The sequence below is a fragment of the Cucumis sativus genome, chromosome 7 (genome assembly GCF_000004075.3).
Source record: "Cucumis sativus cultivar 9930 chromosome 7, Cucumber_9930_V3, whole genome shotgun sequence".
Classification (NCBI taxonomy): Eukaryota; Viridiplantae; Streptophyta; class Magnoliopsida; order Cucurbitales; family Cucurbitaceae; genus Cucumis; species Cucumis sativus.
This window is the reverse complement of record NC_026661.2, coordinates 3,967,354-4,028,817: the sequence shown is the minus strand read 5'-3', so window position 1 is coordinate 4,028,817 and position 61,464 is coordinate 3,967,354. Positions and strand designations below refer to the sequence as shown.

The 61,464-nt window shown below is 33.5% G+C and overlaps 8 protein-coding genes across 15 annotated transcripts; 3 read left to right on the top strand and 5 right to left on the bottom strand.

Annotated features, from left to right (window-relative positions):
* Positions 1–7,299: 7,299 nt before the first annotated feature.
* On the top strand, positions 7,300–10,295 carry LOC101219462 (copper-transporting ATPase PAA1, chloroplastic). The gene is made up of 4 exons (XM_004136827.3): positions 7,300–7,727; positions 7,803–7,856; positions 8,516–8,669; positions 9,869–10,295. Exons 1-4 carry the CDS (start codon positions 7,416–7,418, stop codon positions 9,901–9,903), a joined length of 555 nt encoding a protein of 184 aa, XP_004136875.1. The 5' UTR covers positions 7,300–7,415; the 3' UTR covers positions 9,904–10,295.
* A 901-nt stretch (positions 10,296–11,196) lies between these two features.
* Positions 11,197–15,206, top strand: LOC101219227 (serine/arginine-rich splicing factor SC35). 5 transcript variants are annotated; one of them, XR_970008.2, is made up of 11 exons: positions 11,197–11,359; positions 11,440–11,518; positions 11,897–11,976; positions 12,343–12,409; positions 12,518–12,589; positions 13,237–13,503; positions 13,638–13,842; positions 13,926–14,035; positions 14,329–14,531; positions 14,627–14,788; positions 14,887–15,206. XR_970008.2 is itself a non-coding variant. In XM_004136826.3 (8 exons), the coding sequence occupies exons 1-8, from the start codon at positions 11,284–11,286 to the stop codon at positions 13,929–13,931; spliced, it is 852 nt and encodes a 283-aa protein (XP_004136874.2). In that variant the 5' UTR covers positions 11,197–11,283; the 3' UTR covers positions 13,932–14,301. The 5 variants fall into 5 exon arrangements, 1 of the variants encoding a protein (XP_004136874.2); XR_004218305.1 differs by having other exon boundaries at positions 14,627–15,206; XR_970007.2 differs by having other exon boundaries at positions 14,329–14,788.
* Positions 15,207–17,876: 2,670 nt separating this feature from the next.
* LOC101203457 (MDIS1-interacting receptor like kinase 2) lies at positions 17,877–21,113 on the top strand. Its single transcript, XM_004137003.3, has 2 exons — positions 17,877–20,310; positions 20,392–21,113. Exons 1-2 carry the CDS (start codon positions 17,877–17,879, stop codon positions 20,802–20,804), a joined length of 2,847 nt encoding a protein of 948 aa, XP_004137051.1. The 3' UTR covers positions 20,805–21,113.
* A 780-nt stretch (positions 21,114–21,893) lies between these two features.
* LOC101218985 (CD2 antigen cytoplasmic tail-binding protein 2 homolog) lies at positions 21,894–33,209 on the bottom strand. The gene is made up of 10 exons (XM_004136825.3): positions 32,960–33,209; positions 32,118–32,334; positions 31,354–31,479; positions 31,118–31,270; positions 30,033–30,162; positions 29,795–29,836; positions 26,714–27,004; positions 26,569–26,611; positions 23,296–23,373; positions 21,894–22,275 (listed from the first exon to the last, which is right to left on the bottom strand). Exons 1-10 carry the CDS (start codon positions 33,037–33,039, stop codon positions 22,206–22,208), a joined length of 1,230 nt encoding a protein of 409 aa, XP_004136873.1. The 5' UTR covers positions 33,040–33,209; the 3' UTR covers positions 21,894–22,205.
* A 6,754-nt stretch (positions 33,210–39,963) lies between these two features.
* Positions 39,964–44,264, bottom strand: LOC101218756. 4 transcript variants are annotated; one of them, XM_031888937.1, is made up of 4 exons: positions 43,870–44,257; positions 42,157–42,313; positions 40,721–40,854; positions 39,964–40,330 (listed from the first exon to the last, which is right to left on the bottom strand). In XM_031888937.1, exons 1-3 carry the CDS (start codon positions 44,041–44,043, stop codon positions 40,739–40,741), a joined length of 447 nt encoding a protein of 148 aa, XP_031744797.1. In that variant the 5' UTR covers positions 44,044–44,257; the 3' UTR covers positions 39,964–40,330; positions 40,721–40,738. The 4 variants fall into 4 exon arrangements, with proteins under 4 accessions (XP_031744797.1, XP_031744796.1, XP_031744799.1 ...); XM_031888936.1 differs by having other exon boundaries at positions 40,726–40,854; positions 43,870–44,256; XM_031888939.1 differs by lacking the exon at positions 40,721–40,854 and having other exon boundaries at positions 43,870–44,264.
* An 867-nt stretch (positions 44,265–45,131) lies between these two features.
* LOC101218520 (annexin D2) lies at positions 45,132–48,014 on the bottom strand. The gene is made up of 5 exons (XM_004136823.3): positions 47,743–48,014; positions 47,007–47,152; positions 46,568–46,780; positions 45,785–45,997; positions 45,132–45,692 (listed from the first exon to the last, which is right to left on the bottom strand). Exons 1-5 carry the CDS (start codon positions 47,816–47,818, stop codon positions 45,396–45,398), a joined length of 945 nt encoding a protein of 314 aa, XP_004136871.1. The 5' UTR covers positions 47,819–48,014; the 3' UTR covers positions 45,132–45,395.
* A 3,331-nt stretch (positions 48,015–51,345) lies between these two features.
* LOC101218280 lies at positions 51,346–54,824 on the bottom strand. Its single transcript, XM_004136822.3, has 4 exons — positions 54,535–54,824; positions 54,316–54,448; positions 52,134–52,302; positions 51,346–51,828 (listed from the first exon to the last, which is right to left on the bottom strand). Exons 1-4 carry the CDS (start codon positions 54,799–54,801, stop codon positions 51,612–51,614), a joined length of 786 nt encoding a protein of 261 aa, XP_004136870.2. The 5' UTR covers positions 54,802–54,824; the 3' UTR covers positions 51,346–51,611.
* A 1,242-nt stretch (positions 54,825–56,066) lies between these two features.
* LOC101218042 (3',5'-nucleoside bisphosphate phosphatase) lies at positions 56,067–60,422 on the bottom strand. Its single transcript, XM_004136821.3, has 5 exons — positions 59,779–60,422; positions 58,944–59,068; positions 58,344–58,658; positions 57,759–57,928; positions 56,067–56,990 (listed from the first exon to the last, which is right to left on the bottom strand). The coding sequence occupies exons 1-5, from the start codon at positions 60,097–60,099 to the stop codon at positions 56,590–56,592; spliced, it is 1,332 nt and encodes a 443-aa protein (XP_004136869.1). The 5' UTR covers positions 60,100–60,422; the 3' UTR covers positions 56,067–56,589.
* Positions 60,423–61,464: the final 1,042 nt, after the last annotated feature.

Sequence of the window (61,464 nt, the reverse complement as noted above, 5' to 3'; positions counted from 1 at the left end):
CAAAAACTGTGAATGCAAGGACAAAAATAGTATTTAAACCAATAACATTTTATAGCTTAGCAATAATTATATATTCAATATAAGATAGAACTGAAAATGTGCAAAAATATGTATTTGTATTGAATCAAAAAGTTTCCGTTCAAATGAAATTGTGGGATTTGAATTATAGACTTATTTTTCATCCATGTATAACAAATGTAAGTTGAACTAAGTTTTTCTAATACAAACGTAACTAAAAACACTTCATGTATAATCAATGTAAATATATCAACGTTAAAGACAACCAATAATAAGTTGTTCATCCAATCCATCTCCATTACACTACCTAGAAGAAAGTTCCACATTAATTTTGGCCTTTTGCACTTTATATACCCTAGCAAATAATTGAAGATGAACTCATCTCATAACTCTTTCATACAAACGTTTATGAATAAATAATTATTAGTCAGATTTTATGAGTGAGGAATGAATAACAAATCTAAAAGTTGAAAGTTGAAAGTATAAATTTATGTCTCACCTTAAGATGTAATAAATTTATAATTAAAGAAATGAATGATGAAAAATATTTGGTTTTAAACATTTGACGTTGGTAAAACTTATAGGCGAAAGTAGGGTCATAAAAATTGGATTTACATACAAGTTTCAAGGTCACGGGAAAAGTTCATTTAGCAAACTTTGATACTCTTTTTACATTTTATTTCCCAACAACATAAATATGATTGCATAGGTTAGGGTATGAGTATACATATTTAAAAGAATGACTCAAACCCTAAACTATGTCACGTGATTACTATGAGCTATTATGTCAATTGAGTTACGCCCGATTTAATAAATGAGCGAGGAAGTAGAAAGTATAGAAAATTGCTTTTAAAAAAGTTGTAATTTGATAAAAGTTTCAAAATTATCTAAACTAATATTTTTATATTAAAATATTTATTTTAGTCATTGTACTTTCCAACTTTTAGTTCTAATTTATATATTTTCTGTATTTCAATAAATCTTAAATTTAGATATTTACTGTTATTTATTTTTTAAATAAAAAAATTGTTAATTAACTTTTTCCATCTAAGTTTGAAAACACATATTCATATAAGCACTTTTTAAGTTTTAATTATTATTGAAAATATATAACTTCCATAAACTAAATTTAAAAACAAACTAAAATCATACATTCAAAATTATATAAACCAAAATTAACCACATTTTAGACGATAATGTAATTAAAAAAAATGTTATGAACTTAAATGTAAAATTAAATCGCCACTTTACTGATCGAGAGATTATTTTAAATGAAAAATACTTACAAATATAGCAAAATATCACAATCTATTTGTGAGATCACTGTAAACTATTATATGTATCTATCGCAAAAGAAATATACACAGATAGCAGTATTTCATAGTCATTTATAAATTGACGATAATATTTTGCTATATATATATATATATTCCTAATTTGCTTCCTTCTTCCTTATTAGTGAATAAAGAAAGTTCCTTTACATTTATGGCAACAATATGTTGTTGTTTGTTTCTTTTTTATGTGTGAAAAAAAGGTAATTAGAATATTTGGATCCATCAAAGGCTCCCCTTTTAAGTTAGCACCTTTTAAATCCACCCAAATTAAGGTCATGTGTTCACAAACACAAAAGCCACTTTTACATCTCAAGTTTTGCTAACTTTATATCTATACTTCACTTTCAATAATCAATCTTTACTTTATTTTATTTTTCTAAAGTTTCTTTTTATGATATTGGAAATATAACCCAGCCAAAACTCTCTCTCTCTCTCTTTATTTTTTTTATAATATTGGAAAAATAACAATCAATGTAAAATACAAAGTTAATGTATAAGAATAGTGTTTTACTTTACTTTACATTGAATCACTATTAGACTTATAATTTTCAATTGATTTTTTCTTGAAAAAATTAATATAGATAAGAAAATATATTTGTACATAAATACTTATATTAACGTATGTTTTACACACTAGCATTAAAATAAGTTATTTTGAAATTAAAAAATAGAGTGTTTGGAAGTTACTTGAAATAGATTTTTAAAATGTATTTAAAACGATTTTTAGGAAATTGAGTTTTTGAAAAACAATTTTTCTTAATTCAATCCATACACGCCCATAATGTATCAATTTATAATATAACCTTATCTATTTAAACATCGTATTCATAACATATTTCTTTTTCCTAAATATAGTCTTTGACATAAAAGGCAATACCATAATTTCGAGATAAATATAACATACAAACAAAAAAATAAAATTTACAGACAAATTAAATTATCTATTACAGTATTTACTATTTGAAATAATTAATCATTTTTTTATTCTTTATTACAGTATTTACTATTTTTGTAGTCTACGCACCAAACACATACTATTAAAAGAATCTATGTTCAAAACATAAAATATTTTAATCAAACTATTATAACTAACTACTTGCCTCAAACACTCTCCTTCTCGTTGACGGTTTTTAAATATATCGAAACTTTTAAATATTTATATTCTTCTATGTTGGTAAATATTTTAAAAAATTGTGTTATTTAAAATAATTTTCCAATAAAAAAGAATTGATATGGTTGGAAATTAAAAAGAGCATCTTAGGGAGCAAAGGAAAGGAAGGTGTGTCCATAATGATGACATGGGAATGGGACTGAAAGGGAAAGAAAAAGGAGGAAAAAAAGAAGGGTAAAAGTTGGAATTGTTGAAATATGAGAAATTATTTTATTTAGGATACCTATTTGTGTGACATTTGGCAACCATTTTTGTTCTTCTTTTTCTTTTCTTTTTTTGCTTACTCCAAAGTAATTATTTAAATAAATCATTCAATTACAAAACACACCATTAATTATTTAAATTAATGAAAAATCATGTTGACAGCCATTGAGTTTAGAATTTTTGTCTTTTTTGTTCCTTTTAAATTTTCCAATGAAAAATTGTATTTAAATAACCCCATGGAATTACACTTACATGTGCCCTAATCATCCTTGTCGGTCTCCTCGTGTCCTTTCCAAACTCTGGTTCTTCATATTCTCACATCTTCTACTCTCTCTTTCTCTTTTCATATGTATTATGATCTCCAAATTTAGTTATACTTTCATGGTTGGATTTGAAAATACATACATATATACATAGAGATAATCAAATTTGAAGACAAATGCAAGGGGGAAAACAAGCTTTCTCTGTTTTTGTGTGGGAGAAGGACTATTCTTTCATGTTCTTCAACACAGTGGAGAGGCACGTGGTCCTTATAAGCATTTATTTCTCACCAAAATCTTATGTCAATGCTTATTTATTTTAAAATAGCTTTTGAATTTGGACGGTTTGTCTTTATGATTCATTATACTTTTTCCAGTTCTTTTTTTATAGAGATATATATATATATGTTAAAAAATAACCCTATGAGTCAATGACTACCACAAAGTTACAAACCACATTGCAGCACATTTAAGATGATGGGTTACACTATTTGTGAGCGCGGCGAACACTAAACAGGAAAATCAATCTAGGCAGTTACAACAATAGTTTATGTGTTTAAAAATCAATCCCCACTCCGTTGACAACATTGATGATGGTAGAACAATCAAACTCGTAAATAAGGGGAAGAATCGACACCAAACTTGGATATAAGGGATATATTAGATAAACCCTTGACATTAAAGCAATTTTAATGCCTCAAAGTGACTTCACCTGCTAGCACCCAACAAGACTCGAAACAATCAATCCAAAAGGCATCGGTGTTCTATCTCTTCACCAAAATAGAATCAATATTTTTAAGTGGATTTTCTTATGAAGAATTTTGGTTATTGATTTTTTTTTTCTTTTTGTTTTCATTTTATAAATTTGAAGAAGAATATGGCGATGCAAAATTTTATTTTTTGAGAAAAATAAAAGAGAATTGAAGAAACATTTACTCTCCATTGATAAGAGTTGTCAGTCCAACGACCTCACCCTTCATACATCAAACTCAATGACCATGGAAAGAGCGAGGAAATGCTTGTGAATATGAACAACAACATACCACTATACCCCTTCGAATGACCATTTGGGCATCCCAATATTTTTGATAGACCATTCATGAGGCATTCATTTTCTTGAGCTCAACACAAATTGGGAGATACTAACGAGTCATGAACCACCACCCTTTAGCCCCTTAACTATAGTTCTAAGAAGTCACATGTTCTATTTTCAATCATGCAAGTGAACCTTGATATTTAACAAAGCAAATTTTTTTAAAAGAAGAAAATAAATGGTTATTTGAAAGAGACATTGGATTAAATAAATTAAGTTCAATCAATAGCTTTGTCAATCAACTAGGTCACATCAGTACCATTTGACTTATATAAAAGCAAACAAAGTTTTAAAACTTTAAATCAAAATCATGGTTTACAAGTTGTAAAAAAAATGCTATGAAAGGAGGATTGAGTAATTAAGTTATAACAAACAAGAAATTAAATTTCAATATAAAAGCCAAAAATGCATATGGCTTACCATGAAAACATGAACAATAATTGATCTCACAACACTTAAAAGTTTAATTTAAAATTTGTCATCCTTCAAATTGATTCGGCTACCAACAATTATTACGAAGATTATAATAACCTCTCTCGATAACATTATTTCAAAATCTTATACTTGCTACAATTTTTACTCTTCTACTTTCACTACAATACTTATTATTTTTTATCAAACTAAAATAGTTTACGCATGTACTATTACAATAATTCAGATTAAAACAGTATATACTTCAAACATAAACTATTATAACTAAACTTTAATAACTTAAGATTATAACAGTTAACCAGTTGCTTAAACTATTGGAGCTTTTGCAAAAATAGCAAAAACATGTACGATAATAGAATCCATGTCACAACATTTTTTTAATTTGAAAAAATGACAAATTTAAAAGTGATAATCCTTTGACAGTTTTATAATTATCATCTGATAGTCATCTGATATCACTAATTTTGTCATATTCGCAATATCCAAAAAATTGGTGTCATGAGCAGTTTTTTTCTAAATATTTTTGGCAATTTGATACAATTTTCCTAAACTATTTAAGAAAAATGATAATTTTAATTGATGACCATCTTAGAAATACCAATTAAAGATATAACAACATTTAAAAAAATCGCAAATGTAGCAAAATTATCACTATAGACTCATATGATCTATCGATGATAAACCAATATTTGCAAAATATGGTTTATCGGTAATAAACTTTAACAAATTTTGTTATATTTATAAAATTTTAAAATATTGTTATACATTTAATTATTTTGAATCTAATTGCTAGATTTGTGGGTTAGAGTATAGAAAATAGAAAAGGAAATGGATTTGATTGAGAAGAAGGGAAAGAGAGTAAGAGTGGAAGAATGGGTGTTGAGAAATGGAGTTGAATTGAATTTGAATTGATGGGTGCAGGACGTTCTTAGTTGAGGATGGTTTGGCTTGTTCTAAGGGATCGTTTTCTTAACAAAGACGCAAAATCCTAGCTGTACATAAATTAAGACCAAGTCAGCAATTTTGTAATTAAGTATCTTTTTTCTTCTTCTTCTTATTAGTTTGAATTGGTCAAAGACTCAAAAGTTTCATCCACGTGTCATCCTTACTGGAAAGCTCCCAAACTTCATTACTGCTTTGCTGTGTTTTAATGGCCGTAACGCGCAAATTCCCCCTTTGCTTTTATGACCAAATATCTCTCCAAAATTAGGGCTCAAATCCCTAGTAAAACTAACCATGATGGCAATAAGCTTTAAAATATTTTGTTTTAGTCTTCAATTTTAGTCTATCAATGTTCAATAAATCTTAAATATAGTATTTACTAATTAACTTTTTATACAATATTTTATTACATTTGATCTCGAGGTAAATGTAAATAATTTATTTACTTTTATTTTTTATTACTATTTTTTATTTTTACTATCATTTTTTAAATATACATTCATAGTTTTGCATCAAAATTACAATGATTATTTAATCAATTTGAATAAAAATTAATCTGAATGGACTCAATTTAAGATTTGCTAAATGTATAAATACTAAAATTCAGTAAAATTTAAATTACATGGACCAAAATGGTATTTTAATCAAAATCTTATTTTGGATTTTTGTATGGTTTTAGTTCGTACAATTTTACTTCTTTTTCTTTTTTTCAATAGATTTTTTTTTTTCATGTAAGAGTGTAAAATATGTTTGACATGTTTTCAAAATTTACGATGGAAATATTGATGGGAAGAAAAAGAGGAATAAATAAAATCAATATGGAATATGAGGATAAAATAGAAAGTGTTTAAATATGTATAGGCAGAAAGGAATGCAAGAGATTCTTATTCCGATTTAGTTGAGGACTTTACATAGATTACATACCTTAGTTTCTTTAATGGGCCTCGGCCTCTCTTCCAGTAATGGAATTTGGATCTCATCAACAAATGGGCCATGAATTTGGGCCGTTCATTGGAAAGCCCTAAGTTATACAGAAATTTGTACGAATGGGCAAAAAACCGATGCCTGAGTTTCTGTATCCTAATATGTATGTGTAATCAAATATCAAGTTATGATCATAACTTATATGATGTATAGTCACATACAATATCCCATTTAAATACGACGATTAAATTCGCTTGATAATACCATAGATAGATCAATGCTCCTAAGTTACAAATATAGCTAAATCCGTAAGGTACAGGACATTTGTTGATGTTGTCGCCTATTAGTTAAATTTCACTGGTCTTTAATCAATTTTGAATTGAATAAAAAAAAACCACACCATAGTTATTTTGAATCATTTAATTGAAAATTACGGTTAGACACTAAGACGAGCAATAAGTGAAAGTTGGAAAGATTTAAAATATAAATTAAATTGAAACATTTAGTGTTTACTCAAATGTAATGGAAATAAATCAATGATAATTTAAAATGTGGACTTCATGTAATTACGTTTAGAACGTGTAAGTTTGTAAACAAAAGCCGTAATCCAATTGACGAGTGATGGATGATCTATGTGATTGCATCGAAAATTAGGTATTACCATTATGATATGAGTTTGAGTTTATGATTACAATTTTATAGATAAAAAAAAAAAACATTATTTTAACATGGTTTTCAATACTCAAACCATAACGAATAACTCTAAAATTGACAAAATTCAGTAAACGCAATCAAACACAATTCAATTACGTTTGCGATTACGATTTATGTATCGATCAAATTTAATTAGGATTTTAGTAACAATAACAAAATGATACATATGTGTGTGTTAAGTAACAATAATAACACAATAATAAGTGAACACATTTTTTTGAAGAAGAGTGGGGGAAAAACCAACGGACACAAAAGCGCCCATCAGTCGAGTGGTTGACCATTTTTCTCCCTCCCTCAGTTACCCGGAGAGATTCATTTCTTCAATGGATTCCGCCATATCTCTAATGGCCTCCAATTCCTTTCTCTCCACTCTCTCCTCCACCTCTGTTTCCACTATCTCCACACTTTCTTTCCCGCGTCGAGCTGCTCTTCCTCCCATACACCGTCGTCAGAAATTCATCTCCATTTTTGCGTCAGGTAATGGCAATGGCGGCGTTCGAGGAGAGAGCGGCGGTGGAGGTGGCGGCGGCGATGATGGTGGACCCAAAGGCAGCGATGTCGACTCGAAATTGCTTGCTGGAGAAGCTGACGACGATGCCACGCTGTCTGCGGACGTCATTGTTCTCGGTGTTGAAGTACGAGACGAGTTCTTTATGTTTTCAGTTTTCGATTGGTGCTAATTTTGATGGGTTTTGTTCTATTTGGTATAGGGGATGACGTGCAAGGGGTGTTGTGCGAGTGTCAAGAGGATTCTTGAAAGTCAGGTGGTTATATACACTTTTGCTTTCTTCTTGTCTGTTTTACTTGTCATTATCTAAGGAAGATAGATGAGCTATTTGACGATTGGTTTTGAGAAGAATCCATGTTATCCAATAGTATCAAAACCCATAAAGCCCAGATGGACCCAAATGCACCTTATGTTGAGATTCCACATTAGACGAATCAAAAAACCTCACAATGTAAATAGATGGCTACTCCTACCATTGGTACTTGGTTTTGAGAAGAACCCATATTATCTAATCGACTAATCCCTATTTTTTGGTTGCTGGTTGAATTTACAATGTAGAAACTGCATAGTGTAGGACTTGATTGATTTTTCTTATCCTAAAAACAATCTCTTCTTGTTTTATTGATATCTAATTATCTAATTGCATTTTCAGTATTGAAATGACTTGTTTTACATTTCTAGCTCTCCTCTACTGGTGTTAAAGAATATATATATATGGAAGATTAAATTTATCATAATCAACCAGCTTAGATTTTTTATTTGACCACGGTTTAATATGGTATTAAAGCTGGACTTGCGGCTTGATAGTTCCATTTTCTTTTCAATTAGTATTGGTTTCAAACTGACAGTAAGACTACAAACTTTCTCTGCCCTCCAAGTAATTCTTCATTGTTATTCTTTTTGTATTATGAACAGCCACAAGTGTCACATGCTAGTGTTGACCTTGCTTCTGAGACAGCAATCGTGTGGCCTGTAGCTGAAGCAAAAATCACACCCAACTGGCGGGAAGAGCTAGGAGTGGCACTTGCAAAGCATTTGACTACTTGTGGTTTTTCTTCGAAGGTTCAAGGTCAGCAAGCATCATAAATTCATAACTCATAAGTCACAGCTCATAATCATATCTCATTTATTGCGCTAGCTTCCCCTTTCTTCTTTTGTTGTTGCTGTCAAGATTGCCACTTTCAAATCTTAAGATTTCTTCTTTGCTGTTTGGTTGGGCATCACAACCACCATGCTCACTGACGCTTGAGCTTTTAAGCTAAGATATATGGTTTTCTTATGGTGCTTTTATGTAGTATTATATTTAAAGCTTCCGAAAATCTAGAATCTTTTATGAATCCTATTGTCATCTAACAGCTATAGTTGCTAGAATTCACTTGTTTTGTATTTCTGTTCACCATTCACTGAGAGGTTTTTGACAGATTCCTCCACATTCAATAATGGGATTCTGGGTTCTGAAATTTAGAATTTTGAGTATTTCATATTAGGATTCACCATGTATGATTGAGTGACGGATTTTGCTTCACCAGTTTGAAACGAAGTAGTCTGAAGTCTCCTCCTCTTGTGCTCGTGAAATTTTCTTACACACTTTTTGGGGCCTGATTGTTTTCCATTCTACAATTCTGGTTCTACTTTATTCATGCATAGTTCAAGAATTCAGTTGAAGCTTCCTTGAACTACACAATTTTGCGGCAGCTGAATTGCATAAATTAATTTCACCGATGTCTTATTGGTTAGTGCATTCTCATTCTTGCATGCATTCCAATTCAACTAATGCACAGGAATATCAAAGGGCGATTTCTTTAACTAGCATGTTGTATTTCTAGTGGTTTTGTGTGTGTTTGATCAACTCTTGTTATTACTATAATAAATGATGCTGAGTTTGATGAGACTTGCCAGCTAAGAATTTCTTTCTGTCTTCTGTATATCCAGGGACTTTTGGACTTCCAATTTATTTTTTTCATCTTCTTTCCTCATCCTTAGAAATTGGCTACGAAAGATTAAACCATAAAATCTTGTCACGGATGGTATACAAAGCAAATCAACATCTAGTACTGATAACAAAAACGGCTTAAGAAAATGAAAAGTTACTGTTTTTTTCACATTACATAAATCTACTTATGATAAGTTCGTAATCTCAACTTTTTCTTTATCTCGAAGTTCATGATTCAAACATTGTGAGACTTACAATACAATTAACAGTTCACATGTATTATTCAGAATTTCTGTTATTCTCATAACTTATGTGAACAATGTGGTTCTCTACAGGACAAGGTGCTATAGGAGGCGACGTTTCACTATAGTAATGCAAAAGTTCGATGGGGCAAGTGAATTTTATGGTGCTAATGTTATGACACGACATGAATTTCAAGTAGTTCTATCTGCTAACTTGAATTGAACTCAACAATAAGTGCAGAAGCCAAAGAACAGGACTCAATTTGTAGCATATCAATATGTATCAATAAAGTGATTAATTTCAGCAATGGACGGAGTAAAGATTGTTTGGAGACCCTTGATACTGGAAATCTTTTGTTGCATACTGTGAGAAGAGTGACATGTTTCAAGTAGAGTATGAATACGATTGTAGTCTTGGAAGTTGATTACAAACTACAGTTATGGTTTTTTTATGTGCAAATGATATATTATCAGCTGCTGTTAAGAATGTTAGCATTTGAAAAGTTATCTTTTTCTAGAACAGCTTCTCTAGAAACTCTCCCACACTGCTCCCCTCCCACCATTCCCAAACACTAAACATGGATAACAACACATGATCGGGGCACATTCCTAAATCTATAATCACATCGTTGTATACTAAATCTAAAAAATCAAGTATTCATGATATAGTTTAGTATCTATGAATAGACGCAAATCCACATGTTGTATGTATATGAACTTGTACTTCTTGTAACATAAAATTCTAAGTTCAACGGAAGGATGAGGGAGAGAAAATAAAAAGGTGAATAATGTAATGTGTACAAATGGTTTTTATTCATGTCCTAACTATACAATAATATTTAGTTTTTTTATTTGTTAAGGATATGTTAACTCCACACATAAAAATTCATAAGTATATTTGGTACAAATGATTTATATTTGTATACTAATATAGTAAATGGTACATTTGAACATTCTTTTGAAAATGTATAGGGTATCAAATATGAATGCTTAAAAAAAGTAGTGTCTTGATTTTAAAATTTAAATTACAAATATTTTCGTTATTATATCTAAAAAAAATATGCTTATGAAACAAATTATTTTCGAGTTTAAACTTAAATTTACCAAACACTATTTTACTCTTTTATTTTCTTGATTATTGTAAAAACACATATGACAACAATTATTTTAAAAGCTACAATAGTTTCAAATAGAGTTGGTGTTCGGTCCAATCGAGTGTCATTAACAAGTATATAATTATATGTAAATTCTTATTTTTAACTCGTCGAGTTAAAAAGTTGGTAGGTCTATCAGTCCATTTGTATAAAAAAAGAGTGTGGGATGGCACACACGTAATTAAAGGATAACAGGAGGGACAATTTAGGAACACCAATTTTACTGATTTGTCCCTCTATCTCTATAAATAATATGTCTTGGCTTTTCAAGATACTTCTTTTCCAACGACTTTTCTTCTCCATCTTCTTTAACCCTAACCCTAATCTTCTTTCTCTTCCTCTTCCCTACTCAACATGTCTCACTTCGGAAGGTCCGGTCCTCCAGACATTACAGATACCTATTCGCTTCTCGTGCTCAACATCACCTTTCGTGCGTCTCTCTCTCTTTCATTTGTTTTCTGGTTCTGTATCTTATTCAGTTCCCACTCAGATTTTTACGTGGTTTTGTAGGTACCACTGCGGATGACCTCTACCCGCTTTTCCATAAGTATGGGAAGGTTGTGGATATCTTCATCCCCAGAGATCGAAGGTATAATTCCCGTCTCTGTTACATTTCTATACCCCTTTTCTTGTTATTATTATTTTTATATTCTTGAATTTGTTCGTTTTATGAAGGAGACGATTGAGGTATATTATATATATAATAGCTTGGAAGAGTTTCTTGTTAGTTAGGTTGAACGTTTAGGGGTTTACGATTGAATTGATTTCATTTTTATTGATATTTGTTTGGTTCTTATGGAATCAGTTTGTACGTGACGGTGAAATGATATTCTTCGTCAGCTTGAATGCTACTTGGACTTAGTTTGGATTTTTTTTGTCTCCTCTGTTTATTCATTTTTTTATTGGGAATACTTTATTCTCGTTTTGACTATTTTGTAATTTTCTTTTATATTATATTGTGGTTCAGGACTGGTGATTCAAGAGGCTTTGCATTTGTGCGTTACAAGTATGCAGATGAGGCCCAGAAAGCAGTGGAGAGGCTAGATGGTACACCAGCCACTTCTTTTTTTTGGTTTTTTTTTTCCGTCTCCTGTTTGATTTTGTTATTGTTCTCTCCACGTGCAAGTAATTTGTAGATATGAGTTACAAGGGGAATGCTTGATACTTTTGTTTGAGGAGAGAAGGTTGATTATTGATAGGGCGTTATTCAAATCAGTTTGGAGTTACAAGTTCTATTTTTTCTGAAATTGACGCATTCAGTTCACTGTTATTTCTGCTTTTGAATTTCAATTATGCCTCCATTCCTCACCGTTTGATAAATTCTTAATTTAGTTGGGTCAGGGACTAATCTGCTGCATGTAAATTTATAAACGGATATATGTTTATATATATTTTGATTCTGTTATGTTCCAGGCACTATGGTTGATGGACGAGAGATAACTGTTCAGTTTGCCAAATATGGTCCAAATGCAGAGAGGATGTGAGTAATGAAGTAGTGGTTTTTTTGCAATAAGTTCTCATATTTAGGCTTGACTTTTAACTTTAGATATATTTGCTTTGCTAATTTATATTGTATTCATGCTTTTAGTCACAAAGGGAAGATCAGTGAAGCATTTCCAAAGTCAAGATACAGGTCTAGAAGTCGAAGTCCAAGGAGACGGTAATTTTCTCTTCCACATCCACTGATCCCCCGGAAATTTCTTTTAAGATGCTATTTTTATTTTTTATATTTTTTTGACATTCAGATTGAATATTTGTTATCCTTGTCCTTGAAGAATCTAATTTGGTCATTGGTGTTTCTTGATGGAGTTATTATTTCACTAGCTTTAGATGTCAAAGGAAAAACCTCCTGTTGGCATAGGATATTTGAAAAAAATGATCCAGCCACATTTTTTGATCCCTCAGATTATTGTGGAACTGTTTCTGCTGTGGTTTATTGTTTACTTTGGCAAAGTTTCGTTTCTGCTATCTCAGATACAAGGTTCAAAGATATTGCGGCCATTGACTTTCATTTTGTACAGTAGCTAAGCTATGTCATGTTATTTAACATGAGATGCCATAATTGTGTAAATGTGAAATATTTTAAGATTTAAAAGGAGATTGTGGTAGTGTATTGCACTCTTCATATTGCTAGGAGTAGGTAGTGGCGCTCAAACCTTTTTTCATTCATGGATCCAGGTTTTGTCCATTTTTAAAGCCTCTTATTATTTCACTTGTTTGAATTCTGTACTGGCTAATCTAGTCCATTTATATTTTGATTTTTTCCCCCAAAATCAAGTTACTGATTGATTTTTTTTTTTCTTTCAGACATCGGGATGATTACAGAGATAAGGATTATAGGAGGAGAAGCAGAAGCAGAAGCAGAAGCAGAAGCTTGGACAAGAACGATCGTGATAGGCGTGGAAGAGAAAGGGAGAGGGAAAGAGACCATCGCAGACGAAGCCGGAGCATCAGTCCTAGGCGTCCTAGTCCTGATTACTCAAAGGGAAGGGGAAGAGGACGCTATGATGACGAGCGGAGAAGTCGTAGCCTCAGCCGTAGCCGAAGTCGTGGCCGTAGTCGTTCTGTGGACAGGTTGTGAAGTTGTAATTTTTATCGAATTGGACAGAAGTTGGGAATTTTATTACTAATAATCTTTATCTTGTTGGGTAAAAGTGGGGATTGGGGAATTTTGTTTCTAAACAGTGTCATTGTTTCGTATATTACAGTGGTTCTCCTGGTAGACGAAGCCCTAGTCCAAGAAGGAGTCCATCTCCTCGAAGGAGCCTCTCTCCTCGAAGGAGTCCATCTCCCAGGGAAGAAAGTCCTGAAAGAAATGGTAATGGTGTTGGAAGGTCTCCAACTTCTAGGAGTGTTTCACCAAGAGGTCGACCTGCTGATTCACGAAGCCCATCACCACAAAATTCAGATGATGTGAGTTGCTTTATGACTTATTTTTTATGATTAGACTAGACTTGGTTTAAGTAGTTAACTGTTCACTTGCTTAATATTGACAGAAGTGAATACGGATGGGAGGAGAACTGTGGACATAACCAAACAGTGCAGGAATGAATGCTTTGAGGACTTGTTGATTAAAAATGTTATCAGACTATAAATTCTAGTTTTGGTAGGACTTTCCTATGGTGTTCAATTCTCATATATTGAGCTTCATGTTCCTATCTACTATCTTGTATCAGTTTGATACTTTTTACCTCTGCAGTCTGTATCCTTATTTCCAGTCATAGGTTATAGCTTTGGGACATGTTCTTCCTTTATATTTCTGTTTCTCTACTCTGTAGTACCAGTACTACTTTGTTTTGAGCAATCGTGGTGTCTTTTTCTTTTCCTGTATTTTCTTTTTTTCTTTTTATATATTTGAGCTATCCTTATTCATCATGAATCCTCTATTGGATTTTATAGTTATGTTCGGGGTAAGAGTGACTGGCGCCTGATTGGCGGATGTTGATTTTGTGGCTGTTGATGCTGTTTCTATGTGATAGATGGGTGTTCGTGACTTTGATGCTGGTTGCAGCAGTTTGCTGACTTTATCAGTATGATTGTCTATGAAGTATGATGTTGCTGTGGGAAGTTTCTTAACTAATATTCACTGGATAGAATTGTTGGTAAGGTTTTTGGTCACGTTTAAATGTTTTTTAAAAACTTGATAATACGTTAGGATTTGATGTTTGACCTGATTATCCATTCTGGTCTATCCAAGTTTTGAAAGCACTTCACCCGCAAGGAGATCTAGAGGCCTTGATATATAGGTTTGACCCACCTATGTTGATCGATTTTTTTAACACATAGCTGATGATGCATTTGAGAGGTGTTATCGATTGATTTTAATGGTGAAAGTTGGTTCAAGAAAATTTAGCTGCAGGTTTGAACTTTAAGCCATCGTAACATAAGTTTATAGTTTTTCTATGTTATTTGAAGGGGTGGCTTCAAACTCACAGATTTACTATCCCAAACATTTAGATCAATCTCTTGCTGCTTGATGTGGTGACTGACTGTATTGTAGCTTTCGGATTACACAATTGGTGCTGTGCTGTTTGATAGCAGATACGTTTGTTGATGTACGATAGGACATGAGTTCGATTGGCTGTTGCTGCCCTTGTGGGGGGGTGAGGCTGGCAATGATGCTTCAGTTGCTTGGCAATGGCTGTATCGATGCTTGATTGATTTCCTTTAAATAGGAAGGGATCTGCATGTATAAAATGTCTTAACATCTCTCCTGTAAGAAAATTTATTTAATAAGAATTAAATTATAAATTTGCATAATTCGGTTCCATTGCTCACTTTGTTTCGGAGTTTGGTGAATACGGGGTGGCTGTGCTTGCTTTATTATGTTGTTTTATGTTTAGGTTTTGAACTTGGAAATATTGCCCCTCTGATCCTTTTGCCTACTGCTTTTTTACGATTGATTAAACTCATGATACTAGTGCCGCTTAGAAGTTCTATATATATATATATATGTTATATTCTACATAGTCCATTCTACGGAGACCAGGACGAAGAGATTCTATATATATATATTGCCCATCTGATCTTTCTGTCCACTTCTTTTGTGATGAAAACTTCAATGTTTTTCCTTTTATCCGTATAAAATGAGAACATTCGTAAATGGTACTGGACAGGAAATTTTGATTTTTGCAAGATATCTACGTTCTTTTTTGTTTGATGGTTCATTTTAAGCAACGTTCCCTCCAAAGGGGTGGGTAAAATTTGAGTACCAATTAGAGGTGTCGGGTTGGGGAATGGGGATATTCTACATGGTGAATTTGCGGGAATGGCTTATTCATCCTTGGGTTCTATTTGTGTTGTAGGTCTTTTTTCCAGTTTAATTTGATTATATTATATCATTATTAGGACAAAAACGTTGTTATTTTTTACCCGTTGGTTTTCTTTTTATTGTTGTATCTTTATTGAAGTTAAAAAGTGAGTTTCTTTGTCCCATTTCTTTCCTTTCTGTAATTTTTGGAGGGTTAAGACAACTCAACTATGGGAGTTGGTTAATTTTGGATGTTTTCCCATTATATTTTTTTTGCAAGCTTGATTACTTAAGGATAATGTTAAAATTAAAAAAAAAAAAAGAATGTTTGGTTCAATTTGATTTGGATGTTCGAAAATTAAGCTACAAACAACTTTCACCTTAAATCTCTTCCTTTGATATTATAACTTTTTTAACTTCCAAGGAGAGCTAATTTTTAAAATTTTGTTTTTGTTTTTGGAATTATCTTCTTTTGTAATTTTTAAATAAAAAATAAAAAATAAAAAATAAAAATGGTGATTAAATTATTTGTTTTTATTTTTATTTTTTCATTATTATTTGTTTTATGTTTAGTCTCGAAAACTTAGCTTTAATATTTAGGAAAACATTAGTTTAAAATAAATTGCTAAATAAGAAATTTAGAGGTGTAAAGAGTTTTTATAGCGAACTTATTTAAATAAAAAATTGAATGTTGAAATTTATATATATGTTGTTTTATGTATATATCTTATTAAATAAGTATGAACAAATGTGACTCAAACCTTGCAAATTGGACTCACAACATGATTTATGACCAATCATTAATCATGATACATTTATATTGGACCACCTGACATCAATCTCTCACTAATAGTTTATATTAATTACAATATCAACAATTCATAAATAGATTTTTAATTTGATATAAAAATTAAAAAAATTAATCCCTTATTTTCAAATATAACTCAATCTAAACACTCGTATAACAAAATTTTAGATTTATGATTGATATACATTGATCGATTTTTATCATTGTCTATTAGTTATGTTGACAAATAGTCGTTACAATTGACTGAAATTTTGTATATTTTATAAATGATTTGCACCTTTTAAAAATATTTCAAATTTATGATAACATATATTTCCTCAATTTTGTGATGCATACATTTTCTTCCCCCATGATGTCATCTTCTAAATAAGACATTGTTTATATGATTATTGTAATCTTTAGATCTCATCACATGTGGGGGCATAGATAATTATTTGTTTAGACACTTTTTTAAAAAAATATATTTCATTAGTCTATTCAAAATTGAAGAAGTACTTTAACAATTCAAGATTTGGCAAAGACTAGAAGAAGTTATTCTTTATATTATAATATTTAAGATAAAAAGAGCTTTTATAAAGAGAGAAAATACATCGTGAGTAAAAAAAAATATGATACTAATATAGCATAATAAATTAAAATATTTATAAAATATACAAAAATTTTAAACTGTAAACGTTATTGATATAAACATTGATAAAAGTCTTATCATAAACTATGAATGATACTAATAAACAAATTTTTGGGTAATTTTTTTTTTTTTTAAATTTAGCCAATTTCAAATATAAGAATAATATTTTTCCCACTTTGGAGGATGAGCAAAACACCACATAAAGAGACCACAAATGAAGTCCTACCAAAGCCACCTACGTGTATTGTTGATGATGAGAGAGGCTTAGTTTGAAAAGTCAAGGCCAAAATGTGGAGTGACTTTTGAATCACATGTGAAGTAAAGACCACTTTGAAATGTAAATCAACACAAACAAAATACAATAAAAATCCATTTGTATGGCATTATATATTCTTGAAAACTACTTCATTTGACATTTTTCTTTTTCCTTCTCATTTCTTTATTCCATGCCAGATAAATCCATGAGTTTTAACTTCAATTTCAAGAGTGATGTGTTAAGTATCTTTGACTAATCCCATTCTTCATAATGGAAATTTGAAATATCCCTCTCACTGTCCTTGAAGAGAAATGATGAAACTAATATCACCCAAATATTGTCTTTCACTACAATCTCTTTCAGTTGTTGGAAAAGAAACAGTTCTGTTGAAATATCTCTCAGTTTTTGGGTTTGGCCAATTTTCTTCACACACACACACACATATATTTTGAAATTTGCAGTACCAATTTAAGCAAGGAATTTGATGCTGCTTTTGAAATTCTAGATGATGCAATTCAAGGCAGTTCTACATCTTTTCTTCATCTTTCTGATTTTTCATTTGGCCATTGATGTTGCTTCTTCAATTCAACAGCAACAAAGAGAGGGAGAGCTTGAAGCTTTGCTTCAATGGAAGTTTAGCCTTAAAAACAGCTCTCAAGCTCTCCTTCCTTCATGGGAATTACTCCCATTTCCAAATCCAAGTCCTTGCAATTGGGAAGGCATTACTTGCAACAATGCTCAACTTGTGAATCATATCATTCTCAAAAACATTGGCTTGATAGGTACTCTTGAACATTTCAACTTCTCATCATTCCCCAATCTCCTTACTCTTGATCTCTACGGTAACCAACTTTTCGGGACCATTCCTCCTTCGATCAGTAAGCTTCCTGAACTGATCAAGCTCAACCTCAGCAACAATGGCTTTGAAGGAGGCATACCAAAGGAGATTGGAGGGTTGGCGAAGCTTATTTCATTGAGCTTCTCACGAAATCTTCTTTCGGGTTCGATCCCGTTGACGATTCAAAACTTGAGGAGCCTTTCAGTTCTGAATCTTGGCAGCAACCATCTGTCTGGCTCAATCCCATCTAAGCTAGGAAAGTTGAGGTTTCTTGTCGAGCTTCGGTTGCATTTAAACAATCTGACCGGTTTGATCCCGCCATCTTTAGGAGATATTTCTGGTCTAAAAGTGTTGTCCCTCTATGGAAATCAATTGTCTGGTGTGCTGCCAAAAGAGATAAACAAACTCACCAACTTGACTCATTTCTTCCTCTCAAACAATACCATCTCTGGCTCTCTACCACAAACTCTGTGTCATGGAGGTTTATTGCATTGCTTCTGTGCTAGTAACAACAACTTCAGTGGTTCTGTCCCTGAAGGCCTAAAGAACTGCACCAGTCTAACTCGGGTTCGGCTCGATCGAAACAAGTTTCATGGAAACATATCTGAAGATTTCGGTATATATCCGAACTTGGATTATATTGATCTTAGTTACAATGATTTCTATGGGGAAGTTTCACCCAAATGGGCGAGATGCCGACTTCTCAAAAGCTTGAAGATCTCCGATAACCAGATTAGTGGAGAGATTCCAGCAGAACTTGGAGAATCAAGTCCCTTACATTTTCTTGACCTGTCTTCCAACAATCTTGCAGGACAAATTCCCAAAGAAGTTGGAAATTTGAAGTCCTTGATCTACCTTAATTTGAGCAGCAACAAGCTTTCTGGAGATATACCTCTAGAAATTGGAACCTTGCCTGATCTATCATATATTGATCTAGCAGACAACAAACTAAGTGGCTCAATACCAAAACAAATAGCTGATCTCTCAAAGCTGTTGTATTTAAACTTGAGAAGCAATAGCTTTGGAGGAAACGTTCCTATAGAGTTTGGCAATCTGGCCAGTCTACAGTTGTTGTTGGATCTCAGTCACAACACTCTTTCCGGGGCTATTCCGCCGCAACTTGCAAATCTGGTGAAACTAGAAGTACTAAACCTTTCCCACAATCATCTTTCCGGTTCGATCCCATCGGCTTTCGATCAAATGAGGAGTTTACGGCTCGTCGACTTGTCATATAATGACTTGGAAGGCCCAATTCCTGAGAGCAAGGCTTTTGAAGAAGCATCAGCAGAGTCATTTGAGAACAACAAAGCCCTGTGTGGAAACCAAACCAGCTTGAAGAATTGTCCAGTTCATGTGAAGGATAAAAAGGCAGCTATTTCTTCACTTGCTTTGATTCTCATTCTTTCTTTTTCAGTTTTGGTAATTGGATTGTGGATTAGCATTGGATTTGTATGTGCTCTGAAAAGAAGTGAAAGAAGAAAGAAGGTTGAGGTGAGAGATTTACACAATGGAGATTTGTTTTCAATTTGGAGTTATGATGGAAAGTTGGTATATGGAGACATAAGTGAAGCAACTGAAGGCTTTGATGATAAGCATTGTATTGGGGTTGGAGGACATGGAAGTGTTTACAAGGCTAAGTTGTCAACAGGCCAAGTTGTGGCAGTGAAGAAACTGCATTCTGTTCATCACTCCAAGTTGGAAAATCAAAGAGCATCAGAGAGTGAAATAAGTGCATTGACGAAAATTCGACATCGGAACATTGTTAAGCTTTACGGGTTCTGTTTTCACTCTCGACAATCTCTTTTAGTTTATGAGTACTTAGAAAGAGGAAATTTGGCCAACATGTTGAGTAATGAAGAGCTAGCAAAAGAATTGAATTGGATGAGAAGGATCAATGTTGTCAAAGGGATTGCAAATGCTCTAAACTATATGCATCACGACTGTGTGCCTCCAATCATTCATAGAGACATTTCGAGCAACAATATACTATTGGATACAAACCATGAAGCTCACATTTCTGACTTTGGAACAGCTAGACTTGTAGACATCGGCTCGACGACTTGGACCGCAACAGCTGGTACTTATGGGTACATAGCTCCAGGTAACTGACTCACCAAATGATGAACATATTTCTATAAGATTTTTTTACAATGTTCTAAATACATCATATATCTACCTACAGAGCTTGCGTATACAACGAAGGTTACACCAAAATGTGATGTTTATAGTTTCGGAGTAGTGACACTTGAAACGATCATGGGGCATCACCCTGGCGAGCTCATATACGCTCTTTCAACGACATTATCGTCTTTGGAATCGTTGAATAATGTGGAATCTTTTCAGTTAAAGGATATCATTGACAAGCGCTTACCAATTCCTACTGCTCAAGTGGCTGAAGAAATACTCACAATGACTAAACTAGCATTGGCTTGTATTAATGTCAATCCTCAGTTTAGGCCAACAATGAAGAATGCAGCTCAAGATTTATCGACTCCTCGACCAGCACTTCTTGATCTGTTTTCAAGCATCACATTGGGAAGACTTGTGAACTTGGATGATAGCCAAGAAGGCAAGAACCCTTTTGATTCAACGTGAAGAAGTTGAGAGGAACAACATAGAACATTGAATGAAAAATGCCAAAAAAGAAAAGAAAGCTACCTTGCTTGTGAGCAACCTTATCTGGTTAATTTGCAGGGAAAATAGGATTTTTCCCTATTTATTTTAAAATAAAAAACAAAAAACACTCGAGTAGTATTTTCCCACGTGTGTGTATATATATATATATTACCTTTTGTATTATAGTTTGAGAAAAGTTAAAATATTAAAACTTAACCCTTGCGGTTTGAAAAATTATAAGAGAGAACATCTATCGTTAAAAGAGTATAGATGTTATCTTGTGTGATAGATAACTGACTATATGTTAGATGAGGTATTGATAAAGTGGTATTTTACATACGAGTTAAGAAAACGTGTGCAATGAAATCTAATTTAGATTTCAATTAATAATTAGTGTTTGTTTTCAAACATAGCAAAACGAACTAAAATATTTACGAATATAGTAAAACTTTTTCCATCAAACAGCGGGATAATAAAAAGGCTAGTATTCCTTTTTTTTTTTTTGTCAAACATTAGACATTGTGTATTTGATGATTCTCCCCAAACTCTCAAGTGTCAATTTTTGGAGAAATATTATATTTGTTCTTATTACCAATAAAGGGTAAAGATGATACAAGATAAATCCCTTTTATAATTAATTTTTGTAACCAGTTAAAATCTTGGGAAGCTAAAAAAAAATAGCAAAAAGAATTTACGATAATATAACACATCACTACATTTTCATAACCATTTGATATTACTAATTTTACCACAATCGTGATATGTAAAAATATAAGTGACATGAACTATTTTTTTCTCAATGTGATGCAATTTTTCTTTTTAAATAATGCAAGGTATAATAGAAAGTATTGAGCATTTTGACAAAGCGGCCTAAATAAACCATCTAATTCTTCTTAAATCATATCTCCTCTAAAAAGCATATCATTGCCTCTAATATTGGGTACACACAAATAACTAAATCAATTATATTTATGATTTTAGTAGAACAAATCACGAATATAACCCTAGGTTTGATTTGATTATGTTAAAAAAATTCAAGAACCAAACAGATGAAAGTATAGAAGTCCGGAAAAGGAAACAAGTAATTTGCACTGTTTTATAGAGAGATAGAACTAAGCCTTTAAAATACAAAATCCAGCCTACAGAAAGTTGCATTTGGCCACCTTCCCATGCTTAGTGACTCCATTGATAGAGTTCAGTGAAGTAATAACAAAATCAAACAGCAACTGTAGAGCATAACTTACAATGATATTCCAAGAAAAAAAAAAAAAGTGAAAAGTACAAAGACAACTGTAACCTTACCCATCATTATCACATCTTCCAATTTGTTGTTCGGTTCAGTATTCTGTACAGTTCCCTCCATCAGATCTTCATCATTTCTCAATTGGCATTAGGGGCAGAAGCTTCATGGAGTTCATCATATGCGCCAGTCTCCTCATTATAAGAGTACCTAAAAGATAAAAAACAAGTCATCATCACTTCAACATTATCCAATTCTCAATGATTCAGTCTAAACATATTTTGTATCCGAAAACTAGATGTTTGCAATGATTCTTGGCTGCTCGAACAATTTGATTTCCTCATGTCAATTATTTAGGTTGGTTCATTCTAAAACTAGAATGGCAAAATAAAAAGATATATTGGAACTGAAACAACGAGCACTTACATTTCTGGGTACTTTCCAGTTTCCACGTGAAATCCAATAAATATGAGAATATTTCAAAATATTGGGTCAAGCCACAATGTTATTTTCACCAATGATTATCTAACAAACCAAAAGACTCAAAACCTTTCTAAAGATTATGCTCGCCTACCACACTCACACACCTCAACTCAATACTGAAACCATGGATATTTTTCTTATAATGCATCCAGTCTATAACTTGTTACAAGGCCTGTAAGCTGTGTGCGGGTAACAGAAATTCAGTGAAGCAGTCTTTAAAGGTTAAGAAAATAGCACCTCCTTATAAAGGTTTATTTTTTTTATTACCACTTGCATCCATATTCATAGGCTTGCAGGCTTATATTTACGATGTCATTTTTCAGTTTTTCAAATCAATTGAAAATTTCAAGAGTTCCAGATCCCCACACAACCACCAATTTACGCCAGTTCTCCATACAAGGGATTGTTGTTGTGGTCTTGTATTTTTAAGTCAGTGAAACAAGTAAAAATGAGTGCAGAAAAAAAAGAAACAAAAAGAACCCAAGAAATTGCGGTGGGATCTAAGAGTGAACCCAACACACTATTATCAAGCCAAAATATATGCAAAAATAATCAAACAAACAATTTTTTAGATTCCTAGCCCCAATACCCTACTCTGAGAATCAAACAACACTAGCGTAATAAAAGTTTCAAGCCATTATGCAAGCAGAATCAACCAAACAACTTCAATGTTCCCAGCCATTTATAAAATAAGTTAAGTTGCAAGACTAAATTAAAGGAAAAGAGTTACAAGGATGAGTACACTACCATCGTCCAGACGTAGCAGAACAAAAGAGTCCTGTAGATGGATCATAGTAATACCCCAAACTGCTACTGTAATAATACCTGAAGATACAATTCAAACGACTTAATATACAATAAAAAACATACAAACATACAAACAGTCTTGTCATTTCTATGAAAGGGAAATAGAGGAATAAAAGATGTCTGAAAAAATACTTAGACGAACAGACTGCAGAGTATTATATTTTATATTTAGTTATAACTTATAGGAGTTACAACAGTACCAAACATTTGAGAGGCTTGGACTCTCCTAGATTCCCGGTTCTCACCTCCTTGGAACCCCTTGTAACCTGCCTACTCCAGTAGTATCTACTAACAAACTACAAGTACGTCACCAAAGAAGAAACAAACGGCAGCTAGCCTCCCTCTTCCCAAATTTTCCAAATAAATCCACTATTGGCTTATTCATATCAATCCCACAACCAAAATTTTAGAATCCTTAACCAAATGACCATGCCACTAAATCAAAGAATTGGCTGTTTGTTGTGTGCGCACCAACACTGCTAAAAAGCAGATAGAGACAGCAACTTTTGCTAGAGCCCCATAGAATAACAAAGAAGACAGTTAGACACAACCACCTTTAAGTCACATGAATAGGAAACCTTAATGCATACCTCGTAATTAATAAATTACAACTTATAAGCGACAAACCTATAACAGATTAAAGGGGCCATGAAAACCTGCAGATTACTTCTCACGGGGGCCTCACACAAGGAGCATTTCCAATTAGAACAGGAGCTTACTGAACATTGAATACCATCTCTCTGCTGTTAAATTCAGTATGGCAACATATTCGATCAGTGAATTTTTTTAATCTTTTGGGGCACTTGAAACTGAGCTTAATGTAGAATGTCACCATTTGGGGGGCATGTGCCCCCTAGTCCCTGAATACATTGGCAACCGGGCCTTATATTGGTTATGGAAGTATGAATACCTTCCAAAAGGCTCTATATGTGTAAGACCCGTACCTAAAATTTAAGTTAAGAAGTGGAAGTTTTAAAATAGGCTCTATATGTGTAAGACCCGTACCTAAAATTTAAGTTAAGTGGAAGTTTTAAAATTTTATATTCCAGGATTTGGCGTTAAGACCAAGAAGCTGCCAAGCGTTTTAAGTTTAGTTTAAGTTGTATTGTATACTATGTATGAAACGCTTGTTAATAAAGTTTAAGTTTTGGTTATGCTGACTGCTGCCTAAAACATGTTATTTAAAGTATTTGGCATTTAAACAAGGTAAAGGATTTAAGATGAGTGTCTTTGGCGTTTAATCGTGTCCAACATGCTCAAGTCGCACCGCGTCTCGCGAGAAAAGCAAGGTCTGTGGGGTGGGGTGTTACAATATGAGACCTACACGCTAGCCAACTGCACCACCACCCTAGTTTCCAAAAGGCTCATACTGGAGGAAATTTCAACGTTAATTGTGAAAAATACTAGAAACAAGGATTTTAAACATTAAAATATACTATGGATAAACTCAATCACTCACTAATATCTCAACACACAGAATCCTCACAGGGTTCACCACCACTACCTAACTCATACTACACATCCTTGGTCTCCTTTTTTAGTTGCTTCCAATTGTAGCTTTCAGAGTATCAAGGGAACAGCTTAGGGGAAAGGCCGTTTTTTGTGGTTTTCTGGGTTGTGTGTGGTGTTATGGGATTCAATCGTAGCTACCTAACTCATACTACACATCCTTGGTCTTCTTTTCCAGTTGCTTTCAATCCCTAAATTCTATATAATTTGCTAGTTTAAATAATCAAGTCTTAAAATACCTAATATTTTTTGTAACAATTTAATGGATATAAGTAACTATAAGTGATTTATTTGTTCTCCTTGTTTTAAAGGAGGTTTCCTACCCTGTTCAAGCCAAGACCTCTAGAGAAAAAAATTTGTATTTATTTGTGACATCCTTAACTGTTAGCATGAAGTCACACCAAAAATGAAGGGCTTACATCTTGAAACGAAGCTACAACCTTTCGCACCAAGCTTATGACAACAATATATCTTATTCTGGCTAAATCAAACATAATGAAATGCTTCTCATTTAAAAATCCAAAAACAATGACCACTCCTCCCAAACCACAACCCATATTCCTCACCGAGGAGTCCCCGGACTAGGTCTCTTCTTTGACCATCACACTCAACTTGCTAACCTCTCCTCCTCACACCTAGCCTATTCTTGCAAATTTAATTTTAATTTACTCAATCCAGATCCCTTTTGCCAAAAGTGATTTTTCTTTTTTTCTTCCATCAAAACTACCAATCCCAATGCAGTTATGGAAGTGATGTCCCATCTCATCAAACAGCTTAGTCACTACTTCAGTGTATAACTTGTCAATACTTCTACTGCTTCCCTTCTATCTTGTCATCGATCACCAAACTATCATTTACACAATTCTGAAATCAAGTTTCACCTTACTGCCTCCGTGGAGTATCGTACTTCATTCTTCTTTGCACCCTCATAGGAATGGGATCTGTAACTCCAGTTTGATATTTTCCCCTTCTGTTCCATCACCTTCATGTTGAGAGATGTATGCTTCTTCAATTCCTCCTTTCTTCATCTAAATTTCTCAATTATAACCTGGCCACACTCCCCTTGTTAGTCCTTTGAGCCTTCTCCATTTTTGGCAAGACCTAAAAACAAGAAATTGACACCCCGGTTTCTTCTTTGTTTTTCCTTTCCTTTTTTTCTCTTAAAGGATAACCCAGTTTCAAGGACGTGGGATGATGACCTTACATAATTCATTTCTCACCATCTTGAAAGATTGGAATTTGGTTAATTGTTTTGAAATTGAGATGAGCCTCGTTAAGGTTTTAAGAAAAAAGAATAATGCTCAAAATACAAGATAATTATACTAAGAGCTAAAAGAGCTCACAAACAAAAGTACTACTGAGTTGAACACTGGAGTTAAAAGACGAGGGAGAATTTAAAATTATATTAGATTTGACTAATTACATTTCTCATTATTCAAAGAAATTTTCATTTGCTCCAACTCTTCAATAACTTCAGCATAGTCTTTAAGTTTAACCATTGCCCATTACCTACTCTACTGGTGAGCCTAGGCCTAGGTTCCACATACCCTCCTTGCATTTATAAACAAATAGGAGATTTAACATTCTGGTAAAAAAGTCCCGTACTCAAGAAATGAACAATTTTACCACCAAAGAAATAAACAGCAGAAATGGAGAGATTCAACTATGACCCCTGAATCCACAAGAGTGGAGAGATGATCTTACCCTGAGGATTCATCATAAACATAGTCATTTTGTGAAGCTTCACCTGCAGGCCAAACAATAAACAAGAAAAGTTATTCGGGAATATACTAATCAACGAAATTATGTGGAACTTCCTTGATCGTTTACATGGGATGGAAAGGCATACTCTCAGAATTAGGGTTAAGGTTACTGGGAATTTGTTGTTTGATTCCATTGCCATCAGCAACTAAATTTTCATTAGAAGATGGGTCTGCATGCTCGTCTTCGTCAGCAAACATATCGTATGTATCAGTTCCACTGCTAGTGATTTCAACTTCGGGTTGATTGGTGAATAATGAGCCCACACCAGGATCTTGAACATCAGACAACAAACCATTTCCCTTGTTGGCGTCAGAATTTCCATGATGCAAGCTCATGGATGATCCTTCCTTAGCCCGAGCTAATTTCTCATATCCTTCTGAAAATCGAGGATATAGGAGTTAGAAGGGAGATTCTTTTCTGCTAAAGAACATTCTACAAAGGTTCAACAATCAAGTGCTCATGTGCAAAATGAGAGTTCATTATTCTAACATAAATAATAAAAATCGACGCACGCTGAAGAGTGTCACCAATGACATAGCTTGTAGGGGGAAATTTTTGTTATACAAGTTAATAACAGTTAACGAACTCTACTGGTGTTTCACACAATTCCTACACAATGGCTTGTCACACCCATTAATCTGTCAGTGTTTCAGTTGTCTTCTTTGATCTGGAGCTTGGCTCATCCTATCTTGAATACACTAATTTCACTTCATGCTCGAGTTCATTTGATCAAACTTCCTTTTATGACCGAAAGTGCCTTTAACCTTTTTTGTCGTCCACTCAAAAGGATGGAAACCATGCTTACTCACAATAATCTTATGCCATAAAGAATCAGGTTCAAGATAAAAGTGCAAAAGCCACTTTGCCAATAAAGCTCTGTTGAGGATTCTAAGATTACCAATCCCTAATCCCTCTTGACTCATAGAGTGCCCCAGCACCTCCCAACTCACAAGATGGGAGCTGTAACCTTCATCCACCCCCTCGCATAGAAATTTTCTCATGTATTTTTCAACGCTCTTACACACCAAGCTAGTGGCCCTAAACAACAAAAGATAATAAACCGAGGTACCACTCAGCATGGATCTAATAGAAGTTAATCTACCAGCTTTAGAGAAGAACCCTTTCTTCCACATCGCTGATCTCTTACGATTTTTCTCACAGATAGGATTCCAAAAGGACAGCTCTCAAATTACCCCGCAATGGGAGCCCTAGGTAAAAAGACAGGAAAGAACCAACCTCATAATCAAACACCTCCACTGACCTCTATAATTTTGCATGGTTAGAATTAAAACAAAAAATAGTGCACTTGCTTCTATTGATTTTTAGCCCCGACATTTGTTCAAAGAACACAACCATATGGTTGAGGATGTGGAAAGACTCCTCTTTTCCAAAACAAAATAACATTGTATCATCAACAAATTGAAGATGTGATAAGGCAACTTCATTTTTGCCAATCTTAAAAGGCTCAATAATGTTTCCTTCAACGCCTTTACTTATCATCCAACTTAAGACATCCACAACAAGTACGAACAGAAACGGGGACAAAGGATCCCCTTGTTTTAAACCCCTAGAAGCTTGAATCGACCCTTTTGAAGATCCATTGATGAGAATGAAATACTTCACGTTTCTAACACACATCCACATTCTCCATTTATAACTGAAACCCTTCTTCATCACCTCTATCCAGAAATCCCAATCCACATTGTCATACACTTTCTCAAAGTTAAGTTTTAACAAAACACCCTCAAAATTCTTCATCTATACTCCTCAATTGCTTCATAGGGCTGTGGCATAGTATGGAGGAAAGGGAGCAGCCACAATGAATGTCGGCTCTCAAGCCCATGACGAAGCAATCAATCTTCTTGTCCTTGATATGCACTAAACTCAGAGCAAAATGGGAGAGTCGTCTCCCTTTCATAAGTAGCAACAAACTTGTTGCCCTACTTATGGAAGAGAATTCATACGACTCTCTCGTTTTGCTTCAGGTTTAGTGGATACAAAAGGTCAAGAAGATCAATTGCTTTGTCATGGGCTTGAGAGTTAACGTTTGGAACATTTTGGTTGCTCACTTTCCTCCGAAATTATATCACAATTCACAATCCTACAAATAGCAAAACTAATTGCAACCAAGCCGAAAGCACCTTCAAGATCAAGCATTTCCTCATGTTGGAAAAGGATATTTGATCAAACGAAACTCAAGAACAGAGCAGGGTCAGTGTACCCAAGATAGGACAAGTCAAGCTCTAGACCAATGTTAGTAATTAAACTGCTAGTAAGTCAATGGTCGTGACAAGCCATTGTGTAAGAGTTGTAAGAAGTACCACTTGGGACAGTGCTTAGCCAAAAACAAGGTTTAACTATGGGAAGGAAGGGCGTTCTATTTGTAAATTGCCGCCAGGAGTATTACGGGCAATACTAACCACTTTATAGCTCTTTGAATCACTTGATTTCCCTAGGGAATAATTATTTTTTTAACAAGAAAAAAGCCTCTTCATTAAGATAATGAAAATGATACAAATGTTCAGAGTACAAGAGATGAAAAAAAAAGAGAGATTTAGGATCAGCAGGTGCATCTAGACATCTCAACTAGGTTGACACCCCCTTAGCACCATCATCATATCCAAAATAAAACTACAACAATGGAGAACATAAAGAAAACAATACAATTCATACTAATAGTTCATATGCTAGTACAATCAAAGAAGTAAGTAGTAATAAGAAACTATAAACAAAATAAAGTATTAAAAGGTTGAGTTGCTTTCAGATTTTCTTTACTCTGAAGGATGTTAAATAACTCGGTACCTTATCTAATCTACCATACAATGCATTTTAAGTAATACCTTATAGACTCAAGATTTGTTACAATGCAAATGACTTCTGAAAAAAGAAAAAGAAAAGGAATCTACAAGCTGAAAAATAACTAGGAAATTCTCAGGTAAACAAATATTTCCATTAACCATTAATTTCTGATCAATTGACAAAGTTTTTTCAGGCAGAATAGTATAATTGATGAGTTCTGCATGCAACTGTTACTTGTCAGTAAAATATATTAAATAAAATGCTCTAAATTAAGAAATTGGACAATGTGCCCTTCAAAGCAAATGCACAGAGGAGAAGTTATTTTCGCTCTTCATTTCATATGAATAAAACCAAACAGAATACTAACCTGCCTCACGCTCAAAGACCTCTTGTTTTTCATGATAAACATCTGCATAACGAAAGTTTGAACAATAAGCAAAGCATAGTTGGCAACAAAACGTGATGTCCTACAAAAATCGAAAAATCGAAAAAGGTAATATTTATTAAATAAAGCATTTTCGAAGGACCATCACAATAACATAAAAGAGCATAATCGAGGAATGCTCAGTCCAAAGAATTAAACCCAACAAAGCAACATACTTAACTGTATTCACCATTATCCATAAGTTTCATAGCATCTTCTGTTAACTTGTCAAATATATGCTTTATCTCATCTGACATCTTCTCCTTCCTGTCTTTGGAATTTCCTTTCAACCTTCTCAAAGCTTGAAGAACCTGTCACCAGTAGAATAACTTATATATAGGTCTCAGCAAACACCTCTCTCCAAAAGTTTTATCTGAAAAGCAAATGGAATATTGAAAAATGGAACATAAGGATAAGGCTTTGGATAAAGGAGCACATAACATATGTTTATTTCTGTATTTATTTTTCCCTTTTGAAAGGGTTTGTGTATTTATAAGAATCTATAGCAACTTGATGCTATTGCTAGGAAGATATTTAATTTTTTTGTTAAATAGATGATAGAAACTGCTTCCATTGTCATTAATGAATGTGCAAGTATAAATCATGATTGACAAAAAAATTCTTGTAAAAACCTCGAAGTGTCCTACAAAAGTAACAAACCTATTCCAACTCCCATTTATAAGAAAGGAGTTAGGAAGAACAGACACTGAGACGACGATACGCCCAATTTCTAGAAAAGTAGACAGTAGCTCCTTCCTAGTAACCATAAGTTTGTTGAAGAACCATAAATTCTTCGTAATTGGCCTACCCTCTGATTTCTCCTAATACCATCTTAGTTAAAAAAAAGGCCCTCATTTCTCTAATTCTCCTTCCTAGTAACTGCAGGGTTTGTGTGTGTGTGTGTGTGTGTTGGGGGAGGGGGGGCATCAAGCAATTCAAAGAAAAAGCATGCACTTTCTTCTTCTCCTTCTCCTACTCCTGCTATTTTGGTACCAATGCTTAAAACTTCATAAGGCTATTGCATCCCTATTTGCTTCATACTCGAAAAAAAAAAATGTTGTTGAGGTAACGACTTTAGGATCACTTTTCTGTAAGTCATATATTTACTTATGTGGCTTTCTTCATGGAGTTTGCTCCCACAAATATAGCCATCCCCACGAAGGTCTAAAAAGTGTTTTCATTAGTCCAGAATATCCCTTAGATTGGGAATAAAAAGTTCATTACAAAGTAAATTCAAACAAAACATATTCAAGGTTTTGTGCTTACCGTTTCACCTGGCTCAAGCACATCAGCAATACGTCTCTTTATCTTTCCAACTTCTTCAGAAGATAGCTCTTGGACATCATCTTCGTAATTTATTACTGTAGATCTTTTCCCAGTATATTTTGGATCAATGTCAACGCTATCAAGCCATGCATCCTGAAGGGTAAGTAAACTGCCTTAACAAACTAGTAGAGTATCTATTTCAAGAAGGGCATGGAAAACCATACATCTCTCCTTACCTTGATTTCTTTATCATTAACATATTCGACAAAATTACCAGCAGCGTCAAAATAACCTTCTTCCCTCTCTTTGTCTAAATTGAAAGGTTCCAATTGAATTCCATCAGCATCAAAGTTCTCATTTTCCTGTCAATAGGGGAAAATGTTTAAGGGGGAGAGAGAGACATTAGTAGCTCTCCTTCCATTTAACTTGAATCTTAGAGAGAGAGAGAGATTGGAAACATTCACTTCAAAGGCCAAATTTCTCTCTTTGTTTTACTTTAATATAAGCTGACTAGAAATAAAGACAAGACAGGCTTTTAAGTTGTAATGATACAAAAAGGAAAATAGAAAATGCATGTTCTTCACCAGTTGATAAAGAAACCAATCAGTGATGGCAAATGGCAATGAGCAGGACACCAGAGATTAAAGAATGATATTTTTATATTAACAAAATTGAATCTCAATTGACACATAAAAGCATTGACAAATTAGGAAAATTACACACAAACTGTAAACAAGACTCACGGTGTTCAATAGAAATATTTCTCCTCAATGAAGAGGATGGACGAGGGGAACTAGAAGGAAGGTTCAATCAATAACAACGGTAAAAAGTTCAAAACAATATTAGGTGGATAAAAGTAAGAAACAAAATAATGCAATTATGCGGACCTACAACTTAAGCAAAGTTCCTATTAGTTCTCTGGAAAAAAAAAAAGTAATTAATAGGTTGGCGTAAGCATGAAAAGCACCAGGTTAAGAACATGAGTGAAATTAAATCTTACCTCATAAGTCACTTCAGCTGCTGATATGTCATTCACGATACCTCTATTCTCTTCACTAAAGAGGTCAGCAGTCATTTGATTCCGTCGCTTTGCACGCTCTTTGGCAGCAAGTCGTGGGTCTGTTAAATCATCTGGGTTTTCTTCAGCTTTCCCTTTATCCAAAAATGCATCTCCAGATTTCACCTTCCTACCCTTTGGAAACCTAACTCGCTTTTGGCTGAACAAATAAAATTCCATGGGTGGTGAGAGGGAAAATATCCCATTATACATGCAATAAATGAATAAGCTGAATAATCATGATACTGAACCAAAGGAGTTCTGTTTAGAAGCACACAAGTAAAAGACATCCAGTTATGCTCCAATTAGATGCTCAGAGAAAAGGAGATACATGATCAGCAAATTGCAAATTTTCAAGGAACATCGCTCACCCCATGTATATAAAATTTTACATTCTAACTTCTTTAGAACATATTTATTCAGTTCTACAAATTAAAGAGCAAATTAGCTGGAAAATTTTGATTTCGTAGAACTTAAGACAAAGTAAGGGGAACCTCATTCGTCCGCCCCTGAATGAATCATTACAACCAACAAGCTGACCTGAACTATAGTTCTTTATCTAAGCTAAGCAATTAAAGGCACAATGAAAATTGCAGTCTACATAACTCGAGAAATGAAAAAAAAAAAAAAAAAAAACATTTGGGTGATTAGGGGCTACAAGAGCACAGAAAGTAACAAATTGAATAAAGGGTATAATGGAATTTCAATAATTAGAAGAAAAAAAAAAAAGGGGGAGAAAAAAGAATGGTTAGGAGGTTGAAAGAGAGCAGAAAGTGGGAAATTACGCAGTGGATTTGAGGGAATCGTCATCTTCGTCTTCAAAGAAACGGCGCTTGAGATTGGGGCGCGACGGATTGTCCTCCATAGAACCACCGAACGAACAGAATCAGCAAAGCAACTGAGAGAAGTAGTTCGCAAGGAGTTCACAAATTCTTATATTTCTATGTGGCGATGCAAAGAGGCGAGAAATTGGAATTTAGCATTCCAAATATTTTGCGCACCGAATGTCAGTCTCAAATTACTGTTTCTTTGTTTTTTTGTTTTTGTTTTTGTTTTTCAGAATTCATTAGGAATTTTTTATCTTTGATTTAAAGTTGGAAATATCAAAGTTGTTTCTAAGAAGAAAAAAAAATTCAATCAATGCAACCAACACTAAAATATAAAATCTCGATTTTATCAAATGATGGTGAAAATTTCATAAAAATAAATATATAGGACTTAGTTTAAAGAACTGAAATGTAAGAAAATATGGAAATAAAATCAGAATGAGATGAATTTTATATTAGAAATCAATGTCTAAAATACTTAATTCATTTTGAATTACCTTATAAAATAAGACATTTATTATATGTAAGTTTCAAATAAATAATTGCAAAGTTTAGGAATATTTGAAGATGTAAAAATGAGAGTTTTAATTTGGATTTATAAGAAACAAAACTCACATTAATTCTATTTTAGGGGAAATGACGTGAAAATTTAATGAAAAGTTTGAATGAGGTTCGTTATTGGTCAATTTGGACCAATAAATAAACTAAAGATAAAGTAAAAGAAGAGAGTTATCAATCTTGAACGAGTATGAGATTGATAGAAAATTGGTCTACGTGAGTTTGTTAGAATTATGGAAAGAGAGATTAGGTAGCATTGTCAATTGGCTTGCCTTCGCTTTGGAGGTTGAGGTCCATGCCAACGTGGCTCATACTAGCCCACCTAGAACGAGGTTGAGGCCAACATGCATGTGCCTTATTATAGTTGTGAATTGGTTCAACTTTTGAACAACATGTTTTCAAATTGATTAAAGGATCCTAAAAGAACGAGGAAGACCCCTAGTCTAACTCCACTATAAATAGGAGAAAATATCTAATGTTACAATAGTATATATTACATTAATTGAATATTTAACATTGTCTTTTTTAAGTTCGAGAGAAGTACTTTTACATTTCTTTTTATCAAAATTATTATCAATTGATTATATGGCTAGGATGACACTCCCTCTTTTCGAGCGTACCTAAAAAAGCTAACCATAAGTGAAACTTGACAATATATATACTTTGTGCTTTTTCTACTTGAAATGATTGATTTGGAAAGCCAATAACGTTTGCCTCAAGTATGACCCTTGCTCATAGTCAAATTTTTGCATGTAAATTCTGGGACAAACTAGAACAAAGGTAATTAAAGTGACGTTGAAGATCGTTTATAACGATTTTGATACACATAAATGTAAAAATACTTCTCCGAACTTAATTAAAAGAGACGAGACCTAGTTCTTTTAATCTCTTAGCCCTATGTTTCAATCTATTTTATCTTAATCTTTTGATCTTGCTTCCTTCTAACTTCGTTAGATTTCTAAATAATCATGACATGATGATATTACTTCTAACTTTTTTCAACCAAAGTAAAATGGAAACATATCACACACAAAAAAAGAAAAAATTAGAAAAAAACATACAATCTAATTGGAAAAACTAACATATACACTAAAATTAAAACCAATGAGAAGAAAATATTTGGTAGTGGGTTCTTTTTTGGGTGCAAGTGGGAGTGGGAGTGGGAACAAGAACATATGCTTAATACCAACTCTTTTTGACAAGTAATCTTATTCTTACTTTGGTTGGCATATTTACACTTACATATTTGATATTACCTTTGATTCCTTTGGTAATAACAATGACAATATATTTGGTGATACCCAAATTCTCTTTTCTAGAATCCTTTTTGTTTTATTTGTTACCAAATCATTTTCATTATTCCTTCTTCTTTGTATTCTTTTTCATATTTGATTCATCACATTTTTACTTTTAAATATTGTTCGTAACTATATACTAATTTTGATATTCCAAATTTAAAAATGCTTCACTACTATCTTGTTCGTATTATATTTTATTAGTTGAAGTTCGAATTTGAAGTAAAAAATTATTCTCTAAATTAAGATTGATTAGAAAAAAAACCGACCATTATATTTATTAAGAGAAACATGCATTTAATAGGAAGGTACCTAATAACTTATGTTTAAGTGTTATTTTAATGGTAAAAATTTATATACGTATAGTCTTAGAGGCCTTCTATATCTATTATGGTTTCGTAGAAATGAATACATATCAATTATCGTTGAGCTATCCATTCTATTTGAAAATTCTTTTTTTAATTGGGAGTTTCTTTTGAATATTTGACTTCTACGTAAATTGATTATGTATGTATGTAAGCATCTCATGTTACCTTATGTTTATTAAACAAGTTTATCTCTCATTCAACCTTAATTCAAATGGCTTTGAGAGTCTACACACTCAAATCAATATTTCTAAGATTACCTTTCAGATTTCGATTTTCAATAATCTGTTTACATTTATAGCCTCAAAGTAAAACTAGATTTTAGCAAGTTATTTTAGATTTGTTTTCTCAACATTATTGTTAGTCCTACGAATTTGTCCTTTAGAAGACACCTTTCTCAAATTACCAACTTTTGACTTCACGTGAATGAAAAAAAAAGTATTTATTTAAATTATAATAAATAACTTCGAACTTTTGTATTTGTTTTAAAAATACTTTTAGAATTTTAAAAATTACAATATTGCTCATGAAATTTCATAAGCAATTCCAAACTACCACTAAAGAGTCATTTGGAACACGTATAGATCCCAACTAGCTGACTCGTCAAACAAGACCATTATATACGGTCGTTTGAAATATCTAATTAATAACAAATTTAAGGTATTCTAATAGTTGAACTGTTTTATTTAACTATATTTTGTGTGTCCTTGTATTTTCTTTTATTTTTCTCAAAACTTCGTTTTTATTTGAAAACACAGGTTAAAAGAATCACAATTTTCATTTAGCACTTCAACGTCATATTTTAGTCATGGCTATTTTTTCGCGAATGCTCGACTAGCTTGCACGTACTTTAGTTACTCTTGTGGGACGATCATCATCTAACTTTATTGCATTTATTGCTACAAAAAAGCTCACGTTTCACCAAATACATAAAAGAGTTAGTCATAGCCACTTTTAACACTCCCAATATCAAACTTCAGATGCCCTTAAAATCATATCAGTGTCCACCATAGCTTGAACCAGTTACTTTACGGTCGTTAACCTATATCATGAAGGTTAACACATGTCACCAGCCAACCTCAAGAGATGATTTCATAGTAAGATAATCAAGAAAAATGGTAGGTAAATTTTCAAGAAGAGCATATAAGACAGACAACTCAAGGTTATTTATGTAATCACAGAGGAAAAACAGATACTACAGTATACATCTAGCAAGCCATTTTCACTGTGGTACCACACATTATGAGGATAGTAAAAACTAAAGAAAAGTTGTGGAGAATATTGTTAAGAGAAAATAAAGTGCAATATGCTCAGTTTGCTATCAACTAAAGGAAGCAGTGGATTAAATAGCTACAAAGGAATAAAGGTAGAAGCCAACTGTAAACCAATGAAAGGAAGAGAGTAACGGAGTAACAAACTAACTGGATATAATAAACAATCCAAAAATTAATGGATCCTAACATTCCCCTCAACAACATTGTACAAGAAGCAAATTGAGCTTGGTTTTTAAGCTTTAAAACTATTGAGAACTTAAGTCATTATATATGCAAGTTGATGTACAGAGAATATAAAAAAGTCTGTTCTTTCTTTTTCTTTTTGAAAGGGGAGGGGAGACTTAGTCAATTTCAAAGTTTTAATCAGATTCTCCATCACGACCTTGCTTCAACAGGATTTGTTTGGTAGGTTGTTTAGTTGTGCCTTGGAGTGTTAATATTGTCACAAAGTAGTTAAAAAAGATGGAAGTAAGGAGAATGCATGATGAAGCGCTCAATCCACATGTGATTGTATCCACACAATTTCAGAAGCCACATTATGTATTCAGTACTATGCAAGTTGAACACTCAATTTGTCAGAGCTTTTGGCTTTAAGGAACTCCAAGAAACCAAACTAGATTCAAGAAAATAACAAAAATCTTCTTGTACTTGTTTAGTCGACAGGATAAGTTGTCCGATCAGCTTCCATATATCAACTGTCAAGATAAAATCTTAAAACCAAGTGAAATTATGTTCTTCAGACAGTGTGAGACACCCCTTTTACTGCTTGCGGATGAGCTGACCTTTGAAGCATGTAAAAATTGGCTAGCTGAGGTCTAGCAGGTTAAAGTGTTGCAAGCTCTACTATGCTACAATAGTTGGTTACAATCATGCGTAAGGAGATTGTTACTGCTCTAATATTCATAGAAGTAGCATTGCACTTGCTGTCATTCATGTCGGCATGGTGAAGAAGGTCCTAATGTTAAAAGCAATGAATTATCAAATTAGCAAATTCGTGTGCAAGAAAATAGGATTGGTTAAAAAATTCTTGAATAAGAAAAAGGTTGGAAATAGGGAGACGTTTGAAATTTGTTTGAGTTTCCAAGTTGTTCCCTGATACTAAAATGTCATTAGAAATATAAGAAATGTGACAAGGTAAACCTTGTCCCATTTTTCGTCCGTTGAGTCTAGACAATGAATTAACAAGAGTTTAGTAGTAAAAATCAAGCCTTGCTAAAGACTATGGAGAGTATCATGAAGCTTGCAAACATGAGAATCCACTATAAAAACCTTGAGGTTATCGCATAAACATCCTTTTCGTTAAGCTTACCATTTAGGAATGCATCATGGAATGGACATCAAAACCAATTGACTATTGAAAGAGTAGTTCTTGAATCGGATCTTAGTTTTTGTTGGACCCAATTCCTGTTTAGACTTTAATTAAGGGTTTTGATGCCATGAAAGAAATACTTCTGAGGTATTCAATATTCAATATTCAGAATACTCAAGATAAGAAGATAAGTACATTTCAAGCCTCTTTATATAGAGAGCTTAGTAACAAAAGTATAACAATAATTAACTGACACTAAAAGTATAACAACCGAAACATAACAATCATTATTGAGCCAAGAAGAGCAACAATAAGGATGCAGGTCTCAGAATAGTCAACTCAATCCTTTAACTACAAGATTACTCCTAACTCATATCCATGTTTTCATTTTCAGGTGACAGACCCATTTACACCAAATCAATTTGAATTATATAGCAATGGAAGCAAGTAACAAAGCCTTATGATCATGTAAAAGAGCAAGACATTCATTTTCCATTGTTTCTTTTCATGAATAGCAGTGCGGATGTAAAAGAGCAGGTAGCAGAACTTTAAAGTTCAAAAAGGTATAGTCTTTGATCTCCTTGTCACTTGTTTGGGCATAGTTCTTTTGTAAATTGGTATTGGCTATTCATATATGCGATGCTTTTCTGCTGGTCTATGGTTATGTCTAAAAAGATTCAGAATCTAATATCCTCTAGTTTTTTGAAACCTTCTTTTCTTGGCACTAAAAGGACTCTATGGTTGACAATCGATAGATCAAAGATTCTACAACCAACGAAACCGAAAGTAAAGTAAAGAAAATTACAAATTTTAACCAACATTTAGATTTTGGTTTTTAAACAAGAAGACTATAAACACTACCTGAATTTCTAAGCTTTGTTATTTAGTTTCTATTAACGTTTTCAAAACCCGAGTTGAGTTTTAAAAACAATAAAAGAGTAAGAGCTTGACTAAGGATTCAAGTAATAAAGATGAAAATCATAATCGAGAAAATTGTAAGGAAACAAGCCTAAGTTTCAAATATTGATATCTAAAAATGAAGACTTGGGGATAAGTACAAACCAAAATGACCAGTCTATAAAAGCAACAAAAATAGAACAAAGGGGATATCCAAAACCAATGAAAAGCTAAAAAAGTCATCTAAGTTTTTGAAATGCATAAAAAACTGGTAACCTTCATCTCTAGTTATGAAGAGAAATCATTATGCAGAAGAAGCTCAAATTAATGTATTTTGTAATAGGAATTAGAAAGAGAAGAAGGCAAGTCATTGAGAATGAAATCAACAAACGTCATATAATAAGTGGGCCTCAACTCCAAGAACCAAGCAAAAGCCATCATGAAGAACAGAATCAGAATGGGGTGGAAGAAGCTGATTCTGTGTATAGTGGTGGGCAAAGAGCTTTTGAATGGAACATTAAAAAGTTATTGATGTAGGCCCTAAGGTTAGTAACTTAGTGAGCAATAACTAAGGTACAGTTCTATTCTTTGTCACACCTATGCTTTACCATTTAATGATTAGAAAAATAATTGTGAATTCCCTAATCCTTTTAAGTCATGACAACTTCAACTAAGACTCATTTTATTCTAAAATGATTAGTGTTGATGTCTAACACCAACACATGTCTGACACGTTTGTATGACACACCAATTAGTGTGTTTATTTTTGTATTATTATTTTGCTTTCCTGAACGTCGAAGAAACACACCATCTACAAAAACTAAATAAATAATATAGAATAGAATAGAATTTCAAAATGAAACAAGACCCATTGTTGACAATCCATTTAAGAATATTTTAAGTCGAATAAAATTAACTATTTGACGTTTTATTTACTTTTGAAAATTCTAGGGTTTCAGCCCACTTTCTCTACACCAAGAATCTATTTTTAAACTTTTAAAAGAACCATCTATACTATCCAATTATGCTAACTTTATCAATAACAAGTCTGTGATCCCAACAACTTCTTTTTTCTTTCTCGTGTTAATTATGTCTGCATCTTTTCCAATGCGTCAAAACATCAAAACATACGTATATTTATTGTATATTTATTCTCGATAAGAAAAAATTAATAAATAAAGAGGGTGTCACCAATATATCGTGCCCTACCTTCGTCAAAATTGACATATCACCATGTCGTATTTGTGTCAAGTGCCATCGTCTATGCTTCTTAGCTGTTACTATATTGAAGATAAAATATTTACAGTATAAATCAATCCCATAGATGATAGTAATAATTGTGATGACAACGAAATCCTTTTAGAAGTTTTAATTCAGGTGAAATTTCTTTCTACAATTTTATACAATGCCCCATGCTGCTTGAGCCATGGGATAGAGAAATACTATGAGTTGAACTAATCTTTTTATCTGCCCCAAGCAAAGTCCAATTGATCAACAATGGTTTGTTTCTCAACTGAAACCCATAGCTTAGTGGTGGACTTATGACATCCTCTCAAATAGGTTGGCCTCTTGACATTTTTGCATGGAAGCAATGGAAGAATTTGCATTTAGAACCTTACACCATTAAGAATCTGAAAAACATAATATTCAAATTATGAACCACAAAACGATAATATTAAACCTACAAGTCTTACCTTTAACAAGCTACTAAACACAATTCTTCAAATCAATTTTGGAAACAAAGAGTAAATAACTATATTCATCAAACAAATCCTCAAAAACTAAAACTCTGTTTCATTCTGATTTTGTTTTATTCTCATAGTACTTCGCACTGGGAGCAAATAACTTGTACATTGTCATCCAATGAAATGTAAATTAAATTTGATTTATCTCACCAAGTTCAAAACAATATATTACACACCAAATTCCTAATCAGATTCAACCAGACTATCCATTTTACACTAAAACTTCACCCACAAAACAAAGAAAAATACTGACATCCTAATAATCAAAATCTAAACCTCACATATTTGCAGACTTTATTCTCTCCCACCAAGAGTTTGAATTATTGCCTCCAAAAGCTTAATATCCTTATCACGTTTGTTGATTTCTTCTTGCTTTGCGCGTAATTCATCCATATGCAGTTGAAATACCTCTGCAACATAGCAATCAGTAACCTATTTTCGATTTACAAACATCTATATTATCCTAATATATTCATTCACGTTACCAAAGTAATTGTGAAGATTAAGAATACCCATTTCAAGGAAATTTCCTATGGTACTAAAATGCCAGAACCATAATTGCCTATTAATAAATTTTCTATTTATTATTTTCATAAAAGTTAATGTCTTCATCTGAGAGTAGGAGGAGTTAACCTAAATAAAATAAATATATATATAAAAAAGGAAAATTATTTCAACTTTCCAAATTATGACATAATGGATAATGTTTCCTTTCCTTTATAATTCCAATATCCACTCTTTGAAGATTAGTATGGCCGCACTGAGTGGTTGGAACCAAAAAAGAATTCAATTGAAACGAATAAGGAAGTGTTGGATCATGTCAATAATATAAAATTGATTCCATCACTGCCGAATCACCAATATTTCAGGGTACATATAGCCTCAACCAAAACTTTAGAAAACAGCCTATTAAACTAAATCTTCTGCAGAAGTTTCACTCCCTTCTGTGTTCTATTCTGTTGAAGATGGGGTATTTCTTACAACTCAAGTCTCATACAAAGAAATGCAACCGTGCTCATTTATCATAATAGTTGATTTCACAATACAGACACACACATATATAGTAAAAAACGTGAAGTTGCACCGAACTATTTTTGTTTGTTCGTGTAACTTTCTGTGGATGCTAAAAAGGAGAAAAACAAAAAGACAAATTTATAATTGATAAAACGTCTAAATATCACAATGTCATCTCCAATCACAAGAATTTGACAACACACCCAGACCCCACAATACTGAAGGCCAACGGCCAAATAGACAGATTGCTGCTCAACAGATAAACTGTTGATTTTAAGTTGAATAAAGAGAAGAATACCGTGGTGAAATTTTAAACAATCGTTCCTATTGTACATTTCCGAACAAAAACTGTAGTCTCCTATCTTAAAAAGAATTTTGTTGAAAACATAAGAGAGTATATTAGTACTTCACTAGACAAAATAAATCATTCCTTCGTTCCCATTTCCGCAAATGACGCTTCTTATTCAAAATTCACAAGATGAATCGTGTTCGCAAAAATGTCTCAATGCATCAGAAAGTAATGCTAATAAAATGTAGTAGTGAAGCATGGGAGAACAATATAGAAATCTTTTCTAACTTGGGAATGTTTGAGTACGATGTCAAGGCTAGTCTATCAATATTTTTATTTAGAAATTAAAATGGACTAAGAGTCAAGAAAATTAGAAGAAGAGAGTGGAAAAAAGTAAGATATTTTGTACTTGTAGTGTTCTCGAGCTCTTTAGTGACCTCCTGTACATGTACTTCAGCAGCTCTTTGAGCTGCCTCTGCTTGACGTTTTTCTGAACGAGCATGAGCCGCAGAGGTGATAGCAGCATCGAGTTCCCTTTCCAAAGTCTCAACCCTTTGTTCAAGAACCTAGCAAAAGATTATAACATTGTCATCACCAGTGGGTAAAACTGTATCATACATCAGTAAAATAAACAGAACCAAATGGTATGTAATTTCAACAAGGACCATCAGTTAAGCTCATGTGTATGATCTTTGATCTTTATACGGCAGGGTGTGATGGGTGTTAAAGCAAGTGATGTATGAGTCCGTTATAATCTAAACAGTAGTAAGAAAATTGGCAAAAGAAAAATTGACCAGGTTCAAAAGCCAATAACAAAGTACTTGTAGTCAAATATAGAACGCAAGATATAAGTAAATGAATTTTCCTACTTAAAGTCATCCTACAAAATTAATTCAAAATATCTAACTTAATACACCAAGAGGATGATGAAATGAAAGCCCATGGAAGAAATATTTATCATATATTGGTATTTGGATTAAAGATTCTTCTACTACATTCCAGCCAAAATTGTCAAATAAAAAGTTCCAAAAGCATTTATCCGGCATTCCTTTTGCCCATTGAACTTTGGGATCCATCAAATCAATCAAGCCATTTCATTGAAGCCAATTTAATCCATTGTATCCCATCTCATATCCTGGTAAACATAGTTTTGGGATACCATAGGGGAGAGACTCTTCTATAAAGAAGTGGATTGTGAAGTCAAGTTCCTATGGGAAGGGTCGAGAGGTTCTTTAAGGGGTATCTTAATGATTGAATTCAATGGGTTGTTGGAGTGAAGTCACCGTTAGGCTTAGCCAAGCTTAGTGTGTAATCTACGGTCGGCGCCTTAGGGTATGCCCATGTAAAGGTGACATGTTTTGTAACACTATTCCTAGATTTGTACATAGAGGGTAGGAAGGAAATTCCTATAAAGGTTGGGATTCTGTGGCTGTGTTGTGCGTAGGCCTGCTTAATCGTTCAACAAAAGTTGTGTGAACTGTGACGGAGGTTCTAAGAGTCACATCCCAAAGAGAGGCTTGAGAGACTTGAAGGGAGTTGGTTACTTCCCAAACCAATCCCTGGATTCTCCCTACCCAGTGAGTACGCTAGTATTTAGCATCTCTTTGCTTAATATCCGTCTCCATCTTTTTACCTAAGAGTTGACCATCTCCTACTCATTTGGCAGAAATTCACTACTCTACACAGTAAATCCATTTCCCCAAGAAGGTCTCCGTAGATCAGGCGTATGAACCTACTGGTTCTTCAAACTTTCAAAATTCCCTCTTGACAGGATCTATTTAAGAGAATGACTCCCTAAATCTGCCAAAGATGCTAATCCCGTGGACAATCCCTCACAATCCCAATCCCTCACATGCTAGAGCAAAACTAAAATTCAGATCCTACGTCAGACATCTATAAGCAAACTTGATCAAACTGTACATCATTCTGATTCTGTACATAGCATGCAAATTAACATTTAGATCGGTAACACGAGCGAGGGCAATTTGATAATCATCCTCCATAAGTCTCACCAATTCATCAATCCACGCAATGTCAAATCGCAAAGTCGAAATTCCAACCGAAATTTGAGATTAAAAAAATACCCAACTACAGGAAAAAGAGAGAGAGGAAGTATAGCAACCTTGATCGTCCTTGCTTGTTCGGAGCACAATGAAGCTCTGGCAAACGTCTCGTCGTCTACATAGACGGCTTTCTTCAGTAAAAGCTTCTGGAGTGAGTCGAGGTTGGAGGTCATCTCTGTGAGATTGGCAACGGCGCCGCTCCATCTGTCCGTTCCTTTGCCCTTGTCCTCCATGATCCGAATCTTCCCCGAGGCTTGCAGTTTTGCAAATTCACAAATCAATTATGGTTGAACTTCATGATCCGTGTAGAGACTTAGCGAGGGAGCTAAGAACCCACCCGACGATCATGTTTAGCACTCAACTTTACCGCGTTATCGTTTGTTCTTAGATTTCGTATTTGTGCCATTTGTCTTTCCATTAAATTAAATAAATTTTTTAAATCTTAATGTTTTTCATTTCATTTTTTTGCAATTTTTAGTTAGGGTTTCAACTTTGCCAACTTTGAATTTTAGCTAATAATTTATAAAGTTTGGTGAAAAAGTGAAATGATTTTTTTTAAAGAAATGAGAGCCATTTGATAGAAATCAATTACTAATAGATATAAACCTTAACCGATTTGATTTTTTAAATGCTTAACTATTTTGAATTTAATTGTTATATTGCAATTATTCCTTAAAATAAATATAGAATATCGTTTCCATCAAATTGAAACCAATTTTTTAAAATTAATATTTAATGTCATACACTTTTCTTACTCCAAAATATCCCTGTAACCATGCACTAAAAGGGACAAGAGAGAAAATCAAATATTTTTCCCTAACTCACTTTAGATAGTATATATATTTGTTTAAATGAGAGTTCATTTCTTTGAATTTGCTACCAAACGGTCCAAACCCATGTTTAAAAACATGAAATACAATTTTGTGTTTTATTGAGAAAACATTTCCTTCAAATACATATTGCCTACCAAGTAGACATCAGTCTACTGCTTAGTTATCATTGGCATAAGATTAGTATTTGGCATATCGACTCTCAACTCTCACTATTACACATCCACGCTTTCAATCCTTACTTATGACTTTCTCTACTCGCTTCCCTTCAATAAACAGAGTGATAACAAGGAGCAAAAAGTGAGCAAAGAGAAAAGAAAAAAACAAGAGCAAAGAGCAAAGACGTTGCTATTTAATCATCATGAAAGAGAATAGGAAACAATAGGGGAACAGGAGCAAAAATGAGAAAAGAGAACGAAGGGTGAGATCGAGATCAAGAAAACTATGATAAACCTACGTGCTAAACGCTTTCCAAAGAAAATAATATATACTTTCAAAGTGTCAAAAAGTAAAAGTACTATTGAATCATTAATATCCATGAAAAACATATAAGCATCAAGGTATAAGCGTATACTTTCATGTAAGATAGCCTTAGAACCATTAATAACTATGGCTATCACAATGCAACATTTTTCTTCAGACCACACTATATGGTGAAAGTCCAACTAAAACCACAGCGGCGTAAAAGTACTCGTGATTTACCTTATTGACAACAATAACACATAATAATATCCAACATAGACTTGGCTCTTGGCTTAATTACTCTCTTTACCAATCAATGCAAGAAGCATCGATTCATAATCTCCAGAGGTATCGCCTTTTATTGCCTGACCCAAAGGGACACTGTTTCTCCTATAATACTCTTCAGCAATGCGTTTCATGTCAACCTCGGCTCGAGTTACTACTACCCTAGTCAAAGCCTCTTCATCAGTCCCAAGCCCTTTGATGGCTAAACGAAGAACTTTCTCAAAATATTTCTCAGACCAAGTTAGACATTTTATAGCAGATCTCAGAAGTTTAAGGTAGTTGTCGTTGGGATCGGTCTTTAGATCCTGCATCACAAGATTAAGATGCATTGCCAATTGGTTAAGCATAAGAGTATAGCTACTATTAAGGATACTTTGAATATCACATACGCACAAACCTTGCTGATAGCATTCCCAAATTGGTCATTGTAATGATTAAATGTAGCATTTAGTTGTGCCTTGCTCCTAGTGCTTATAATCCTGATGAGCTCCTCATCATTGTAGGCTTTCTCAGTGATTTTATCGTGAAGTATCTTAGCCTCTGATGTGGCTAAGGTAGCATTTACCTCAGGGCCACCATATCGATATGCAGTCACGAGGGGAACCAGAAGCTATATGAACAAAAGATGGTAACTTCAAGGGAAGTAACTAAATATTAAGGAATATGTTTGATAATTAAATACAACTACCATATCTCTATAGTATACAAGAGAGAATTCAAACCCTGTTTGGTTGTAACTTTAAGCATCAACAAAATCTGAGTCTTATATAGCCGAAGGAAAGTTAGAAATGAAAGGGGAAATGATGTACTAATTAGTTCGATTTGCTGTTAACTCTTTCCGATGCATTATTTTTTTGTCTGATTGTTTACAAACCGGTTTTATCCTCTGGTTCCGTTTATTATCTTTATTAAGTAGTTAGTCAGGTTGTTTGGTCCTTGGCCTATAAATTCAGGCTTGACTCTTAATTAAAAGTTCAATAAATGTTTTGAGTATTTTCTTCAAGAGTGGTTTACACCAGGAAAGTTAATAATTTCTAATGGTTTAGATAACTGTTGAAAATGAAATAAGAATCAAATAGTGTCGAGCAAACCACAAACAATTGCAGCAAACATCTGTAAGAAAATGAAGCCTGAAGATCCTGGAAGTTTTCGAATCCAAGATTTTAAAGCATTGTCTTACCCTACGAAAATCACCTGTAGTGTAGTGTGCGACATCTTCTTCAATTGACCGCTTGAAACGAGCATGGTATTCTTCCTTCACTAAAAGTAGATCCCGTGGAGTTCTAGTACAAGCTATTTCCAATACAACAAAATGCTTAAGTTTCCTTATTGCTTCATTGGCTAGTAATGCATCACGTTCAGCAGGATGAAATGTCCATAAAAGCACAGCTCTCTGTTAATGGGAGGAAAAAAAATCACATCATTTCAAAGCTTTTTTCTAGAAGTTTATCATATTGTTCATGTTTCAAGCTAACACCGCTACAGAAATGCAGTTTTCAACATCATTTGAAAAAATGGAATGCTGTACATGAGAAAAAACTGCAACAAAAAGTGTTTATATAGCCTAAAATTATAATAAATCAGAATATATAAATGAAGATTCGATTCCAAATTCCGACCTCAAAATCACTTGAAAGTTCTTTGTCGAGCGCCTTCAAGAGATCTTCTCCATACGTTTCGGCATAGGTTTGACGAATCAGACTGCGCTGTTTAGCATTTCTGTGAGCTAATATGGATACAATCGCCCCCTCATCCGTTCCCCAGCCTGAAGGAAGAAAACAAGTAGCTTTACATCTAATTATACCAGAATAGTTTCTTGTTCTTTCTTTCTTTTGTCTGACAGAATTTAAGCTGAATGGTTCCTTGTTTTTAGACCAAAAAAGAGCATAGAATAGAGATAAATCTAAAACTTCCCCTGAAGTGCTTTCTTCGTTGTGTTTCTTCCCCACCCTAAAACCACTGTAAGTTGTAACATTTTGCAACATGCATACAAGCAATACAATAACAATGAACACCAAAGTTATCCCGCACTCGGTATTGATAAATTAGAAGTGAATTTAATCATAAGAACCAAAGACCAAAGACAACAAAGTTTTTTCACAAGGATATAAAATGTTATGTTAATAATCACTGGTTGACCAACAAGCCGGCATTATGACTTACTAAAATTATATACACACACATATATATATATAAAACAAAATGAGAGGAAAAAGCACAGACCAAAAACAGCATAGATCAAGGATCGCAAAGATAAAGGTGTTTGATGCGATGGAGGAATTAGATCAGAAAAAGAAGCAGCAGAGAATATGAAAATGGGTAAAAGCAATTGAAGGAACAAAAGAACGGGGAGACCTTGAAAGGCACTGTGGAGGCGATCGCAATCTTCGGCCACCGGAGGTAGCTGATCGGGCACCGACAGAGTGGCCATGTTGTGTGTATGTGTGTGTGTGTGATAACAAATACAAAGACTATGATTGAATGAAGAGGAAGAAATTGCAATGATTATATGGAAAGATTAGAAAGACTTTGCTATCACCATATTTGGAGAGTCCAATACAACACGTGGCAAACATGTGAGGCGCCAAATTTGAAAACGGAACAAACCAACGAGAAGGGCATGAAAAGCAATTTTTGATTCATATGTTTACGTTTCATTATTAGAAACATATCATTGATGTGCATACCAATGGTAGATTTATATCACCCATATTACTGTTGTGGGCTTTGATTTTTTAATCATTTAGACGAGGTATTTCTAAAACGTCACAAATATTTTAAAGATTTCTTGAATTTTAATGATATTTTAAACATCTTTCATTATTCCAACCAAAAACAAACAATGAGGAGAGGTGGGTTTGTTGCAGATCTAAGCAAAACCTTTATTTGAGAAACTGTTTCCGGTTGGCATGTTTTAGTGGTTGAGGTAATAACAAAATGATATGTTAGAACAAACCATGGACTTAGGATTGGAACATTGATTAAGAACTCAGCATAGTGTTAAAGCTCAATAGCTTTAAACTTATTTTGCAAATTCCGAAGCAATTCTTCATTGCAACAATCAGTGGAGTTTAGATCACCTCGTAACTGCGTGAGATTTGGAGTGGTGTTTCCTTGCACACCGATCTTTGTTCCGATCATAGCTTGAGGTTGACCATTCCAGTTCCACAGCGGATGAGATATTTGTGAATCTCCTATTCACCTGAGATTTCATTCATTTCAGCGAGAAATGGAGTTTTCTTTAGGAAACAAGAGATGAAGCTTAAAAAAAAAACATATTCCTTGAGACTTGATAACTCCTCGAGTTCGGTCCTTGAACTTTTAATGTTTATGTTTACATGACAATTTAATGATAATGTGTATGTGTCAGTTTAATGCTTATGTGTAATATTGATGGTATTAAGAATTATACGACACGAACATGATCATATCTTTGATGACATATTTATATTGAGGCTAGATAATTGGTTAATCTTACTCTCAGTGCATTATCTTAACACTTAATTCATTGTGATAATCTTTTCTCCAAACATTGGCTCTTCATTCCAAAAGTTAAAGTTCAATGCCATAATTCAATCCAAAACTCAAATATCCTTGCTTCTCTACTTGAGCCGTTTATAGTTCTTCATGTTCTTTTTACCAATTACATTACTATAGCCAACCATTTTTTCCAATAATCATGTCCATGGGAAATCATCAAATTCGTTAAATAAAAACTTAATCTAGATAAATAACGACAAGAGTTCATTATTTCAAAACCTTGAAGTAAAATGACACACTTCAATCCAAAACTCTCATATCCTAGTTTTTCTTATTTTGTCGTCTATATTCCTATATGTGTCTTTCACCAGACTTTTTTTTTCCTATATCTATGTCTACAACAAATCACCACAACACTTGAGAAAAACTTAATCCAATGGGCTATTCTCATTGTCAGTGCATTATCTCAACACCAATCTAATTTGATAGTTCTTTCTCCAAACAATTAGCTTGAGTATTCTAATCCAAAACTTGAATTCCAAAGACACGCTTCAATCCAAAACTCTCATATCTATAGTCCTCCATGCTTCTTTTCGAATGTTACTTGTATAGCCAAACTTTTTTTCCTATATCCATGTCCATCGCAAATAACTTCATCCCTTAAATAAAAACTTAATCCAACTGACTAATTTTACTCTTAATGTATTATCTTAACACTTATCCTTTCTTCAAACATTGGCGAGAGTTCTTCATTCCAAAATTTGAAGTCCAATGTCACACTTCAATCCATAACTCGAATATCCTTAATTTCCTTTTTCTGTCATTTACAGTCATATGTGTGTTTTTACCAATTATATTTGTATAGCCAATTTTCTTTTCCTATAACTATGTCCATGGGAAATCACCTAATCCCCTATAAAACATGTTAATCCAATTAGCTAATCTCACTCTTATAGTCCACCATCTCAACACTAATCCAATTTGATAATCCTTTCGTTAAACAATTTAAGACTAATTTAATCCAAAACTTGAATTCCAATATCACAGTTCAATGTATAACTCTCATATTCTAACTTTTCTTTTTATGTCTTCTATAGCTCTCCATGAGTCTTTTCCCAATGTAATTTCTATAGCCAAACTTTTTTTCCTCATGCCTCAAAATAAGAACTTAATCTGGTAGACTAATGTCACTCTTAGTGCACTATCTCAACCCTTTTTAAAATTTAATAATCCATTCTTCAAATAATGACAAAAGTTATTTAACTCTAAACATGAAGTCCAAATGTCACCCTTTAAGGTTGAAGATCGGAGAGAAAAAGAGAGTAAAGAAAGTGTTTAGGGTTTGTTTTCTTCGGACCGAAGTTAAACGGAGATTAGTGAACAGCGAACATTATTTGTCTGACCATCAACGGCTACTTTTTTTCTTTTCGATTTTATTTTTACTTTTCTTTCCTTTTTAAATCGATAAAAAAATGGTGAAACAAACTTTGTAAAATAAAATGAAAATTTTTCAAATTCTATTAGCAATAAACGTCATTAATCACCTTCATGGGGCTATAATTTGATATAATCCAAAATTTTAATTTATTTTGTTATTTTAAAAAATGTATCTAGATTCTAAACTAATTATCTTTTAAAAAATCATAATTCATTATCTTAAGAATAATTCTTTTGTTGACATTATATAAGTAAAAAAGTTGTGTAATATATGAGAAAATAAAAACTAATTACAAATATCCTGGTTTGAGTTTTTTTTTAAAAATTATTTTGATGTTTGTTTCATTCTCACATCTTATTCTCCTCATATTACAAACAAAATTAAATGAATTATTAAAAGGAATTTTTTTAAAAATAGAAGAATTTACAAATATTTAGGCTAATAGCAAAATTTAAAATTTTAATTTAAGTTTAAATGGATAACTAAAATTTGAACTTAAGTCCAAATATCCGAAAGTAAACACTTTTCATTTTCCCTTGCTAAAATCAACAAACATATTCTCTAAATTCTCCATGTAAACACACAAAACTATCCACATGAGTTGAATCACCATAAATGTAAAATAATAATAATAAAACAAAATTTAAATTAAATCTCTAAACACGTCATTCGGTGTCGACCGAGGAAAAATAGCTCACAAAAAGGATCTTGAACAATCCAAGGATCTTCCTATGATGTAGTGGTGTAACCATCTAAGTTTAACAGCTGTGATTTGATTCATCATCATACGCAATTCCATTCTTGCAAGCTTTCCAGTCCATCCCCCACAAAAGCAATATTGACACCAAAATTTGGAAGCAAGCACTTCTTAAACTCGCTCAACTCATATCTGACACCAAAACTTTAACCACTACACAGGATTAGAAATTTTCAACTGTGTGATCCATTGAACTCGTCAAGCAAAGCACATACTGCTGCTAATTTTTCTGTTCGGTACCGAGGACACTCATCTTCACATCGTCCCTGTAAACCGAGTTACATGATGAGGAAGATTCTGTGTTTGATATTCAATGTTGTTCTGAATGGCCCAAGTTACAGCATAAAGTAGGATTTTGTGTGAGAGAGAATAACAAGAGGGAAGAATCAACACTAATTTGCAAGGAAGCATTTTGGTTTACCAAAACAAAATGCCGAGTATCAACTACATAAACCTTATATAATTAATATCACAGATTAGTATGAATAATCATGGTACACTATCTATCACAAGTCTCCAAGAGCTCATAGACATTAAATATGAAATTTTCTAATCAAACTGTTGTCTCAGCTGCATCTCTGTTTCACTCTTCCAGGTAGCATGAGATGACTGTCCCCTCATTCTCTTTATCTTTTCCTTATCTTTAACGGTAGATCCCTTCTTTTTTGACTCACTGTCCGGCTCGGGAGGACGATCACCACATAGAGGACAAAACATCCCTCGTGCATTTGAAAAGGTCTTTGGAATGCCACAATGCAAGCACATTCTGGAAAAGGAATCACATGATACTATCTTAAAATGCCAGCACTTGCACAATAAATTTATAGATATAGTCTAGAGTTACATCCAAAGCAGCTATGATTTACCTCAGGATTCTAAAGAAGAGGAGAAAATAAATGTTTACTTTGCAATATCAAAATTCTTAAAAGTAAACCCTCTCAACTCACTCCCTGGTAAGTGACATCTTTCCTTTTCTTTCTTTTTTCCTATGTGTGTATTTAAATGCAGATTGTGAAGGAATGAATCATATCACTCAACTAGGATACAGTTTTGAAAATACAATAAATGTACCTAAGTAGTTCTGCAGCATCTTCAGCATTTGGATTGGCTGCAGTTGCCACACGCTTGCTTTCCGGTGTTGCATTTGAAATGGATGAATTCGATGAATGATTACTTTCAACATCACTCCTCACTCGCTCATGAATCCCTACTAATTGAGCTTTTGCCTCCAATACAGCACCTTCATAGTATAAGGTATTCAAAGGGGTTATTATAATGACAAAATATAGAATTTAAGGAAATTACACTTGGTTGAAGTTTGGCCTAGGTTACGTATAGGTCCCTGAATTTTCAAACTCAACGATTCTACCCTTGTGGTCGTAGTTGTAGCACATCCATTCATTACTATGAAAGGCTGAAGTAGAACCTATTTTTATGATAAAGATAATTTTTTTCTACTTTTTATTACTAAACTATAAAACCATTATTTTTAGTATTTTTATTTGTTTTTCTCTCCTCTCTCTTCCATCTTCTTTCTCCCTCACCTCCTTCATCTTCTCAATTTCATTAAGACCAACCACTGCCACTTACCACCATTGTTTGTGGCCGGTACCACCACCCGTGGCTGTATATAGAGAGCTAGAGAGAATAAAATATTTCATAGCATGAGATGACATAACTGATTCAGCATTAATTTCTTTCCACTAGTGGAGAGATATAGCAGTGAAGCAACGAATAGTCTAGTCAAAGAAATAAAAAATATACATCACTTCATTATATAAAAATATAGGTCTGTTTGACAAATTACTTCCATACATCCCCTCTTCTACTTCAACTATATGGACTTGCCTATACCATCCATTGGCAAGTTGTGGTTAAACGCCATTCCCCAATAACTGACCTAGCAAGTTCAATCGTTGTTGTCTCCACTGCTCACAATGATTGCAGCTTGTATGCAATGAACACATGTTTCTTGCAAGTTAGGCAACTACAGTTTGTATGCAATTAACACATTTTCCTTGCATGTTAGGCAACTGTCGTTGTAAAGAAAGATATAGTTGATTGGCTAGACCCTTTGACCCAACTCCATTTTCTGATTTCCATCTTTGACGTCATAATGCAAGCAAACTTTCCAATTCTCATTGAATTGTGCATTTTTAGCACATTACTTATCAATTTTTCCATGCATTTTTGGTAGGGACAATGAACTCTTCACATTTTCACAATGATACATGAGCATAAGCCCGCATAGCTTTGATTTTGATCTCATGCCAAGAAAAATGTTGCCTCTTCCCCATGATTTTTCCCTTTTCTAGCGGAGGTAGCCTTTTGGTTGCACTCCCAACAGTCTAACTCTCACACAAACCACATTGCGACCTCTCATTTTCCAACAATTTTCTTAAATCAATTTCCATGTTCCCTACCTCTAGGGGCATATTTATCCCTTAAACAGACGCAAGTTACAAATGGATATCTTTGCTCTTTTTGCTTGCTCTCTTCAAAGAAAATTGTTGCTTCAAACTTGAATATTAGATCTTGTTCAATATTTCAACATTTCTTTGTATTCCTCCTGAGGGTTCTATCCTTGTAAAACATTGTTAGATCATTATTTGGGTTACAATAGGCTAGGGCACACACAGCTAGACAAAAGGGACGTGCACGAGTAAGAATCAGGTACATTATAGTTATATGGCTCAACGTACATTTACATAAATAAATAAATACTCCAGACTTATTTAAAAACATTCACCCAAACTTTGAAGGGAAACTACTGAATTTTCAAATATGTAAAACCAGCGTATCTTATTTGAGGCATGCCTCGTCAATGTTCACTAGAAGAAATTTCCAAATGAAGATAATGTCCTTTTCGGTGTAGTTGTCCTTCCAAATTATGACACTTTTGGGAATTAAGTTGATGAATCTACAACTAAAGAAGCCCAAGGAACCATGGGGCCACACCCAATACTTAGAGCCAACATTGATTATCATGTAACATGTAGCTAATTTGCACTAATGAGTCCTCTATTACGAAACGAAAAGAGGTGACATCTAAGTTGCAAGGCCTTTAGGTATGAAATTTGTTCTATTTTCAATTTAAAGCATTAAACTTTTAGATTCCTTAAATGACCCAATATTCTGGTTAACCAAATGCAAGGGCAACTCAGAAATAATTTTGTTTCCCTTCAACTTCCAAGCAGCCTAGAGAAACTCATGACATAAAAAATTAATACCAAATCAGAAACCGAGCCCATACCAGTAGGCAAATCTTTCTTCTCCTTACGATTCCTACGGCCCCCATGCCCATGGCCCCCTCGCGGCTGATCGGCATCTCTCGGTGCAGCATACTCCTCAACCGAATTATTCAGAAACTCGGGCGGTCCTGAAACCTCCGGTAGCCCACAGAAAAGAAAATCAGGAAAAGAACAGTAATCCGAATGAACAAAATAAAAGGAGATCAGCCAAAGAGGCGTACTTCGGAAAAAGCGTCGAAAGCAGAAGGTAGGCCGGGCTGAGAGGAGGGCTGCGGAAGTTCGAAAAGTGACTTGTCACGAATGGAAAGATTGACAGTAACAGTAGAGGCGGCGGCGGCGGGGGCGGAGGCAAGATCTTCGTCGTCATCGTCGGAAGAGGTGTGGTTGAAGACAGAGTTGTGTTGAGCTTCTTCTTCGGCTGAAGAATAGCCTTGGAGAAGTGACAGACTCATGGCGGATTCAGTTGATGGAGATCGGAGTGGTTCCATTTTGAGGCCATGGATGGGTAGATGATTTCTAACTTTTGACCGATACAGACCCGAAAGCCCGCCCCAATGTATCCATCTTGGCCCAAATCTAAAATTTCAAACTTTCTTTTTTTAAAACAAAAAATATTTACAAATATAAATATTAAATTCAAATTAATCTAATTTAGTATATAACAAATCATAAATATAACATATAACAAACTAGGTTGCAAATATTAGTCTATCACGATTAATCAATAAATTCATAGATAAGTAATGTATATAATGATAGGCAAATGAAAGACTTTCGAAAGATTTTTCATCCACGTGATATTTTGAAAATGGGTTGGTTGAACTAGGTTGCAAATATTAGTCTATCACGATTAATCAATAAAAAATTAATTGAGTGATAGATTTGTTATATTACTTCATTATTATTTATAAAATTGTTCATTTTTCACAAACTTAATATTTTTCGAGAATTCCAATCAAAATTATGACAATTGAGATTCACTTAATTTTTCAAATTATAATATCTTTTTGTCTTTCCAAAATTTAAGTTGCACAACGTGGCATTATACCTTGTAATTGTTACAAACAATTACATTTAAATTGTTCGTGTGAAGACATCTAGATAAGAATACCTATGTAAAAAGTTTGTATAGAGTTGTACTTGTGTCATGAAATATTTAAAATAAATCTGTTGATTTGAAGAGATCAATTTTGTTCTTTTTTTTCTTTATGAAATTACTATAGAACCCCAAATAAAAATGTTATTGATCCAATATATACAACTATATACAAATTCAGAACTTCTAATGCAAGCATAAAACCATCTTTCCTTCATTTCTCAGTTGTGGGCTACTAAAAAGATCATATGCACAGAAAAGAAAACCTTTGATATTTCGAAAAACAACCATATATGACTGGATCTTAATTCTAAGTAAGTTATGACTTCCTACCTGTGAAGGCTCACATTTTGATTTGCATAGGTGAGGGTGGCCCAAATGCCTATTCAACATATCTGTCATTTTGGTGAATTGACTAATTAAGGAGCTGTAAACATGCTTTCAAAAAGTGAAATTCATTCATCTATATATAGAAAAAGTAAACTGAGTAGTTCCCTTAAGTGCTGATTTTGGGACTTTAACAATGGAGCTCACCCTCTCACTTGCCCAAAAGAAACTTAACCATAAACAAATTGTTTATTAGAGAATAAGTGGTATGTAAATGAGAGGTAGGTAATTATAATGGTGAATCAGACATTTGAAACAGAAACAACTCACTGAAAGTTATAGAACGAACTAGGAAATTCAAAAGCCAAAACACTACAACCTTCCCATGTGTCACCCTTCATTCTCAACCTTACAACAACATCAATGTTCCAACTTGAACATAACTTAACTAGTCAAGACATATATTCTCAACTAAGAGGATAGAAAATCAAATCTCTTACTCTTGTATGTTTTTCAGCTCATCCAAAAGAACAAAACAAAAAAAGAAATGATCCAGTACAAGTCATTACGCATGTGATCAATAAATATTGCTAGAACCTATAAAACAAAGAGAAAAACCTGAAAAAGATTGAATGAAGTATTATTGATTTGACCAAAAAGTATAACTTTTAAGACAATGAAAGCCTTTTGTTGTACCTCAGCGAATCATTTACTGAAACCCACCCTTCCCTAACAGTAAAGAAAAAGAGTAACAATGAGAAGTACAAAAACCTGAATGAATCTGATCGGTATGTCGACTATGTTAGTAGCACGACGAGCAAGTATTGACAAACTTGGTTGGAGTAATTCAGTCTTAAGGCACTTGAACTTCTTGATTAATTGAAATATGGGAGAGTTTTAATCTGATGGCCTCAAACTCATCATTTTGCTTTTCTTCATTTGTCAGCCACAAAGTTAAACAACGTTCAATTAAGTCATTTCCGCTGCCTGGTGAGGAGCCACCCTTCAAAACCCGGGTCCTTCCAAATCTAGTGATCTTTGCTAGATTTGATTCCGAAGGCTCTTCGACGTAACTCTCAAGAATATCTCGAATGGCACTACACCAAACTGGCCGAGCGGCCTTGAGGAAATCATGCATAGCAAGAACAGGAAGGTTTACACTTCCAACTTCAGATTCACTATGTCCACCTCTTCCATGAAAATCTGATCCTCCGAGTTTAAGAAGCCCATAATTGTCCGCTAGGTCACTGTATGCTGTCAAATCAACAAACATATGGAACTGATGTCAGTTGTTTAAGTCGAGACATTTTAAAATCGATACATACAGCTAAAAGACAAACATGATATGTACCGGGGAAACTGTTTACAAAAGGAAAGATGTTCAGAGGTTCTTATGTTCAAATTATGAGAAGATACTCTAAGGGCCTTTAGTTTTCAGCAAAGCTATTGAATGAAAAAGAGTTTCTATAAGCTCCATATTTATTGCATTGCAGGGACTCCAATGTTAAAAAATAGGAACAATAGTTTAGGGGATGTTTCTTGGTTTTGAAATTTTATTCTTAAAATGATGCTTACTGATTTTCATGTTTCTTTATTTCTAATCTACTTATTAATATCCTTTCTAAAATCACAGACAAAACACAAAACTCTTTAACTTAAAAGTATTTTTAAATTGCTCCTAAAAGTGAAAAAAATAAACAAATAAGAAGTAGATATTCTTAGCTTAATATTCTAAAATCTAAAAGCTAAAAAAACTAAAAAAAAAATGGTTATCAAAAAGTTATTTTCGAATCAAATGACGAAAGGGCTGAATCTCAGTAGATGATGGTAGCAAAGTCACTTTGCCACTTACAATACCCTATCGCCTATCAAACAGTTCTGATAAACTTTGGTTGCTGTACCTATATGACAAACATGATTTGATAGATACGTTGTGTTCACTTCACGGTGGCTAATTGACATGCTTATAACATAAAGAAAATGCACATCAAATCATAATTTGTCAATGAGGAGACTGTGTACCTGCCAATCTTCCATCACTCCTGTAAACCTCAAGCCCATGAAGACCTGCGTCTTTCAATCTTCTAATGACAGCAACGGGATTCTTCAAGGCCCATGGATGAGCTAGTACGGCCATACCACCTGTATCGTGTATCAATTGTATTGCTTCCGCTGCACAAGGCTCTGATCCCCTGGAAAATGAACCCTATCCTCATTGTTACAGTCTAAAAATCAGGCAAGATGTCGTGAACTCCACATCCCAAGAAGTTAAATATGAATGAGAAAGAACAGCAGAGGCATACAAGTAGTAAAATCAACTAGATAGACTTAAACATCCACAAGATAATTATTTAAAAAAATTGATGTCAAACATTCACTTACAAAAAATCTTGCTTAAAATTATGGACAAAATTCGATTTTAACAATCTATTTCACTTTTATGAACATAACAGTTCAATCATTAGCCATCACAAACACAAGCTACAATGTCATAGATTGTCAAGTAGAAAAGATTAGCCTATGCTGAAGATTATGGTAAATGGTAATATCACAAATGTTGTTCAACAATGCATGAAAAAATAAAGTACAGCAAGTTCAGATTCTTACGTTGAGTAAGCCGGTCCACCATCAAAAAGGTACCGAGAAAACGCTTGTTTTAAATTTTCCACATAGCCTGCTTCAACCAAGGCTCGGGCCACATGGAGTCTCCCAGGAGCAACTCCTTTACCAGTAATCTTAGCTACATGATCCCACTTAAGAGGCAGCTTTAGCTCATTCAGTTTCGACACCATGTTCTTTGCTCGCAAAAAACGCCCCTCCCTTATATTTTCTAAGAATTTTTCCAGCTTCTCAATCTTTGCTGGTCCACAGCTGCTGTAGTATGCAAGGATGTGGACTGGTTCTTCGGATTCTGAGTCTCCACTGCAAATAAGTTACTAGATATCAGAAGATAAGAAGAAATGAAAACGAAAAAAAAAAAAGTTTCATATTTATCAACAAGTGAACATGATATTCACAACCATTATCTCTGACAGTAAACAGTCAAATTTACCATTTTTCATTACTGTTTGTAAGGAGATTGAATTGATGGGACAAAGAGAAATGGAGTGGAATCATAAGGGGTGTAAAATGTGCAGAACATCAAATAATATAAAAAGTTGCAAAATCCATTATTATAACAGGGAATATAAATAAACCTAAACTCACCCGTTAGAGAATATAGTACTGATTTCAACACCTGGAATTATTTTGATACCAAATCTCCGAGCTGCCTCGACAGCTTCAGGGATGCCAGACATTGTGTCATGATCTGTCAAAGCAAGAACTTTCACCTGTTGTCGGTACATATTTCTAATTAACTAAAGCTATATTTCATCACATATTGAGGAAAATATTGACAAAAGGCAGAAAGGACAGATATGGCTACAAAATATAAGGCAACTAAGGTAATGCTTGGACCAACCAACTATTATAGTTAACGAAGAAATGTTCAATTTTACCAATGACGTTGAATCTCACATTTTAATGAATAAATATAACTACATCCATCACGTTTCAATAAACTACACCATTAGACCAACTCAACTGATGCCAAGAGCTACTTATCTATGAAACTGCAAGCAAGCCACTTCCTTCAAAACCAAAAGAACATAAAGCATTGTACATTGAATATAATATAAAACCATCTCATGTCGTGTGTATATACAATTTTTCCATAAGCAAATCCAATATACAAGACTAAATCAATACCGTAGTTGAAGGTAGGCTTTTCGGTTTGTTTAGTTAGGTTTTGCACCCTCCAACTCTCCATGTCAATGAAAGACAAAATCAATACCAAAAACACAACATAACAACGGGATAGCAACAGAAGAGCAGATACCAACAAAAACTAAAAGCAAACGTAGGTACATGATGAGAATCTAAGAACAATTTCAATAGTGACTATTTCACATAAACAGAGCATAATAACAATAAACAAAGAGAATAAGAACAATATATCGATAAAAAAACAGGGGAAAAATAAAAAAGAAAAGAAACTGACCCCATTTCCGTGAGCTCTCTCAACAAGCTTAGAAGGGGTAAGAAACCCATCACTGCATTTGGAATGGGAATGCAACTCAAAGACCACCTTCTCCCCACCTTTGCCAACAGTCTTCTGAACTCCAAAATCATCCACAACAGAGGCAGCAGCAGAGGAGGCAAGAGAATTAGATTGATCCAAATAAGCCCATTCCGTGACATACTTAAAAGCGGCAATCTGTTCGGATGTCATCTTCTTCTTGGTGCCACCTCGTTTCTTCTTCTTGGGCTTGGATTTCTTGGAATTGGGGGAAGACTGAGGAAAGTGAGCGTCACCCACCATGGAAAGGGATGTGGAGATTTGAGAGAAGGGGTTGATTTAGGTCAATAGAGAGTGGGGAATGGAAATTGAGAGAAAGTGATAACAAACAAAAGGAGGAAAAAAAAGTGAGACAGAGGGGTTTTTGGGGAAAGGATATCTTCCAAAGCGCAGGTGTCCTCTATTTTCCACCCTTTTTCTGGATTTTCCTCTCTCTCTTCTTTGCTTTTTTCTCTGAATACTCCTTTTCCCAATCAATCAATCACACAAAACTAAAACCAACTTGTTTCTTCATACCTAAATTAATTTCATTTGGATTAATTTCCATCTACCTACTTTATCTTTTCATTCAAATTCAAAACACTTTTCTGATCTTCCTTGCATACATGATAGAACCCTCAAAAAATCTCTTTTTCTTTTATGTACCCAAATTTATTACTTTACTATTTTTTAAAAACAATCAAACAAACCCAAAATAAAGATACTCTCACTCGTGTGGCCACGATCAAGTTTGTAATTGTTTAGAAAAAGGTAAAGAATATAGAGGTTGAGACGCACATCTCGATTTCATAGTAACGTGTTTTGTAATCCTTATTTGCTAATTAAATTCTTATGTCATTGATAAGATTGTTACTAACTATTGTAAGTTTTTTTTATTTATTTCATTACTAATTCATAAATTAATATTGAACGAGAAGGAAATAACATTCTAGAAACTTGAACACAAACCACCCTATTAGTCTCTATGATATGTGAAAATTAATATTTCTAATAATTTCAAACTTTTTATAACTATTTCATAAATCTGCACTCTATTAATTGTAAACTATAATATCTAAATTTTTTAAAAAATATATTTTGAAAATAACTTTTAAGTTTACAATTAATAACTAGAGTGATGCAACTTATAACTAAACTCTCGATTGTTTAGTTATATAAATTTAAACTATAAACTAATAATTACATTAATTTAAACATATAATTTTATTGTTTGTATCAATTTAAACCGCAAACTAACAATTATATCAAATTAAACATTAAACTTTCATAAACACGTGAATCAAGTTAAACCCTCGGTTATGATACACTCAATCCAAATTGATATTTTGTCCTATTAATACTTTAACGAAAGAAAGAATTAGAAGAAGAAAAGAAAAGACTTTTGAAACTATAATTTTATTCAAAACCTCAATGTATTTACAATAATTGATTACTATGAAAAGAGTAGTTATTGACCATGAATCAAATTAATTATATTCTAACACTTTCCAAGATGACCCTTCCAATTCCATATCTCTTCCCTATTTTTCTTCTATATAAACAAACACACTTCCTCTCCATCTTCTTCACAGCTCTACAAGAAAATAATTCCCAAAACACTAAAATTCC

What these genes read in the sequence shown, in the direction of transcription:
- LOC101219462 (XM_004136827.3), top strand. Translation starts at nt 7,416, where the DNA reads ATGGATTCCGCCATATCTCTAATGGCCTCCAATTCCTTTCTCTCCACT. An exon ending in TCATTGTTCTCGGTGTTGAA is followed by an intron (nt 7,728 to 7,802) that starts GTACGAGACGAG and finishes TATTTGGTATAG; the next exon opens with GGGATGACGTGCAAGGGGTG. An exon ending in AGAGGATTCTTGAAAGTCAG is followed by an intron (nt 7,857 to 8,515) that starts GTGGTTATATAC and finishes TATTATGAACAG; the next exon opens with CCACAAGTGTCACATGCTAG.
- LOC101218280 (XM_004136822.3), bottom strand. Translation starts at nt 54,801, where the DNA reads ATGGAACCACTCCGATCTCCATCAACTGAATCCGCCATGAGTCTGTCA. An exon ending in CTTTCGACGCTTTTTCCGAA is followed by an intron (nt 54,449 to 54,534) that starts GTACGCCTCTTT and finishes GGGCTACCGGAG; the next exon opens with GTTTCAGGACCGCCCGAGTT. An exon ending in GAAGAAAGATTTGCCTACTG is followed by an intron (nt 52,303 to 54,315) that starts GTATGGGCTCGG and finishes TATACTATGAAG; the next exon opens with GTGCTGTATTGGAGGCAAAA.
- LOC101218520 (XM_004136823.3), bottom strand. Translation starts at nt 47,818, where the DNA reads ATGGCCACTCTGTCGGTGCCCGATCAGCTACCTCCGGTGGCCGAAGAT. An exon ending in AACTTTCAAGTGATTTTGAG is followed by an intron (nt 46,781 to 47,006) that starts GTCGGAATTTGG and finishes TCCCATTAACAG; the next exon opens with AGAGCTGTGCTTTTATGGAC. An exon ending in CTACAGGTGATTTTCGTAGG is followed by an intron (nt 45,998 to 46,567) that starts GTAAGACAATGC and finishes TTGTTCATATAG; the next exon opens with CTTCTGGTTCCCCTCGTGAC.
- LOC101218756 (XM_031888937.1), bottom strand. Translation starts at nt 44,043, where the DNA reads ATGGAGGACAAGGGCAAAGGAACGGACAGATGGAGCGGCGCCGTTGCC. An exon ending in AACAAGCAAGGACGATCAAG is followed by an intron (nt 42,314 to 43,869) that starts GTTGCTATACTT and finishes ATCTTTTGCTAG; the next exon opens with GTTCTTGAACAAAGGGTTGA. An exon ending in AGAGCTCGAGAACACTACAA is followed by an intron (nt 40,855 to 42,156) that starts GTACAAAATATC and finishes GCTATGTTGCAG; the next exon opens with AGGTATTTCAACTGCATATG.
- LOC101218042 (XM_004136821.3), bottom strand. Translation starts at nt 60,099, where the DNA reads ATGGTGGGTGACGCTCACTTTCCTCAGTCTTCCCCCAATTCCAAGAAA. An exon ending in GGTGGACCGGCTTACTCAAC is followed by an intron (nt 57,929 to 58,343) that starts GTAAGAATCTGA and finishes TTCATTTTCCAG; the next exon opens with GGGATCAGAGCCTTGTGCAG. An exon ending in GAGTGATGGAAGATTGGCAG is followed by an intron (nt 56,991 to 57,758) that starts GTACACAGTCTC and finishes TTGATTTGACAG; the next exon opens with CATACAGTGACCTAGCGGAC.
- LOC101219227 (XM_004136826.3), top strand. Translation starts at nt 11,284, where the DNA reads ATGTCTCACTTCGGAAGGTCCGGTCCTCCAGACATTACAGATACCTAT. An exon ending in AGCAGTGGAGAGGCTAGATG is followed by an intron (nt 11,977 to 12,342) that starts GTACACCAGCCA and finishes GTTATGTTCCAG; the next exon opens with GCACTATGGTTGATGGACGA. An exon ending in CGTAGTCGTTCTGTGGACAG is followed by an intron (nt 13,504 to 13,637) that starts GTTGTGAAGTTG and finishes CGTATATTACAG; the next exon opens with TGGTTCTCCTGGTAGACGAA.
- LOC101218985 (XM_004136825.3), bottom strand. Translation starts at nt 33,039, where the DNA reads ATGGAGGACAATCCGTCGCGCCCCAATCTCAAGCGCCGTTTCTTTGAA. An exon ending in GATTCCCTCAAATCCACTGC is followed by an intron (nt 32,335 to 32,959) that starts GTAATTTCCCAC and finishes TTATTTGTTCAG; the next exon opens with CCAAAAGCGAGTTAGGTTTC. An exon ending in CAGCTGAAGTGACTTATGAG is followed by an intron (nt 31,480 to 32,117) that starts GTAAGATTTAAT and finishes CCCTATTGACAG; the next exon opens with GAAAATGAGAACTTTGATGC.
- LOC101203457 (XM_004137003.3), top strand. Translation starts at nt 17,877, where the DNA reads ATGATGCAATTCAAGGCAGTTCTACATCTTTTCTTCATCTTTCTGATT. An exon ending in TTATGGGTACATAGCTCCAG is followed by an intron (nt 20,311 to 20,391) that starts GTAACTGACTCA and finishes ATCTACCTACAG; the next exon opens with AGCTTGCGTATACAACGAAG.